The sequence below is a fragment of the Pleurodeles waltl genome, unplaced genomic scaffold, assembly GCF_031143425.1.
Source record: "Pleurodeles waltl isolate 20211129_DDA unplaced genomic scaffold, aPleWal1.hap1.20221129 scaffold_390, whole genome shotgun sequence".
Lineage (NCBI taxonomy): Eukaryota > Metazoa > Chordata > Amphibia > Caudata > Salamandridae > Pleurodeles > Pleurodeles waltl.
In genome coordinates this window covers 1-66212 of record NW_027150098.1, presented here as the reverse complement: position 1 = coordinate 66212, position 66212 = coordinate 1, and the positions used below count along the sequence as shown (strand labels likewise).

The 66212-nt window shown below is 48.6% G+C and overlaps 35 non-coding genes across 35 annotated transcripts; all 35 read left to right on the top strand.

Moving 5' to 3' along the window:
• The first annotated feature begins 11 nt into the window (after positions 1-11).
• On the top strand, positions 12-84 carry TRNAV-CAC (transfer RNA valine (anticodon CAC)). Its single transcript has one exon. It is a non-coding gene; the product is annotated as a tRNA-Val (tRNA).
• A 306-nt stretch (positions 85-390) lies between these two features.
• Positions 391-502, top strand: TRNAL-CAA (transfer RNA leucine (anticodon CAA)). Its single transcript has 2 exons — positions 391-428; positions 457-502. It is a non-coding gene; the product is annotated as a tRNA-Leu (tRNA).
• Positions 503-3583: 3081 nt separating this feature from the next.
• Positions 3584-3656, top strand: TRNAV-CAC (transfer RNA valine (anticodon CAC)). The gene has a single exon. It is a non-coding gene; the product is annotated as a tRNA-Val (tRNA).
• A 3889-nt stretch (positions 3657-7545) lies between these two features.
• TRNAL-CAA (transfer RNA leucine (anticodon CAA)) lies at positions 7546-7657 on the top strand. The gene is made up of 2 exons: positions 7546-7583; positions 7612-7657. It is a non-coding gene; the product is annotated as a tRNA-Leu (tRNA).
• Positions 7658-11124: 3467 nt separating this feature from the next.
• Positions 11125-11236, top strand: TRNAL-CAA (transfer RNA leucine (anticodon CAA)). Its single transcript has 2 exons — positions 11125-11162; positions 11191-11236. It is a non-coding gene; the product is annotated as a tRNA-Leu (tRNA).
• A 3091-nt stretch (positions 11237-14327) lies between these two features.
• Positions 14328-14400, top strand: TRNAV-CAC (transfer RNA valine (anticodon CAC)). The gene has a single exon. It is a non-coding gene; the product is annotated as a tRNA-Val (tRNA).
• Positions 14401-17900: 3500 nt separating this feature from the next.
• On the top strand, positions 17901-17973 carry TRNAV-CAC (transfer RNA valine (anticodon CAC)). The gene has a single exon. It is a non-coding gene; the product is annotated as a tRNA-Val (tRNA).
• A 313-nt stretch (positions 17974-18286) lies between these two features.
• On the top strand, positions 18287-18398 carry TRNAL-CAA (transfer RNA leucine (anticodon CAA)). The gene is made up of 2 exons: positions 18287-18324; positions 18353-18398. It is a non-coding gene; the product is annotated as a tRNA-Leu (tRNA).
• A 3081-nt stretch (positions 18399-21479) lies between these two features.
• TRNAV-CAC (transfer RNA valine (anticodon CAC)) lies at positions 21480-21552 on the top strand. The gene has a single exon. It is a non-coding gene; the product is annotated as a tRNA-Val (tRNA).
• Positions 21553-21858: 306 nt separating this feature from the next.
• TRNAL-CAA (transfer RNA leucine (anticodon CAA)) lies at positions 21859-21970 on the top strand. The gene is made up of 2 exons: positions 21859-21896; positions 21925-21970. It is a non-coding gene; the product is annotated as a tRNA-Leu (tRNA).
• Positions 21971-26994: 5024 nt separating this feature from the next.
• Positions 26995-27067, top strand: TRNAV-CAC (transfer RNA valine (anticodon CAC)). Its single transcript has one exon. It is a non-coding gene; the product is annotated as a tRNA-Val (tRNA).
• Positions 27068-30567: 3500 nt separating this feature from the next.
• Positions 30568-30640, top strand: TRNAV-CAC (transfer RNA valine (anticodon CAC)). The gene has a single exon. It is a non-coding gene; the product is annotated as a tRNA-Val (tRNA).
• A 3500-nt stretch (positions 30641-34140) lies between these two features.
• TRNAV-CAC (transfer RNA valine (anticodon CAC)) lies at positions 34141-34213 on the top strand. The gene has a single exon. It is a non-coding gene; the product is annotated as a tRNA-Val (tRNA).
• Positions 34214-34520: 307 nt separating this feature from the next.
• On the top strand, positions 34521-34632 carry TRNAL-CAA (transfer RNA leucine (anticodon CAA)). Its single transcript has 2 exons — positions 34521-34558; positions 34587-34632. It is a non-coding gene; the product is annotated as a tRNA-Leu (tRNA).
• A 2621-nt stretch (positions 34633-37253) lies between these two features.
• Positions 37254-37325, top strand: TRNAP-AGG (transfer RNA proline (anticodon AGG)). The gene has a single exon. It is a non-coding gene; the product is annotated as a tRNA-Pro (tRNA).
• A 388-nt stretch (positions 37326-37713) lies between these two features.
• On the top strand, positions 37714-37786 carry TRNAV-CAC (transfer RNA valine (anticodon CAC)). The gene has a single exon. It is a non-coding gene; the product is annotated as a tRNA-Val (tRNA).
• A 307-nt stretch (positions 37787-38093) lies between these two features.
• On the top strand, positions 38094-38205 carry TRNAL-CAA (transfer RNA leucine (anticodon CAA)). Its single transcript has 2 exons — positions 38094-38131; positions 38160-38205. It is a non-coding gene; the product is annotated as a tRNA-Leu (tRNA).
• Positions 38206-41296: 3091 nt separating this feature from the next.
• TRNAV-CAC (transfer RNA valine (anticodon CAC)) lies at positions 41297-41369 on the top strand. Its single transcript has one exon. It is a non-coding gene; the product is annotated as a tRNA-Val (tRNA).
• Positions 41370-41675: 306 nt separating this feature from the next.
• On the top strand, positions 41676-41787 carry TRNAL-CAA (transfer RNA leucine (anticodon CAA)). The gene is made up of 2 exons: positions 41676-41713; positions 41742-41787. It is a non-coding gene; the product is annotated as a tRNA-Leu (tRNA).
• Positions 41788-44867: 3080 nt separating this feature from the next.
• On the top strand, positions 44868-44940 carry TRNAV-CAC (transfer RNA valine (anticodon CAC)). Its single transcript has one exon. It is a non-coding gene; the product is annotated as a tRNA-Val (tRNA).
• A 307-nt stretch (positions 44941-45247) lies between these two features.
• On the top strand, positions 45248-45359 carry TRNAL-CAA (transfer RNA leucine (anticodon CAA)). The gene is made up of 2 exons: positions 45248-45285; positions 45314-45359. It is a non-coding gene; the product is annotated as a tRNA-Leu (tRNA).
• A 2621-nt stretch (positions 45360-47980) lies between these two features.
• Positions 47981-48052, top strand: TRNAP-AGG (transfer RNA proline (anticodon AGG)). Its single transcript has one exon. It is a non-coding gene; the product is annotated as a tRNA-Pro (tRNA).
• Positions 48053-48440: 388 nt separating this feature from the next.
• Positions 48441-48513, top strand: TRNAV-CAC (transfer RNA valine (anticodon CAC)). The gene has a single exon. It is a non-coding gene; the product is annotated as a tRNA-Val (tRNA).
• A 307-nt stretch (positions 48514-48820) lies between these two features.
• Positions 48821-48932, top strand: TRNAL-CAA (transfer RNA leucine (anticodon CAA)). The gene is made up of 2 exons: positions 48821-48858; positions 48887-48932. It is a non-coding gene; the product is annotated as a tRNA-Leu (tRNA).
• A 3091-nt stretch (positions 48933-52023) lies between these two features.
• On the top strand, positions 52024-52096 carry TRNAV-CAC (transfer RNA valine (anticodon CAC)). The gene has a single exon. It is a non-coding gene; the product is annotated as a tRNA-Val (tRNA).
• Positions 52097-52402: 306 nt separating this feature from the next.
• TRNAL-CAA (transfer RNA leucine (anticodon CAA)) lies at positions 52403-52514 on the top strand. The gene is made up of 2 exons: positions 52403-52440; positions 52469-52514. It is a non-coding gene; the product is annotated as a tRNA-Leu (tRNA).
• A 3080-nt stretch (positions 52515-55594) lies between these two features.
• TRNAV-CAC (transfer RNA valine (anticodon CAC)) lies at positions 55595-55667 on the top strand. The gene has a single exon. It is a non-coding gene; the product is annotated as a tRNA-Val (tRNA).
• Positions 55668-55974: 307 nt separating this feature from the next.
• TRNAL-CAA (transfer RNA leucine (anticodon CAA)) lies at positions 55975-56086 on the top strand. The gene is made up of 2 exons: positions 55975-56012; positions 56041-56086. It is a non-coding gene; the product is annotated as a tRNA-Leu (tRNA).
• Positions 56087-58707: 2621 nt separating this feature from the next.
• TRNAP-AGG (transfer RNA proline (anticodon AGG)) lies at positions 58708-58779 on the top strand. Its single transcript has one exon. It is a non-coding gene; the product is annotated as a tRNA-Pro (tRNA).
• Positions 58780-59167: 388 nt separating this feature from the next.
• TRNAV-CAC (transfer RNA valine (anticodon CAC)) lies at positions 59168-59240 on the top strand. Its single transcript has one exon. It is a non-coding gene; the product is annotated as a tRNA-Val (tRNA).
• Positions 59241-59547: 307 nt separating this feature from the next.
• On the top strand, positions 59548-59659 carry TRNAL-CAA (transfer RNA leucine (anticodon CAA)). The gene is made up of 2 exons: positions 59548-59585; positions 59614-59659. It is a non-coding gene; the product is annotated as a tRNA-Leu (tRNA).
• Positions 59660-62279: 2620 nt separating this feature from the next.
• Positions 62280-62351, top strand: TRNAP-AGG (transfer RNA proline (anticodon AGG)). Its single transcript has one exon. It is a non-coding gene; the product is annotated as a tRNA-Pro (tRNA).
• A 388-nt stretch (positions 62352-62739) lies between these two features.
• Positions 62740-62812, top strand: TRNAV-CAC (transfer RNA valine (anticodon CAC)). The gene has a single exon. It is a non-coding gene; the product is annotated as a tRNA-Val (tRNA).
• Positions 62813-63119: 307 nt separating this feature from the next.
• TRNAL-CAA (transfer RNA leucine (anticodon CAA)) lies at positions 63120-63231 on the top strand. The gene is made up of 2 exons: positions 63120-63157; positions 63186-63231. It is a non-coding gene; the product is annotated as a tRNA-Leu (tRNA).
• Positions 63232-65852: 2621 nt separating this feature from the next.
• Positions 65853-65924, top strand: TRNAP-AGG (transfer RNA proline (anticodon AGG)). The gene has a single exon. It is a non-coding gene; the product is annotated as a tRNA-Pro (tRNA).
• Positions 65925-66212: the final 288 nt, after the last annotated feature.

Here is a 66212-nt window from a genome sequence, read left to right as displayed (position 1 = left end):
CCAGCAAGCTTGTTTCTGTAGTGTAGTGGTTATCATGTTCGCCTCACACGCGAAAGGTCCCCGGTTCGAGACCGGGCAGAAACCCTTGGCAGCAGCAGCTTTTGTGTTTGCTCCCTAAAACCTCAGTCTCTCTCAATGCACACTTAGACAGAAATGACCTTTAAAAACTTGTGACCTGTGTAAAACGTGCTTTACTATTGCAGGACGCTAAAAAGTTATCTGCATCCCTCGGTGGTCGTGCATGTGCATTGTTTCTTGTTCTGTTTTTTTTTTTTTTTCTTGGCCATGTTATATTGTGGGGCCTTTAAAGCTGTGATTTGATAGGAACATTGCAAGCGGCAAAATCAACAAGTGCAGACTGAAGAGTCCGACCTGCACACTGTTTTGGCTGTCAGGATGGCCGAGTGGTCTAAGGCGCCAGACTCAAGAGAGCTTGATCTTCAGTGAAGCTGAACCTTCTGGTCTCTTCATGGAGGCGTGGGTTCAAATCCCACTTCTGACAGGTGTATTTTCTTCCCTTAAATCTTGCTCTGCTTGCAGAGCCAGCTCCTCACACCACTATCTTTGGAAGCTGCTGTGGCATGTGAGGAGAAATCCACCAACCCATCGGCTGGGCCCTCAATCAAAATTCTGTGTATTACTGGAAGGGGCGTCTCAGGCACACCTTCTGTTAGAGCTGCACTTTATGACAGTAACTACCATGCTGGTTTCTACTTAAGCAGTTGATTCTATTGTTTGAAGTGAGGCTCTCCTGCCACCTTTTGGGCAAAGAAGACACTGCCCCTGCAACAACACAGGCAGACAAGCTCAAACTAGGTTTCTTGGTTAGGTGGGCGGAGCATATTGGCAATGGTGCCTCCTCGTGACTTGCAATTTACATGAAGAAGACAGAGAGGCAGCTGGGAGTAGGCAGTACCCATGAACCCCTGAACACTGTCTTGCGACTAGCACACAATTCTGAAATGAGGCGGGGGAAAGGAGGTGATTTCCCCATCAAGGGCCATTCCGGGAAATCAGCCACCCTGCGTCTCCCAGGTGAGTGTTTCAGGCCTATGAGCCACTAATATAAATCTCGCCTGATCGAGCGATGATCGAGCAAGTGTGCTTGAATCCAAGAGGCATGCTCCTCTGGCTCAAGAGCTAGCAGGCCCTTCAGTGCTTCTGGTTGGGAAGTCTAAGGTGCAAGGGTCCATGACTTGCAGCGGGTTACAACTACCAGAAAGGGTCTGCTTTTCACATCAGTGCCCTAGTTCAGCTCACTGGCACAGGGCATTTTGACTACCTCTTGCCTTGCTAGAGACAAACAAAAAATCCTTGACAGAAAACATCAATTGCTATGGCACGCTTAGAGAGAGAGAGCCTCCAAATGGCCCTGCTTTTCGGAAAGACGCTTCAGAAGATGTTTCAAATGATTATGCAGCGGCAGTCTAGTTGGTATAGGGGTATGATTCTCGCTTCGGGTGTGAGAGGACCTCGGTTCAAATCCCAGACAAACCCCTACCTTTATAGGTTCAGTCTGTGTTTTAAACAGGAGTATTTCTGCTTTTCACTCTTGTAAGATGTCATGTTGCAATGCAATACATGCTTTATACTGGCGTCGAGACGGTTCAGCATCATGAAGGTATGCAAGATTTCTTTGCAACTGCTTTTCTGTGCTGGAGCAGCAGTGCTCGTAGGAACATTAAATGCACAGTGCTTCTCCATGGTAATTTCGGGTCCAGTTCTGAAATCACCTCTTGGAATGAAAGTGATCCCAGTTCCTTTCTTCCAAGGGAAGAGATCGTGTTCCGGAAGGCTCAGCTTTGAGCGTCATGAACATTGGCCCTCATCCTTGCATCCCAGTCCAATGCATAGCCACATAAAGCAAGCAGGTGTGTCTGTTTCCATAGTGTGGTGGTTCCAGTACAATGCATAGCCACATGAAGCAAGCCGGCAAGTGTGTCTGTTTGTCTAGTGTAGTGGTTATCATGCGCACCTCACATGCGAAAGGTCCCTGGTTCGAGACGCTGGGCTTTTTCACAGTATTTGCATTTCCTGCCTCACCTGACAGGCAAGCTGAGATAAAAGAGACTGTGTCTATCCCTCACCATCGTGAGGTACTACGCTCCTGGGGCATCTGTCACAGCTCACCAAGAGGAGTTGCGCCAGCTTACGGCAGTCAGTTGCTCACTGTTTGACCTTTGCAATGAAGCCTGAGCCTACAGCATTCAAGCCAGCCAAGGAAGGAAGGTACGAGAGCGAAAATAGCTTTCCTGCCCTCACCAAGAACACACACCTTGAGCAAATAAAGTGCCAGACTTACAAGGCCCTATCGCCACCGGAGCATCACTTTTAGTGACGCCCCGGTGGCACTATGCACTGCGCGGTATTTACAAGATGGCGTTCAGCCACTTTTTGTGGCTTAACACCACCTTGTAAATACGGCCCCTTAGCACGCAGCGCGTTCCCTGGAAGGGGCGTGCAATGGGTGTTGTTGGGAGAGTGCCACAGCAACACCATAGCATTTTGATACTGCTCCAGATTTAGGAGTTGGCGTAAATCTGCGTCAGCACCAAAATCCAACGCCATCCCAGGGGTGTCGTTAGAGTGGCGCACTGAGGAGAAATGTTTTCATTTCTCCTTGTTTTTGCTCTTTCTATGTGTGATGCATTCTGCAGCACACATAGAAGTAAGAGCAAATCACCATTGAAGATTTTTTTTTTGGGCAGGAAGGTGTCCCTTCCTGCACAAAAACAATTTCCCCCTCAACGCAGTCATCCTTGTACCATGGTGCAAGAACGGCTGCGTTGGCGCTCAGCAGCTAATTTAGAGCTGGCGCAGGGGGAAGCACAGGGGTGCGCTGTATTCTACTAAATACGGCGCTTCCCTGCATTTTGAAAATGACGGCGCGTGGGGCTTGCAAATTTGGCACAGCGTCGCGCTTAGTCATTTTCTTGTAAATCTGGGCCAAAATGTCTAAAGGATAGAGGCTTTTTATGTCATGTTCGATGAAGACCATGCAAATGACTCTAGTCGTACTGCAGAAGAGAGCACCATGTGCAGTTTCTTGCTTTGGGATGTAGTCTCCCACTCTCTGTCACCAACCCTCCGAGCAGGGTCGGAGCCGTTGCATTTCTGTGCCCAGGCTCGTTGGTCTAGGGGTATGATTCTCGCTTAGGGTGCGAGAGGTCCCAGGTTCAAATCCCGGACAAGCCCATTTTAGCGGAAAACAATCAAATCCTGCTCAAAATACACAACCCCTCAACATTTCTCATTCCACTCGAAGCATTGTTGCGCAAAACATATTTTTTGCCTCAGGCGAAAAATGGATTACAATGCCTTGGCTTCCTTCCTGCTTGCTCTCAGTGCGCCCTGTGTGATGATTTCACAGGCTCTCCTTCCTGGCATTTAGGCATCAGATATTTGTCTGTCTCTGCCCGCAGCTGTGGGATTTTTCAGGACGTCTGAGTGTATGCATGCTGGCTGACACCGCTGCAATTTTCACACTTACCCCTCGCATTCCAAGCAACTGCTGATAAAGTATAGAGGAAATCGTGCAAACATATGAGGGGAACTGTGCTCCTTCAGTCAAACCAGCAAGCTTGTTTCTGTAGTGTAGTGGTTATCACGTTCGCCTCACACGCGAAAGGTCCCCGGTTCGAGACCGGGCAGAAACACTTGGCAGCAGCAGCTTTTGTGTTTGCTCCCTAAAACCTCAGTCTCTCTCAATGCACACTTAGACAGAAATGCCCTTTAAAAACTTGTGACCTGTGTAAAACGTGCTTTACTATTGCAGGACGCTAAAAAGTTATCTGCATCCCTCGGTGGTCGTGCATGTGCATTGTTTCTTGTTCTGTTTTTTTTTTTTTTTCTTGGCCATGTTATATTGTGGGGCCTTTAAAGCTGTGACTTTGATAGGAACATTGCAAGCGGCAAAATCAACAAGTGCAGACTGAAGAGTCCGACCTGCACACTGTTTTGGCTGTCAGGATGGCCGAGTGGTCTAAGGCGCCAGACTCAAGAGAGCTTGATCTTCAGTGAAGCTGAGCCTTCTGGTCTCTTCATGGAGGCTGGGTTCAAATCCCACTTCTGACAGGTGTATTTTCTTCCCTTAAATCTTGCTCTGCTTGCAGAGCCAGCTCCTCACACCACTATCTTTGGAAGCTGCTGTGGCATGTGAGGAGAAATCCACCAACCCATCGGCTGGGCCCTCAATCAAAATTCTGTGTATTACTGGAAGGGGCGTCTCAGGCACACCTTCTGTTAGAGCTGCACTTTATGACAGTAACTACCATGCTGGTTTCTACTTAAGCAGTTGATTCTATCGTTTGAAGTGAGGCTCTCCTGCCACCTTTTGGGCAAAGAAGACACTGCCCCTGCAACAACACAGGCAGACAAGCTCAAACTAGGTTTCTTGGTTAGGTGGGCGGAGCATATTGGCAATGGTGCCTCCTCGTGACTTGCAATTTACATGAAGAAGACAGAGAGGCAGCTGGGAGTAGGCAGTACCCATGAACCCCTGAACACTGTCTTGCGACTAGCACACAATTCTGAAATGAGGCGGGGGAAAGGAGGTGATTTCCCCATCAAGGGCCATTCCGGGAAATCAGCCACCCTGCGTCTCCCAGGTGAGTGTTTCAGGCCTATGAGCCACTAATATAAATCTCGCCTGATCGAGCCTAATCGAGCGCTGATCGAGCAAGTGTGCTTGAATCCAAGAGGCATGCTCCTCTGGCTCAAGAGCTAGCAGGCCCTTCAGTGCTTCTGGTTGGGAAGTCTAAGGTGCAAGGGTCCATGACTTGCAGCGGGTTACAACTACCAGAAAGGGTCTGCTTTTCACATCAGTGCCCTAGTTCAGCTCACTGGCACAGGGCATTTTGACTACCTCTTGCCTTGCTAGAGACAAACAAAAAATCCTTGACAGAAAACATCAATTGCTATGGCACGCTTAGAGAGAGAGAGCCTCCAAATGGCCCTGCTTTTCGGAAAGACGCTTCAGAAGATGTTTCAAATGACTATGCAGCGGCAGTCTAGTTGGTATAGGGGTATGATTCTCGCTTCGGGTGTGAGAGGACCTCGGTTCAAATCCCAGACAAACCCCTACCTTTATAGGTTCAGTCTGTGTTTTAAACAGGAGTATTTATGCTTTTCACTCTTGTAAGATGTCATGTTGCAATGCAATACATGCTTTATACTGGCGTCGAGACGGTTCAGCATCATGAAGGTATGCGAGATTTCTTTGCAACTGCTTTTCTGTGCTGGAGCAGCAGTGCTCGTAGGAACATTAAATGCACAGTGCTTCTCCATGGTAATTTCGGGTCCAGTTCTGAAATCACCTCTTGGAATGAAAGTGATCCCAGTTCCTTTCTTCCAAGGGAAGAGATCGTGTTCCGGAAGGCTCAGCTTTGAGCGTCATGAACATTGGCCCTCATCCTTGCATCCCAGTCCAATGCATAGCCACATAAAGCAAGCAGGTGTGTCTGTTTCCATAGTGTGGTGGTTCCAGTACAATGCATAGCCACATGAAGCAAGCCGGCAAGTGTGTCTGTTTGTCTAGTGTAGTGGTTATCATGCGCACCTCACATGCGAAAGGTCCCTGGTTCGAGTCGCTGTGCTTTTTCACAGTATTTGCATTTCCTGCCTCACCTGACAGGCAAGCTGAGATAAAAGAGACTGTGTCTATCCCTCACCATCGTGAGGTACTACGCTCCTGGGGCATCTGTCACAGCTCACCAAGAGGAGTTGCGCCAGCTTACGGCAGTCAGTTGCTCACTGTTTGACCTTTGCAATGAAGCCTGAGCCTACAGCATTCAAGCCAGCCAAGGAAGGAAGGTACGAGAGCGAAAATAGCTTTCCTGCCCTCACCAAGAACACACACCTTGAGCAAATAAAGTGCCAGATTTACAAGGTCCTATCACCACTGGAGCATCACTTTTAGTGACGCCCCGGTGGCACTATGCACTGCGCGGTATTTACAAGATGGCGTTCAGCCACTTTTTGTGGCTTAACACCACCTTGTAAATACGGCCCCTTAGCACGCAGCGCGTTCCCTGGAAGGGGCGTGCAATGGGTGTTGTTGGGAGTGTGCTACAGCAACACCATAGCATTTTGATGCTGCTCCAGATTTAGGAGTTGGCGTAAATCTGCGTCAGCACCAAAATCCAACGCCATCCCAGGGGTGTCGTTAGAGTGGCGCACTGAGGAGAAATGTTTTAATTTCTCCTTGTTTTTGCTCTTTCTATGTGTGATGCATTCTGCAGCACACATAGAAGTAAGAGCAAATCACCATTGAAGATTTTTTTTTTGGGCAGGAAGGTGTCCCTTCCTGCACAAAAACAATTTCCCCCTCAACGCAGTCATCCTTGTACCATGGTGCAAGAACGGCTGCGTTGGCGCTCAGCAGCTAATATAGAGCTGGCGCAGGGGGAAGCACAGGGGTGCGCTGTATTCTACTAAATACGGCGCTTCCCTGCATTTTGAAAATGACGGCGCGTGGGGCTTGCAAATTTGGCACAGCGTCGCGCTTAGTCATTTTCTTGTAAATCTGGGCCAAAATGTCTAAAGGATAGAGGCTTTTTATGTCATGTTCGATGAAGACCATGCAAATGACTCTAGTCGTACTGCAGAAGAGAGCACCATGTGCAGTTTCTTGCTTTGGGATGTAGTCTCCCACTCTCTGTCACCAACCCTCCGAGCAGGGTCGGAGCCGTTGCATTTCTGTGCCCAGGCTCGTTGGTCTAGGGCTATGATTCTCGCTTAGGGTGCGAGAGGTCCCAGATTCAAATCCCGGACGAGCCCATTTTAGCGGAAAACAATCAAATCCTGCTCAAAATACACAACCCCTCAACATTTCTCATTCCACTCGAAGCATTGTTGCGCAAAACATATTTTTTGCCTCAGGCGAAAAATGGATTACAATGCCTTGGCTTCCTTCCTGCTTGCTCTCAGTGCGCCCTGTGTGATGATTTCACAGGCTCTCCTTCCTGGCATTTAGGCATCAGATATTTGTCTGTCTCTGCCCGCAACTGTGGGATTTTTCAGGACGTCTGAGTGTATGCATGCTGGCTGACACCGCTGCAATTTTCACACTTACCCCTCGCATTCCGAGCAACTGCTGATAAAGTATAGAGGAAATCGTGCAAACATATGAGGGGAACTGTGCTCCTTCAGTCAAACCAGCAAGCTTGTTTCTGTAGTGTAGTGGTTATCATGTTCGCCTCACACGCGCAAGGTCCCCGGTTCGAGACCGGGCAGAAACCCTTGGCAGCAGCAGCTTTTGTGTTTGCTCCCTAAAACCTCAGTCTCTCTCAATGCACACTTAGACAGAAATGACCTTTAAAAACTTGTGACCTGTGTAAAACGTGCTTTACTATTGCAGGACGCTAAAAAGTTATCAGCATCCCTCGGTGGTCGTGCATGTGCATTGTTTCTTGTTCTGTTTTTTTTTTTTTTTCTTGGCCATGTTATATTGTGGGGCCTTTAAAGCTGTGACTTTGATAGGAACATTGCAAGCGGCAAAATCAACAAGTGCAGACTGAAGAGTCCGACCTGCGCACTGTTTTGGCTGTCAGGATGGCCGAGTGGTCTAAGGCGCCAGACTCAAGAGAGCTTGATCTTCAGTGAAGCTGAACCTTCTGGTCTCTTCATGGAGGCGTGGGTTCAAATCCCACTTCTGACAGGTGTATTTTCTTCCCTTAAATCTTGCTCTGCTTGCAGAGCCAGCTCCTCACACCACTATCTTTGGAAGCTGCTGTGGCATGTGAGGAGAAATCCACCAACCCATCGGCTGGGCCCTCAATCAAAATTCTGTGTATTACTGGAAGGGGCGTCTCAGGCACACCTTCTGTTAGAGCTGCACTTTATGACAGTAACTACCATGCTGGTTTCTACTTAAGCAGTTGATTCTATTGTTTGAAGTGAGGCTCTCCTGCCACCTTTTGGGCAAAGAAGACACTGCCCCTGCAACAACACAGGCAGACAAGCTCAAACTAGGTTTCTTGGTTAGGTGGGCGGAGCATATTGGCAATGGTGCCTCCTCGTGACTTGCAATTTACATGAAGAAGACAGAGAGGCAGCTGGGAGTAGGCAGTACCCATGAACCCCTGAACACTGTCTTGCGACTAGCACACAATTCTGAAATGAGGCGGGGGAAAGGAGGTGATTTCCCCATCAAGGGCCATTCCGGGAAATCAGCCACCCTGCGTCTCCCAGGTGAGTGTTTCAGGCCTATGAGCCACTAATATAAATCTCGCCTGATCGAGCGATGATCGAGCAAGTGTGCTTGAATCCAAGAGGCATGCTCCTCTGGCTCAAGAGCTAGCAGGCCCTTCAGTGCTTCTGGTTGGGAAGTCTAAGGTGCAAGGGTCCATGACTTGCAGCGGGTTACAACTACCAGAAAGGGTCTGCTTTTCACATCAGTGCCCTAGTTCAGCTCACTGGCACAGGGCATTTTGACTACCTCTTGCCTTGCTAGAGACAAACAAAAAATCCTTGACAGAAAACATCAATTGCTATGGCACGCTTAGAGAGAGAGAGCCTCCAAATGGCCCTGCTTTTCGGAAAGACGCTTCAGAAGATGTTTCAAATGACTATGCAGCGGCAGTCTAGTTGGTATAGGGGTATGATTCTCGCTTCGGGTGTGAGAGGACCTCGGTTCAAATCCCAGACAAACCCCTACCTTTATAGGTTCAGTCTGTGTTTTAAACAGGAGTATTTATGCTTTTCACTCTTGTAAGATGTCATGTTGCAATGCAATACATGCTTTATACTGGCGTCGAGACGGTTCAGCATCATGAAGGTATGCGAGATTTCTTTGCAACTGCTTTTCTGTGCTGGAGCAGCAGTGCTCGTAGGAACATTAAATGCACAGTGCTTCTCCATGGTAATTTCGGGTCCAGTTCTGAAATCACCTCTTGGAATGAAAGTGATCCCAGTTCCTTTCTTCCAAGGGAAGAGATCGTGTTCCGGAAGGCTCAGCTTTGAGCGTCATGAACATTGGCCCTCATCCTTGCATCCCAGTCCAATGCATAGCCACATAAAGCAAGCAGGTGTGTCTGTTTCCATAGTGTGGTGGTTCCAGTACAATGCATAGCCACATGAAGCAAGCCGGCAAGTGTGTCTGTTTGTCTAGTGTAGTGGTTATCATGCGCACCTCACATGCGAAAGGTCCCTGGTTCGAGACGCTGGGCTTTTTCACAGTATTTGCATTTCCTGCCTCACCTGACAGGCAAGCTGAGATAAAAGAGACTGTGTCTATCCCTCACCATCGTGAGGTACTACGCTCCTGGGGCATCTGTCACAGCTCACCAAGAGGAGTTGCGCCAGCTTACGGCAGTCAGTTGCTCACTGTTTGACCTTTGCAATGAAGCCTGAGCCTACAGCATTCAAGCCAGCCAAGGAAGGAAGGTACGAGAGCGAAAATAGCTTTCCTGCCCTCACCAAGAACACACACCTTGAGCAAATAAAGTGCCAGACTTACAAGGCCCTATCGCCACCGGAGCATCACTTTTAGTGACGCCCCGGTGGCACTATGCACTGCGCGGTATTTACAAGATGGCGTTCAGCCACTTTTTGTGGCTTAACACCACCTTGTAAATACGGCCCCTTAGCACGCAGCGCGTTCCCTGGAAGGGGCGTGCAATGGGTGTTGTTGGGAGAGTGCCACAGCAACACCATAGCATTTTGATACTGCTCCAGATTTAGGAGTTGGCGTAAATCTGCGTCAGCACCAAAATCCAACGCCATCCCAGGGGTGTCGTTAGAGTGGCGCACTGAGGAGAAATGTTTTCATTTCTCCTTGTTTTTGCTCTTTCTATGTGTGATGCATTCTGCAGCACACATAGAAGTAAGAGCAAATCACCATTGAAGATTTTTTTTTTGGGCAGGAAGGTGTCCCTTCCTGCACAAAAACAATTTCCCCCTCAACGCAGTCATCCTTGTACCATGGTGCAAGAACGGCTGCGTTGGCGCTCAGCAGCTAATTTAGAGCTGGCGCAGGGGGAAGCACAGGGGTGCGCTGTATTCTACTAAATACGGCGCTTCCCTGCATTTTGAAAATGACGGCGCGTGGGGCTTGCAAATTTGGCACAGCGTCGCGCTTAGTCATTTTCTTGTAAATCTGGGCCAAAATGTCTAAAGGATAGAGGCTTTTTATGTCATGTTCGATGAAGACCATGCAAATGACTCTAGTCGTACTGCAGAAGAGAGCACCATGTGCAGTTTCTTGCTTTGGGATGTAGTCTCCCACTCTCTGTCACCAACCCTCCGAGCAGGGTCGGAGCCGTTGCATTTCTGTGCCCAGGCTCGTTGGTCTAGGGGTATGATTCTCGCTTAGGGTGCGAGAGGTCCCAGGTTCAAATCCCGGACAAGCCCATTTTAGCGGAAAACAATCAAATCCTGCTCAAAATACACAACCCCTCAATATTTCTCATTCCACTCGAAGCATTGTTGCGCAAAACATATTTTTTGCCTCAGGCGAAAAATGGATTACAATGCCTTGGCTTCCTTCCTGCTTGCTCTCAGTGCGCCCTGTGTGATGATTTCACAGGCTCTCCTTCCTGGCATTTAGGCATCAGATATTTGTCTGTCTCTGCCCGCAGCTGTGGGATTTTTCAGGACGTCTGAGTGTATGCATGCTGGCTGACACCGCTGCAATTTTCACACTTACCCCTCGCATTCCGAGCAACTGCTGATAAAGTATAGAGGAAATCGTGCGAACATATGAGGGGAACTGTGCTCCTTCAGTCAAACCAGCAAGCTTGTTTCTGTTGTGTAGTGGTTATCACGTTCGCCTCACACGCGAAAGGTCCCCGGTTCGAGACCGGACAGAAACACTTGGCAGCAGCAGCTTTTGTGTTTGCTCCCTAAAACCTCAGTCTCTCTCAATGCACACTTAGACAGAAATGACCTTTAAAAACTTGTGACCTGTGTAAAACGTGCTTTACTATTGCAGGACGCTAAAAAGTTATCTGCATCCCTCGGAGTCGTGCATGTGCATTGTTTCTTGTTTCTTGTTCTGTTTTTTTTTTTTTTTCTTGGCCATGTTATATTGTGGGGCCTTTAAAGCTGTGACTTTGATAGGAACATTGCAAGCGGCAAAATCAACAAGTGCAGACTGAAGAGTCCGACCTGCACACTGTTTTGGCTGTCAGGATGGCCGAGTGGTCTAAGGCGCCAGACTCAAGAGAGCTTGATCTTCAGTGAAGCTGAGCCTTCTGGTCTCTTCATGGAGGCGTGGGTTCAAATCCCACTTCTGACAGGTGTATTTTCTTCCCTTAAATCTTGCTCTGCTTGCAGAGCCAGCTCCTCACACCACTATCTTTGGAAGCTGCTGTGGCATGTGAGGAGAAATCCACCAACCCATCGGCTGGGCCCTCAATCAAAATTCGGTGTATTACTGGAAGGGACGTCTCAGGCACACCTTCTGTTAGAGCTGCACTTTATGACAGTAACTACCATGCTGGTTTCTACTTAAGCAGTTGATTCTATCGTTTGAAGTGAGGCTCTCCTGCCACCTTTTGGGCAAAGAAGACACTGCCCCTGCAACAACACAGGCAGACAAGCTCAAACTAGGTTTCTTGGTTAGGTGGGCGGAGCATATTGGCAATGGTGCCTCCTCGTGACTTGCAATTTACATGAAGAAGACAGAGAGGCAGCTGGGAGTAGGCAGTACCCATGAACCCCTGAACACTGTCTTGCGACTAGCACACAATTATGAAATGAGGCGGGGGAAAGGAGGTGATTTCCCCATCAAGGGCCATTCCGGGAAATCAGCCACCCTGCGTCTCCCAGGTGAGTGTTTCAGGCCTATGAGCCACTAATATAAATCTCGCCTGATCGAGCCTCATCGAGCGCTGATCGAGCAAGTGTGCTTGAATCCAAGAGGCATGCTCCTCTGGCTCAAGAGCTAGCAGGCCCTTCAGTGCTTCTGGTTGGGAAGTCTAAGGTGCAAGGGTCCATGACTTGCAGCGGGTTACAACTACCAGAAAGGGTCTGCTTTTCACATCAGTGCCCTAGTTCAGCTCACTGGCACAGGGCATTTTGACTACCTCTTGCCTTGCTAGAGACAAACAAAAAATCCTTGACAGAAAACATCAATTGCTATGGCACGCTTAGAGAGAGAGAGCCTCCAAATGGCCCTGCTTTTCGGAAAGACGCTTCAGAAGATGTTTCAAATGATTATGCAGCGGCAGTCTAGTTGGTATAGGGGTATGATTCTCGCTTCGGGTGTGAGAGGACCTCGGTTCAAATCCCAGACAAACCCCTACCTTTATAGGTTCAGTCTGTGTTTTAAACAGGAGTATTTCTGCTTTTCACTCTTGTAAGATGTCATGTTGCAATGCAATACATGCTTTATACTGGCGTCGAGACGGTTCAGCATCATGAAGGTATGCGAGATTTCTTTGCAACTGCTTTTCTGTGCTGGAGCAGCAGTGCTCGTAGGAACATTAAATGCACAGTGCTTCTCCATGGTAATTTCGGGTCCAGTTCTGAAATCACCTCTTGGAATGAAAGTGATCCCAGTTCCTTTCTTCCAAGGGAAGAGATCGTGTTCCGGAAGGCTCAGCTTTGAGCGTCATGAACATTGGCCCTCATCCTTGCATCCCAGTCCAATGCATAGCCACATAAAGCAAGCAGGTGTGTCTGTTTCCATAGTGTGGTGGTTCCAGTACAATGCATAGCCACATGAAGCAAGCCGGCAAGTGTGTCTGTTTGTCTAGTGTAGTGGTTATCATGCGCACCTCACATGCGAAAGGTCCCTGGTTCGAGACGCTGGGCTTTTTCACAGTATTTGCATTTCCTGCCTCACCTGACAGGCAAGCTGAGATAAAAGAGACTGTGTCTATCCCTCACCATCGTGAGGTACTACGCTCCTGGGGCATCTGTCACAGCTCACCAAGAGGAGTTGCGCCAGCTTACGGCAGTCAGTTGCTCACTGTTTGACCTTTGCAATGAAGCCTGAGCCTACAGCATTCAAGCCAGCCAAGGAAGGAAGGTACGAGAGCAAAAATAGCTTTCCTGCCCTCACCAAGAACACACACCTTGAGCAAATAAAGTGCCAGACTTACAAGGTCCTATCGCCACCGGAGCATCACTTTTAGTGACGCCCCCGTGGCACTATGCACTGCGCGGTATTTACAAGATGGCGTTCAGCCACTTTTTGTGGCTTAACACCACCTTGTAAATACGGCCCCTTAGCACGCAGCGCGTTCCCTGGAAGGGGTGTGCAATGGGTGTTGTTGGGAGTGTGCCACAGCAACACCATAGCATTTTGATGCTGCTCCAGATTTAGGAGTTGGCGTAAATCTGCGTCAGCACCAAAATCCAACGCCATCCCAGGGGTGTCGTTAGAGTGGCGCACTGAGGAGAAATGTTTTCATTTCTCCTTGGTTTTGCTCTTTCTATGTGTGATGCATTCTGCAGCACACATAGAAGTAAGAGCAAATCACCATTGAAGATTTTTTTTTTGGGCAGGAAGGTGTCCCTTCCTGCACAAAAACAATTTCCCCCTCAACGCAGTCATCCTTGTACCATGGTGCAAGAACGGCTGCGTTGGCGCTCAGCAGCTAATATAGAGCTGGCGCAGGGGGAAGCACAGGGGTGCGCTGTATTCTACTAAATACGGCGCTTCCCTGCATTTTGAAAATGACGGCGCGTGGGGCTTGCAAATTTGGCACAGCGTCGCGCTTAGTCATTTTCTTGTAAATCTGGGCCAAAATGTCTAAAGGATAGAGGCTTTTTATGTCATGTTCGATGAAGACCATGCAAATGACTCTAGTCGTACTGCAGAAGAGAGCACCATGTGCAGTTTCTTGCTTTGGGATGTAGTCTCCCACTCTCTGTCACCAACCCTCCGAGCAGGGTCGGAGCCGTTGCATTTCTGTGCCCAGGCTCGTTGGTCTAGGGCTATGATTCTCGCTTAGGGTGCGAGAGGTCCCAGATTCAAATCCCGGACGAGCCCATTTTAGCGGAAAACAATCAAATCCTGCTCAAAATACACAACCCCTCAACATTTCTCATTCCACTCGAAGCATTGTTGCGCAAAACATATTTTTTGCCTCAGGCGAAAAATGGATTACAATGCCTTGGCTTCCTTCCTGCTTGCTCTCAGTGCGCCCTGTGTGATGATTTCACAGGCTCTCCTTCCTGGCATTTAGGCATCAGATATTTGTCTGTCTCTGCCCGCAACTGTGGGATTTTTCAGGACGTCTGAGTGTATGCATGCTGGCTGACACCGCTGCAATTTTCACACTTACCCCTCGCATTCCGAGCAACTGCTGATAAAGTATAGAGGAAATCGTGCAAACATATGAGGGGAACTGTGCTCCTTCAGTCAAACCAGCAAGCTTGTTTCTGTAGTGTAGTGGTTATCATGTTCGCCTCACACGCGAAAGGTCCCCGGTTCGAGACCGGGCAGAAACCCTTGGCAGCAGCAGCTTTTGTGTTTGCTCCCTAAAACCTCAGTCTCTCTCAATGCACACTTAGACAGAAATGACCTTTAAAAACTTGTGACCTGTGTAAAACGTGCTTTACTATTGCAGGACGCTAAAAAGTTATCTGCATCCCTCGGTGGTCGTGCATGTGCATTGTTTCTTGTTCTGTTTTTTTTTTTTTTTCTTGGCCATGTTATATTGTGGGGCCTTTAAAGCTGTGACTTTGATAGGAACATTGCAAGCGGCAAAATCAACAAGTGCAGACTGAAGAGTCCGACCTGCACACTGTTTTGGCTGTCAGGATGGCCGAGTGGTCTAAGGCGCGAGACTCAAGAGAGCTTGATCTTCAGTGAAGCTGAACCTTCTGGTCTCTTCATGGAGGCGTGGGTTCAAATCCCACTTCTGACAGGTGTATTTTCTTCCCTTAAATCTTGCTCTGCTTGCAGAGCCAGCTCCTCACACCACTATCTTTGGAAGCTGCTGTGGCATGTGAGGAGAAATCCACCAACCCATCGGCTGGGCCCTCAATCAAAATTCTGTGTATTACTGGAAGGGGCGTCTCAGGCACACCTTCTGTTAGAGCTGCACTTTATGACAGTAACTACCATGCTGGTTTCTACTTAAGCAGTTGATTCTATTGTTTGAAGTGAGGCTCTCCTGCCACCTTTTGGGCAAAGAAGACACTGCCCCTGCAACAACACAGGCAGACAAGCTCAAACTAGGTTTCTTGGTTAGGTGGGCGGAGCATATTGGCAATGGTGCCTCCTCGTGACTTGCAATTTACATGAAGAAGACAGAGAGGCAGCTGGGAGTAGGCAGTACCCATGAACCCCTGAACACTGTCTTGCGACTAGCACACAATTCTGAAATGAGGCGGGGGAAAGGAGGTGATTTCCCCATCAAGGGCCATTCCGGGAAATCAGCCACCCTGCGTCTCCCAGGTGAGTGTTTCAGGCCTATGAGCCACTAATATAAATCTCGCCTGATCGAGCGATGATCGAGCAAGTGTGCTTGAATCCAAGAGGCATGCTCCTCTGGCTCAAGAGCTAGCTGGCCCTTCAGTGCTTCTGGTTGGGAAGTCTAAGGTGCAAGGGTCCATGACTTGCAGCGGGTTACAACTACCAGAAAGGGTCTGCTTTTCACATCAGTGCCCTAGTTCAGCTCACTGGCACAGGGCATTTTGACTACCTCTTGCCTTGCTAGAGACAAACAAAAAATCCTTGACAGAAAACATCAATTGCTATGGCACGCTTAGAGAGAGAGAGCCTCCAAATGGCCCTGCTTTTCGGAAAGACGCTTCAGAAGATGTTTCAAATGACTATGCAGCGGCAGTCTAGTTGGTATAGGGGTATGATTCTCGCTTCGGGTGTGAGAGGACCTCGGTTCAAATCCCAGACAAACCCCTACCTTTATAGGTTCAGTCTGTGTTTTAAACAGGAGTATTTATGCTTTTCACTCTTGTAAGATGTCATGTTGCAATGCAATACATGCTTTATACTGGCGTCGAGACGGTTCAGCATCATGAAGGTATGCGAGATTTCTTTGCAACTGCTTTTCTGTGCTGGAGCAGCAGTGCTCGTAGGAACATTAAATGCACAGTGCTTCTCCATGGTAATTTCGGGTCCAGTTCTGAAATCACCTCTTGGAATGAAAGTGATCCCAGTTCCTTTCTTCCAAGGGAAGAGATCGTGTTCCGGAAGGCTCAGCTTTGAGCGTCATGAACATTGGCCCTCATCCTTGCATCCCAGTCCAATGCATAGCCACATAAAGCAAGCAGGTGTGTCTGTTTCCATAGTGTGGTGGTTCCAGTACAATGCATAGCCACATGAAGCAAGCCGGCAAGTGTGTCTGTTTGTCTAGTGTAGTGGTTATCATGCGCACCTCACATGCGAAAGGTCCCTGGTTCGAGACGCTGGGCTTTTTCACAGTATTTGCATTTCCTGCCTCACCTGACAGGCAAGCTGAGATAAAAGAGACTGTGTCTATCCCTCACCATCGTGAGGTACTACGCTCCTGGGGCATCTGTCACAGCTCACCAAGAGGAGTTGCGCCAGCTTACGGCAGTCAGTTGCTCACTGTTTGACCTTTGCAATGAAGCCTGAGCCTACAGCACTCAAGCCAGCCAAGGAAGGAAGGTACGAGAGCGAAAATAGCTTTCCTGCCCTCACCAAGAACACACACCTTGAGCAAATAAAGTGCCAGACTTACAAGGCCCTATCGCCACCGGAGCATCACTTTTAGTGACGCCCCGGTGGCACTATGCACTGCGCGGTATTTACAAGATGGCGTTCAGCCACTTTTTGTGGCTTAACACCACCTTGTAAATACGGCCCCTTAGCACGCAGCGCGTTCCCTGGAAGGGGCGTGCAATGGGTGTTGTTGGGAGAGTGCCACAGCAACACCATAGCATTTTGATACTGCTCCAGATTTAGGAGTTGGCGTAAATCTGCGTCAGCACCAAAATCCAACGCCATCCCAGGGGTGTCGTTAGAGTGGCGCACTGAGGAGAAATGTTTTCATTTCTCCTTGTTTTTGCTCTTTCTATGTGTGATGCATTCTGCAGCACACATAGAAGTAAGAGCAAATCACCATTGAAGATTTTTTTTTTGGGCAGGAAGGTGTCCCTTCCTGCACAAAAACAATTTCCCCCTCAACGCAGTCATCCTTGTACCATGGTGCAAGAACGGCTGCGTTGGCGCTCAGCAGCTAATTTAGAGCTGGCGCAGGGGGAAGCACAGGGGTGCGCTGTATTCTACTAAATACGGCGCTTCCCTGCATTTTGAAAATGACGGCGCGTGGGGCTTGCAAATTTGGCACAGCGTCGCGCTTAGTCATTTTCTTGTAAATCTGGGCCAAAACGTCTAAAGGATAGAGGCTTTTTATGTCATGTTCGATGAAGACCATGCAAATGACTCTAGTCGTACTGCAGAAGAGAGCACCATGTGCAGTTTCTTGCTTTGGGATGTAGTCTCCCACTCTCTGTCACCAACCCTCCGAGCAGGGTCGGAGCCGTTGCATTTCTGTGCCCAGACTCGTTGGTCTAGGGGTATGATTCTCGCTTAGGGTGCGAGAGGTCCCAGGTTCAAATCCCGGACAAGCCCATTTTACCGGAAAACAATCAAATCCTGCTCAAAATACACAACCCCTCAATATTTCTCATTCCACTCGAAGCATTGTTGCGCAAAACATATTTTTTGCCTCAGGCGAAAAATGGATTACAATGCCTTGGCTTCCTTCCTGCTTGCTCTCAGTGCGCCCTGTGTGATGATTTCACAGGCTCTCCTTCCTGGCATTTAGGCATCAGATATTTGTCTGTCTCTGCCCGCAGCTGTGGGATTTTTCAGGACGTCTGAGTGTATGCATGCTGGCTGACACCGCTGCAATTTTCACACTTACCCCTCGCATTCCGAGCAACTGCTGATAAAGTATAGAGGAAATCGTGCGAACATATGAGGGGAACTGTGCTCCTTCAGTCAAACCAGCAAGCTTGTTTCTGTTGTGTAGTGGTTATCACGTTCGCCTCACACGCGAAAGGTCCCCGGTTCGAGACCGGGCAGAAACACTTGACAGCAGCAGCTTTTGTGTTTGCTCCCTAAAACCTCAGTCTCTCTCAATGCACACTTAGACAGAAATGACCTTTAAAAACTTGTGACCTGTGTAAAACGTGCTTTACTATTGCAGGACGCTAAAAAGTTATCTGCATCCCTCGGAGTCGTGCATGTGCATTGTTTCTTGTTTCTTGTTCTGTTTTTTTTTTTTTTTCTTGGCCATGTTATATTGTGGGGCCTTTAAAGCTGTGACTTTGATAGGAACATTGCAAGCGGGAAAATCAACAAGTGCAGACTGAAGAGTCCGACCTGCACACTGTTTTGGCTGTCAGGATGGCCGAGTGGTCTAAGGCGCCAGACTCAAGAGAGCTTGATCTTCAGTGAAGCTGAGCCTTCTGGTCTCTTCATGGAGGCGTGGGTTCAAATCCCACTTCTGACAGGTGTATTTTCTTCCCTTAAATCTTGCTCTGCTTGCAGAGCCAGCTCCTCACACCACTATCTTTGGAAGCTGCTGTGGCATGTGAGGAGAAATCCACCAACCCATCGGCTGGCCCCTCAATCAAAATTCTGTGTATTACTGGAAGGGACGTCTCAGGCACACCTTCTGTTTGAGCTGCACTTTATGACAGTAACTACCATGCTGGTTTCTACTTAAGCAGTTGATTCTATTGTTTGAAGTGAGGCTCTCCTGCCACCTTTTGGGCAAAGAAGACACTGCCCCTGCAACAACACAGGCAGACAAGCTCAAACTAGGTTTCTTGGTTAGGTGGGCGGAGCATATTGGCAATGGTGCCTCCTCGTGACTTGCAATTTACATGAAGAAGACAGAGAGGCAGCTGGGAGTAGGCAGTACCCATGAACCCCTGAACACTGTCTTGCGACTAGCACACAATTCTGAAATGAGGCGGGGGAAAGGAGGTGATTTCCCCATCAAGGGCCATTCCGGGAAATCAGCCACCCTGCGTCTCCCAGGTGAGTGTTTCAGGCCTATGAGCCACTAATATAAATCTCGCCTGATCGAGCGCTGATCGAGCAAGTGTGCTTGAATCCAAGAGGCATGCTCCTCTGGCTCAAGAGCTAGCAGGCCCTTCAGTGCTTCTGGTTGGGAAGTCTAAGGTGCAAGGGTCCATGACTTGCAGCGGGTTACAACTACCAGAAAGGGTCTGCTTTTCACATCAGTGCCCTAGTTCAGCTCACTGGCACAGGGCATTTTGACTACCTCTTGCCTTGCTAGAGACAAACAAAAAATCCTTGACAGAAAACATCAATTGCTATGGCATGCTTAGAGAGAGAGAGCCTCCAAATGGCCCTGCTTTTCGGAAAGACGCTTCAGAAGATGTTTCAAATGACTATGCAGCGGCAGTCTAGTTGGTATAGGGGTATGATTCTCGCTTCGGGTGTGAGAGGACCTCGGTTCAAATCCCAGACAAACCCCTACCTTTATAGGTTCAGTCTGTGTTTTAAACAGGAGTATTTATGCTTTTCACTCTTGTAAGATGTCATGTTGCAATGCAATACATGCTTTATACTGGCGTCGAGACGGTTCAGCATCATGAAGGTATGCGAGATTTCTTTGCAACTGCTTTTCTGTGCTGGAGCAGCAGTGCTCGTAGGAACATTAAATGCACAGTGCTTCTCCATGGTAATTTCGGGTCCAGTTCTGAAATCACCTCTTGGAATGAAAGTGATCCCAGTTCCTTTCTTCCAAGGGAAGAGATCGTGTTCCGGAAGGCTCAGCTTTGAGCGTCATGAACATTGGCCCTCATCCTTGCATCCCAGTCCAATGCATAGCCACATAAAGCAAGCAGGTGTGTCTGTTTCCATAGTGTGGTGGTTCCAGTACAATGCATAGCCACATGAAGCAAGCCAGCAAGTGTGTCTGTTTGTCTAGTGTAGTGGTTATCATGCGCACCTCACATGCGAAAGGTCCCTGGTTCGAGACGCTGGGCTTTTTCACAGTATTTGCATTTCCTGCCTCACCTGACAGGCAAGCTGAGATAAAAGAGACTGTGTCTATCCCTCACCATCGTGAGGTACTACGCTCCTGGGGCATCTGTCACAGCTCACCAAGAGGAGTTGCGCCAGCTTACGGCAGTCAGTTGCTCACTGTTTGACCTTTGCAATGAAGCCTGAGCCTACAGCATTCAAGCCAGCCAAGGAAGGAAGGTACGAGAGCGAAAATAGCTTTCCTGCCCTCACCAAGAACACACACCTTGAGCAAATAAAGTGCCAGACTTACAAGGCCCTATCGCCACCGGAGCATCACTTTTAGTGACGCCCCGGTGGCACTATGCACTGCGCGGTATTTACAAGATGGCGTTCAGCCACTTTTTGTGGCTTAACACCACCTTGTAAATACGGCCCCTTAGCACGCAGCGCGTTCCCTGGAAGGGGCGTGCAATGGGTGTTGTTGGGAGTGTGCCACAGCAACACCATAGCATTTTGATACTGCTCCAGATTTAGGAGTTGGCGTAAATCTGCGTCAGCACCAAAATCCAACGCCATCCCAGGGGTGTCGTTAGAGTGGCGCACTGAGGAGAAATGTTTTAATTTCTCCTTGTTTTTGCTCTTTCTATGTGTGATGCATTCTGCAGCACACATAGAAGTAAGAGCAAATCACCATTGAAGATTTTTTTTTTGGGCAGGAAGGTGTCCCTTCCTGCACAAAAACAATTTCCCCCTCAACGCAGTCATCCTTGTACCATGGTGCAAGAACGGCTGCGTTGGCGCTCAGCAGCTAATTTAGAGCTGGCGCAGGGGGAAGCACAGGGGTGCGCTGTATTCTACTAAATACGGCGCTTCCCTGCATTTTGAAAATGACGGCGCGTGGGGCTTGCAAATTTGGCACAGCGTCGCGCTTAGTCATTTTCTTGTAAATCTGGGCCAAAATGTCTAAAGGATAGAGGCTTTTTATGTCATGTTCGATGAAGACCATGCAAATGACTCTAGTCGTACTGCAGAAGAGAGCACCATGTGCAGTTTCTTGCTTTGGGATGTAGTCTCCCACTCTCTGTCACCAACCCTCCGAGCAGGGTCGGAGCCGTTGCATTTCTGTGCCCAGGCTCGTTTGTCTAGGGGTATGATTCTCGCTTAGGGTGCGAGAGGTCCCAGGTTCAAATCCCGGACAAGCCCATTTTAGCGGAAAACAATCAAATCCTGCTCAAAATACACAACCCCTCAACATTTCTCATTCCACTCGAAGCATTGTTGCGCAAAACATATTTTTTGCCTCAGGCGAAAAATGGATTACAATGCCTTGGCTTCCTTCCTGCTTGCTCTCAGTGCGCCCTGTGTGATGATTTCACAGGCTCTCCTTCCTGGCATTTAGGCATCAGATATTTGTCTGTCTCTGCCCGCAGCTGTGGGATTTTTCAGGACGTCTGAGTGTATGCATGCTGGCTGACACCGCTGCAATTTTCACACTTACCCCTCGCATTCCAAGCAACTGCTGATAAAGTATAGAGGAAATCGTGCAAACATATGAGGGGAACTGTGCTCCTTCAGTCAAACCAGCAAGCTTGTTTCTGTAGTGTAGTGGTTATCACGTTCGCCTCACACGCGAAAGGTCCCCGGTTCGAGACCGGGCAGAAACACTTGTCAGCAGCAGCTTTTGTGTTTGCTCCCTAAAACCTCAGTCTCTCTCAATGCACACTTAGACAGAAATGACCTTTAAAAACTTGTGACCTGTGTAAAACGTGCTTTACTATTGCAGGACGCTAAAAAGTTATCTGCATCCCTCGGTGGTCGTGCATGTGCATTGTTTCTTGTTCTGTTTTTTTTTTTTTTCTTGGCCATGTTATATTGTGGGGCCTTTAAAGCTGTGACTTTGATAGGAACATTGCAAGCGGCAAAATCAACAAGTGCAGACTGAAGAGTCCGACCTGCACACTGTTTTGGCTGTCAGGATGGCCGAGTGGTCTAAGGCGCCAGACTCAAGAGAGCTTGATCGTCAGTGAAGCTGAGCCTTCTGGTCTCTTCATGGAGGCGTGGGTTCAAATCCCACTTCTGACAGGTGTATTTTCTTCCCTTAAATCTTGCTCTGCTTGCAGAGCCAGCTCCTCACACCACTATCTTTGGAAGCTGCTGTGGCATGTGAGGAGAAATCCACCAACCCATCGGCTGGGCCCTCAATCAAAATTCTGTGTATTACTGGAAGGGGCGTCTCAGGCACACCTTCTGTTAGAGCTGCACTTTATGACAGTAACTACCATGCTGGTTTCTACTTAAGCAGTTGATTCTATCGTTTGAAGTGAGGCTCTCCTGCCACCTTTTGGGCAAAGAAGACACTGCCCCTGCAACAACACAGGCAGACAAGCTCAAACTAGGTTTCTTGGTTAGGTGGGCGGAGCATATTGGCAATGGTGCCTCCTCGTGACTTGCAATTTACATGAAGAAGACAGAGAGGTAGCTGGGAGTAGGCAGTACCCATGAACCCCTGAACACTGTCTTGCGACTAGCACACAATTCTGAAATGAGGCGGGGGAAAGGAGGTGATTTCCCCATCAAGGGCCATTCCGGGAAATCAGCCACCCTGCGTCTCCCAGGTGAGTGTTTCAGGCCTATGAGCCACTAATATAAATCTCCCTGATCGAGCCTGATCAAGCGCTGATCGAGCAAGTGTGCTTAAATCCAAGAGGCATGCTCCTCTGGCTCAAGAGCTAGCAGGCCCTTCAGTGCTTCTGGTTGGGAAGTCTAAGGTGCAAGGGTCCATGACTTGCAGCGGGTTACAACTACCAGAAAGGGTCTGCTTTTCACATCAGTGCCCTAGTTCAGCTCACTGGCACAGGGCATTTTGACTACCTCTTGCCTTGCTAGAGACAAACAAAAAATCCTTGACAGAAAACATCAATTGCTATGGCACGCTTAGAGAGAGAGAGCCTCCAAATGGCCCTGCTTTTCGGAAAGACGCTTCAGAAGATGTTTCAAATGACTATGCAGCGGCAGTCTAGTTGGTATAGGGGTATGATTCTCGCTTCGGGTGTGAGAGGACCTCGGTTCAAATCCCAGACAAACCCCTACCTTTATAGGTTCAGTCTGTGTTTTAAACAGGAGTATTTATGCTTTTCACTCTTGTAAGATGTCATGTTGCAATGCAATACATGCTTTATACTGGCGTCGAGACGGTTCAGCATCATGAAGGTATGCGAGATTTCTTTGCAACTGCTTTTCTGTGCTGGAGCAGCAGTGCTCGTAGGAACATTAAATGCACAGTGCTTCTCCATGGTAATTTCGGGTCCAGTTCTGAAATCACCTCTTGGAATGAAAGTGATCCCAGTTCCTTTCTTCCAAGGGAAGAGATCGTGTTCCGGAAGGCTCAGCTTTGAGCGTCATGAACATTGGCCCTCATCCTTGCATCCCAGTCCAATGCATAGCCACATAAAGCAAGCAGGTGTGTCTGTTTCCATAGTGTGGTGGTTCCAGTACAATGCATAGCCACATGAAGCAAGCCGGCAAGTGTGTCTGTTTGTGTAGTGTAGTGGTTATCATGCGCACCTCACATGCGAAAGGTCCCCGGTTCGAGACCGGGCAGAAACACTTGGCAGCAGCAGCTTTTGTGTTTGCTCCCTAAAACCTCAGTCTCTCTCAATGCACACTTAGACAGAAATGACCTTTAAAAACTTGTGACCTGTGTAAAACGTGCTTTACTATTGCAGGACGCTAAAAAGTTATCTGCATCCCTCGGTGGTCGTGCATGTGCATTGTTTCTTGTTCTGTTTTTTTTTTCTTTTCTTGGCCATGTTATATTGTGGGGCCTTTAAAGCTGTGACTTTGATAGGAACATTGCAAGCGGCAAAATCAACAAGTGCAGACTGAAGAGTCCGACCTGCACACTGTTTTGGCTGTCAGGATGGCCGAGTGGTCTAAGGCGCCAGACTCAAGAGAGCTTGATCTTCAGTGAAGCTGAGCCTTCTGGTCTCTTCATGGAGGTGTGGGTTCAAATCCCACTTCTGACAGGTGTATTTTCTTCCCTTAAATCTTGCTCTGCTTGCAGAGCCAGCTCCTCACACCACTATCTTTGGAAGCTGCTGTGGCATGTGAGGAGAAATCCACCAACCCATCGGCTGGGCCCTCAATCAAAATTCTGTGTATTACTGGAAGGGGCGTCTCAGGCACACCTTCTGTTAGAGCTGCACTTTATGACAGTAACTACCATGCTGGTTTCTACTTAAGCAGTTGATTCTATCGTTTGAAGTGAGGCTCTCCTGCCACCTTTTGGGCAAAGAAGACACTGCCCCTGCAACAACACAGGCAGACAAGCTCAAACTAGGTTTCTTGGTTAGGTGGGCGGAGCATATTGGCAATGGTGCCTCCTCGTGACTTGCAATTTACATGAAGAAGACAGAGAGGCAGCTGGGAGTAGGCAGTACCCATGAACCCCTGAACACTGTCTTGCGACTAGCACACAATTCTGAAATGAGGCGGGGGAAAGGAGGTGATTTCACCATCAAGGGCCATTCCGGGAAATCAGCCACCCTGCGTCTCCCAGGTGAGTGTTTCAGGCCTATGAGCCACTAATATAAATCTTGCCTGATCGAGCGCTGATCGAGCAAGTGTGCTTGAATCCAAGAGGCATGCTCCTCTGGCTCAAGAGCTAGCAGGCCCTTCAGTGCTTCTGGTTGGGAAGTCTAAGGTGCAAGGGTCCATGACTTGCAGCGGGTTACAACTACCAGAAAGGGTCTGCTTTTCACATCAGTGCCCTACTTCAGCTCACTGGCACAGGGCATTTTGACTACCTCTTGCCTTGCTAGAGACAAACAAAAAATCCTTGACAGAAAACATCAATTGCTATGGCACGCTTAGAGAGAGAGAGACTCCAAATGGCCCTGCTTTTCGGAAAGACGCTTCAGAAGATGTTTCAAATGACTATGCAGCGGCAGTCTAGTTGATATAGGGGTATGATTCTCGCTTCGGGTGTGAGAGGACCTCGGTTCAAATCCCAGACAAACCCCTACCTTTATAGGTTCAGTCTGTGTTTTAAACAGGAGTATTTATGCTTTTCACTCTTGTAAGATGTCATGTTGCAATGCAATACATGCTTTATACTGGCGTCGAGACGGTTCAGCATCATGAAGGTATGCGAGATTTCTTTGCAACTGCTTTTCTGTGCTGGAGCAGCAGTGCTCGTAGGAACATTAAATGCACAGTGCTTCTCCATGGTAATTTCGGGTCCAGTTCTGAAATCACCTCTTGGAATGAAAGTGATCCCAGTTCCTTTCTTCCAAGGGAAGAGATCGTGTTCCGGAAGGCTCAGCTTTGAGCGTCATGAACATTGGCCCTCATACTTGCATCCCAGTCCAATGCATAGCCACATAAAGCAAGCAGGTGTGTCTGTTTCCATAGTGTGGTGGTTCCAGTACAATGCATAGCCACATGAAGCAAGCCGGCAAGTGTGTCTGTTTGTCTAGTGTAGTGGTTATCATGCGCACCTCACATGCGAAAGGTCCCTGGTTCGAGTCGCTGGGCTTTTTCACAGTATTTGCATTTCCTGCCTCACCTGACAGGCAAGCTGAGATAAAAGAGACTGTGTCTATCCCTCACCATCGTGAGCTACTACGCTCCTGGGGCATCTGTCACAGCTCACCAAGAGGAGTTGCGCCAGCTTACGGCAGTCAGTTGCTCACTGTTTGACCTTTGCAATGAAGCCTGAGCCTACAGCATTCAAGCCAGCCAAGGAAGGAAGGTACGAGAGCGAAAATAGCTTTCCTGCCCTCACCAAGAACACACACCTTGAGCAAATAAAGTGCCAGACTTACAAGGTCCTATCGCCACTGGAGCATCACTTTTAGTGACGCCCCCGTGGCACTATGCACTGTGCGGTATTTACAAGATGGCGTTCAGCCACTTTTTGTGGCTTAACACCACCTTGTAAATACGGCCCCTTAGCACGCAGCGCGTTCCCTGGAAGGGGCGTGCAATGGGTGTTGTTGGGAGTGTGCCACAGCAACACCATAGCATTTTGATGCTGCTCCAGATTTAGGAGTTGGCGTAAATCTGCGTCAGCACCAAAATCCAACGCCATCCCAGGGGTGTCGTTAGAGTGGCGCACTGAGGAGAAATGTTTTCATTTCTCCTTGTTTTTGCTCTTTCTATGTGTGATGCATTCTGCAGCACACATAGAAGTAAGAGCAAATCACCATTGAAGATTTTTTTTTTGGGCAGGAAGGTGTCCCTTCCTGCACAAAAACAATTTCCCCCTCAACGCAGTCATCCTTGTACCATGGTGCAAGAACGGCCGCGCTGGCGCTCAGCAGCTAATTTAGAGCTGGCGCAGGGGGAAGCACAGGGGTGCGCTGTATTCTACTAAATACGGCGCTTCCCTGCATTTTGAAAATGACGGCGCGTGGGGCTTGCAAATTTGGCACAGCGTCGCGCTTAGTCATTTTCTTGTAAATCTGGGCCAAAATGTCTAAAGGATAGAGGCTTTTTATGTCATGTTCGATGAAGACCATGCAAATGACTCTAGTCGTACTGCAGAAGAGAGCACCATGTGCAGTTTCTTGCTTTGGGATGTAGTCTCCCACTCTCTGTCACCAACCCTCCGAGCAGGGTCGGAGCCGTTGCATTTCTGTGCCCAGGCTCGTTGGTCTAGGGGTATGATTCTCGCTTAGGGTGCGAGAGGTCCCAGATTCAAATCCCGGACGAGCCCATTTTAGCGGAAAACAATCAAATCCTGCTCAAAATACACAACCCCTCAACATTTCTCATTCCACTCGAAGCATTGTTGCGCAAAACATATTTTTTGCCTCAGGCGAAAAATGGATTACAATGCCTTGGCTTCCTTCCTGCTTGCTCTCAGTGCGCCCTGTGTGATGATTTCACAGGCTCTCCTTCCTGGCATTTAGGCATCAGATATTTGTCTGTCTCTGCCCGCAACTGTGGGATTTTTCAGGACGTCTGAGTGTATGCATGCTGGCTGACACCGCTGCAATTTTCACACTTACCCCTCGCATTCCGAGCAACTGCTGATAAAGTATAGAGGAAATCGTGCAAACATATGAGGGGAACTGTGCTCCTTCAGTCAAAAAAGCAAGCTTGTTTCTGTAGTGTAGTGGTTATCACGTTCGCCTCACACGCGAAAGGTCCCCGGTTCGAGACCGGGCAGAAACACTTGGCAGCAGCAGCTTTTGTGTTTGCTCCCTAAAACCTCAGTCTCTCTCAATGCACACTTAGACAGAAATGACCTTTAAAAACTTGTGACCTGTGTAAAACGTGCTTTACTATTGCAGGACGCTAAAAAGTTATCTGCATCCCTCGGTGGTCGTGCATGTGCATTGTTTCTTGTTCTGTTTTTTTTTTTTTTTCTTGGCCATGTTATATTGTGGGGCCTTTAAAGCTGTGACTTTGATAGGAACATTGCAAGCGGCAAAATCAACAAGTGCAGACTGAAGAGTCCGACCTGCACACTGTTTTGGCTGTCAGGATGGCCGAGTGGTCTAAGGCGCCAGACTCAAGAGAGCTTGATCTTCAGTGAAGCTGAACCTTCTGGTCTCTTCATGGAGGCGTGTGTTCAAATCCCACTTCTGACAGGTGTATTTTCTTCCCTTAAATCTTGCTCTGCTTGCAGAGCCAGCTCCTCACACCACTATCTTTGGAAGCTGCTGTGGCATGTGAGGAGAAATCCACCAACCCATCGGCTGGGCCCTCAATCAAAATTCTGTGTATTACTGGAAGGGGCGTCTCAGGCACACCTTCTGTTAGAGCTGCACTTTATGACAGTAACTACCATGCTGGTTTCTACTTAAGCAGTTGATTCTATCGTTTGAAGTGAGGCTCTCCTGCCACCTTTTGGGCAAAGAAGACACTGCCCCTGCAACAACACAGGCAGACAAGCTCAAACTAGGTTTCTTGGTTAGGTGGGCGGAGCATATTGGCAATGGTGCCTCCTCGTGACTTGCAATTTACATGAAGAAGACAGAGAGGCAGCTGGGAGTAGGCAGTACCCATGAACCCCTGAACACTGTCTTGCGACTAGCACACAATTCTGAAATGAGGCGGGGGAAAGGAGGTGATTTCCCCATCAAGGGCCATTCCGGGAAATCAGCCACCCTGCGTCTCCCAGGTGAGTGTTTCAGGCCTATGAGCCACTAATATAAATCTCGCCTGATCGAGCGCTGATCAAGCAAGTGTGCTTGAATCCAAGAGGCATGCTCCTCTGGCTCAAGAGCTAGCAGGCCCTTCAGTGCTTCTGGTTGGGAAGTCTAAGGTGCAAGGGTCCATGACTTGCAGCGGGTTACAACTACCAGAAAGGGTCTGCTTTTCACATCAGTGCCCTAGTTCAGCTCACTGGCACAGGGCATTTTGACTACCTCTTGCCTTGCTAGAGACAAACAAAAAATCCTTGACAGAAAACATCAATTGCTATGGCACGCTTAGAGAGAGAGAGCCTCCAAATGGCCCTGCTTTTCGGAAAGACGCTTCAGAAGATGTTTCAAATGACTATGCAGCGGCAGTCTAGTTGGTATAGGGGTATGATTCTCTCTTCGGGTGTGAGAGGACCTCGGTTCAAATCCCAGACAAACCCCTCCCTTTATAGGTTCAGTCTGTGTTTAAAACAGGAGTATTTCTGCTTTTCACTCTTGTAAGATGTCATGTTGCAATGCAATACATGCTTTATACTGGCGTCGAGACGGTTCAGCATCATGAAGGTATGCGAGATTTCTTTGCAACTGCTTTTCTGTGCTGGAGCAGCAGTGCTCGTAGGAACATTAAATGCACAGTGCTTCTCCATGGTAATTTCGGGTCCAGTTCTGAAATCACCTCTTGGAATGAAAGTGATCCCAGTTCCTTTCTTCCAAGGGAAGAGATCGTGTTCCGGAAGGCTCAGCTTTGAGCGTCATGAACATTGGCCCTCATCCTTGCATCCCAGTCCAATGCATAGCCACATAAAGCAAGCAGGTGTGTCTGTTTCCATAGTGTGGTGGTTCCAGTACAATGCATAGCCACATGAAGCAAGCCGGCAAGTGTGTCTGTTTGTCTAGTGTAGTGGTTATCATGCGCACCTCACATGCGAAAGGTCCCTGGTTCGAGTCGCTGGGCTTTTTCACAGTATTTGCATTTCCTGCCTCACCTGACAGGCAAGCTGAGATAAAAGAGACTGTGTCTATCCCTCACCATCGTGAGGTACTACGCTCCTGGGGCATCTGTCACAGCTCACCAAGAGGAGTTGCGCCAGCTTACGGCAGTCAGTTGCTCACTGTTTGACCTTTGCAATGAAGCCTGAGCCTACAGCATTCAAGCCAGCCAAGGAAGGAAGGTACGAGAGCGAAAATAGCTTTCCTGCCCTCACCAAGAACACACACCTTGAGCAAATAAAGTGCCAGACTTACAAGGCCCTATCGCCACCGGAGCATCACTTTTAGTGACGCCCCGGTGGCACTATGCACTGCGCGGTATTTACAAGATGGCGTTCAGCCACTTTTTGTGGCTTAACACCACCTTGTAAATACGGCCCCTTAGCACGCAGCGCGTTCCCTGGAAGGGGCGTGCAATGGGTGTTGTTGGGAGTGTGCCACAGCAACACCATAGCATTTTGATGCTGCTCCAGATTTAGGAGTTGGCGTAAATCTGCGTCAGCACCAAAATCCAACGCCATCCCAGGGGTGTCGTTAGAGTGGCGCACTGAGGAGAAATGTTTTCATTTCTCCTTGTTTTTGCTCTTTCTATGTGTGATGCATTCTGCAGCACACATAGAAGTAAGAGCAAATCACCATTGAAGATTTTTTTTTTGGGCAGGAAGGTGTCCCTTCCTGCACAAAAACAATTTCCCCCTCAACGCAGTCATCCTTGTACCATGGTGCAAGAACGGCTGCGTTGGCGCTCAGCAGCTAATTTAGAGCTGGCGCAGGGGGAAGCACAGGGGTGCGCTGTATTCTACTAAATACGGCGCTTCCCTGCATTTTGAAAATGACTGCGCGTGGGGCTTGCAAATTTGGCACAGCGTCGCGCTTAGTCATTTTCTTGTAAATCTGGGCCAAAATGTCTAAAGGATAGAGGCTTTTTATGTCATGTTCGATGAAGACCATGCAAATGACTCTAGTCGTACTGCAGAAGAGAGCACCATGTGCAGTTTCTTGCTTTGGGATGTAGTCTCCCACTCTCTGTCACCAACCCTCCGAGCAGGGTCGGAGCCGTTGCATTTGTGTGCCCAGGCTCATTGGTCTAGGGGTATGATTCTCGCTTAGGGTGTGAGAGGTCCCAGGTTCAAATCCCGGACGAGCCCATTTTAGCGGAAAACAATCAAATCCTGCTCAAAATACACAACCCCTCAACATTTCTCATTCCACTCGAAGCATTGTTGCGCAAAACATATTTTTTGCCTCAGGCGAAAAATGGATTACAATGCCTTGGCTTCCTTCCTGCTTGCTCTCAGTGCGCCCTGTGTGATGATTTCACAGGCTCTCCTTCCTGGCATTTAGGCATCAGATATTTGTCTGTCTCTGCCCGCAGCTGTGGGATTTTTCAGGACGTCTGAGTGTATGCATGCTGGCTGACACCGCTGCAATTTTCACACTTACCCCTCGCATTCCAAGCAACTGCTGATAAAGTATAGAGGAAATCGTGCAAACATATGAGGGGAACTGTGCTCCTTCAGTCAAACCAGCAAGCTTGTTTCTGTAGTGTAGTGGTTATCACGTTCGCCTCACACGCGAAAGGTCCCCGGTTCGAGACCGGGCAGAAACACTTGGCAGCAGCAGCTTTTGTGTTTGCTCCCTAAAACCTCAGTCTCTCTCAATGCACACTTAGACAGAAATGACCTTTAAAAACTTGTGACCTGTGTAAAACGTGCTTTACTATTGCAGGACGCTAAAAAGTTATCTGCATCCCTCGTTGGTCGTGCATGTGCATTGTTTCTTGTTCTGTTTTTTTTTTCTTTTCTTGGCCATGTTATATTGTGGGGCCTTTAAAGCTGTGACTTTGATAGGAACATTGCAAGCGGCAAAATCAACAAGTGCAGACTGAAGAGTCCGACCTGCACACTGTTTTGGCTGTCAGGATGGCCGAGTGGTCTAAGGCGCCAGACTCAAGAGAGCTTGATCTTCAGTAAAGCTGAGCCTTCTGGTCTCTTCATGGAGGAGTGGGTTCAAATCCCACTTCTGACAGGTGTATTTTCTTCCCTTAAATCTTGCTCTGCTTGCAGAGCCAGCTCCTCACACCACTATCTTTGGAAGCTGCTGTGGCATGTGAGGAGAAATCCACCAACCCATCGGCTGGGCCCTCAATCAAAATTCTGTGTATTACTGGAAGGGGCGTCTCAGGCACACCTTCTGTTAGAGCTGCACTTTATGACAGTAACTACCATGCTGGTTTCTACTTAAGCAGTTGATTCTATCGTTTGAAGTGAGGCTCTCCTGCCACCTTTTGGGCAAAGAAGACACTGCCCCTGCAACAACACAGGCAGACAAGCTCAAACTAGGTTTCTTGGTTAGGTGGGCGGAGCATATTGGCAATGGTGCCTCCTCGTGACTTGCAATTTACATGAAGAAGACAGAGAGGCAGCTGGGAGTAGGCAGAACCCATGAACCCCTGAACACTGTCTTGCGACTAGCACACAATTCTGAAATGAGGCGGGGGAAAGGAGGTGATTTCACCATCAAGGGCCATTCCGGGAAATCAGCCACCCTGCGTCTCCCAGGTGAGTGTTTCAGGCCTATGAGCCACTAATATAAATCTTGCCTGATCGAGCGCTGATCGAGCAAGTGTGCTTGAATCCAAGAGGCATGCTCCTCTGGCTCAAGAGCTAGCAGGCCCTTCAGTGCTTCTGGTTGGGAAGTCTAAGGTGCAAGGGTCCATGACTTGCAGCGGGTTACAACTACCAGAAAGGGTCTGCTTTTCACATCAGTGCCCTAGTTCAGCTCACTGGCACAGGGCATTTTGACTACCTCTTGCCTTGCTAGAGACAAACAAAAAATCCTTGACAGAAAACATCAATTGCTATGGCACGCTTAGAGAGAGAGAGACTCCAAATGGCCCTGCTTTTCGGAAAGACGCTTCAGAAGATGTTTCAAATGACTATGCAGCGGCAGTCTAGTTGATATAGGGGTATGATTCTCGCTTCGGGTGTGAGAGGACCTCGGTTCAAATCCCAGACAAACCCCTACCTTTATAGGTTCAGTCTGTGTTTTAAACAGGAGTATTTATGCTTTTCACTCTTGTAAGATGTCATGTTGCAATGCAATACATGCTTTATACTGGCGTCGAGACGGTTCAGCATCATGAAGGTATGCGAGATTTCTTTGCAACTGCTTTTCTGTGCTGGAGCAGCAGTGCTCGTAGGAACATTAAATGCACAGTGCTTCTCCATGGTAATTTCGGGTCCAGTTCTGAAATCACCTCTTGGAATGAAAGTGATCCCAGTTCCTTTCTTCCAAGGGAAGAGATCGTGTTCCGGAAGGCTCAGCTTTGAGCGTCATGAACATTGGCCCTCATCCTTGCATCCCAGTCCAATGCATAGCCACATAAAGCAAGCAGGTGTGTCTGTTTCCATAGTGTGGTGGTTCCAGTACAATGCATAGCCACATGAAGCAAGCCGGCAAGTGTGTCTGTTTGTCTAGTGTAGTGGTTATCATGCGCACCTCACATGCGAAAGGTCCCTGGTTCGAGTCGCTGGGCTTTTTCACAGTATTTGCATTTCCTGCCTCACCTGACAGGCAAGCTGAGATAAAAGAGACTGTGTCTATCCCTCACCATCGTGAGCTACTACGCTCCTGGGGCATCTGTCACAGCTCACCAAGAGGAGTTGCGCCAGCTTACGGCAGTCAGTTGCTCACTGTTTGACCTTTGCAATGAAGCCTGAGCCTACAGCATTCAAGCCAGCCAAGGAAGGAAGGTACGAGAGCGAAAATAGCTTTCCTGCCCTCACCAAGAACACACACCTTGAGCAAATAAAGTGCCAGACTTACAAGGTCCTATCGCCACCGGAGCATCACTTTTAGTGACGCCCCCGTGGCACTATGCACTGTGCGGTATTTACAAGATGGCGTTCAGCCACTTTTTGTGGCTTAACACCACCTTGTAAATACGGCCCCTTAGCACGCAGCGCGTTCCCTGGAAGGGGCGTGCAATGGGTGTTGTTGGGAGTGTGCCACAGCAACACCATAGCATTTTGATGCTGCTCCAGATTTAGGAGTTGGCGTAAATCTGCGTCAGCACCAAAATCCAACGCCATCCCAGGGGTGTCGTTAGAGTGGCGCACTGAGGAGAAATGTTTTCATTTCTCCTTGTTTTTGCTCTTTCTATGTGTGATGCATTCTGCAGCACACATAGAAGTAAGAGCAAATCACCATTGAAGATTTTTTTTTTGGGCAGGAAGGTGTCCCTTCCTGCACAAAAACAATTTCCCCCTCAACGCAGTCATCCTTGTACCATGGTGCAAGAACGGCTGCGTTGGCGCTCAGCAGCTAATTTAGAGCTGGCGCAGGGGGAAGCACAGGGGTGCGCTGTATTCTACTAAATACGGCGCTTCCCTGCATTTTGAAAATGACGGCGCGTGGGGCTTGCAAATTTGGCACAGCGTCGCGCTTAGTCATTTTCTTGTAAATCTGGGCCAAAATGTCTAAAGGATAGAGGCTTTTTATGTCATGTTCGATGAAGACCATGCAAATGACTCTAGTCGTACTGCAGAAGAGAGCACCATGTGCAGTTTCTTGCTTTGGGATGTAGTCTCCCACTCTCTGTCACCAACCCTCCGAGCAGGGTCGGAGCCGTTGCATTTCTGTGCCCAGGCTCGTTGGTCTAGGGGTATGATTCTCGCTTAGGGTGCGAGAGGTCCCAGATTCAAATCCCGGACGAGCCCATTTTTGCGGAAAACAATCAAATCCTGCTCAAAATACACAACCCCTCAACATTTCTCATTCCACTCGAAGCATTGTTGCGCAAAACATATTTTTTGCCTCAGGCGAAAAATGGATTACAATGCCTTGGCTTCCTTCCTGCTTGCTCTCAGTGCGCCCTGTGTGATGATTTCACAGGCTCTCCTTCCTGGCATTTAGGCATCAGATATTTGTCTGTCTCTGCCCGCAACTGTGGGATTTTTCAGGACGTCTGAGTGTATGCATGCTGGCTGACACCGCTGCAATTTTCACACTTACCCCTCGCATTCCGAGCAACTGCTGATAAAGTATAGAGGAAATCGTGCAAACATATGAGGGGAACTGTGCTCCTTCAGTCAAACCAGCAAGCTTGTTTCTGTAGTGTAGTGGTTATCTCGTTCGCCTCACACGCGAAAGGTCCCCGGTTCGAGACCGGGCAGAAACACTTGGCAGCAGCAGCTTTTGTGTTTGCTCCCTAAAACCTCAGTCTCTCTCAATGCACACTTAGACAGAAATGACCTTTAAAAACTTGTGACCTGTGTAAAACGTGCTTTACTATTGCAGGACGCTAAAAAGTTGTCTGCATCCCTCGGTGGTCGTGCATGTGCATTGTTTCTTGTTCTGTTTTTTTTTTTTTTTCTTGGCCATGTTATATTGTGGGGCCTTTAAAGCTGTGACTTTGATAGGAACATTGCAAGCGGCAAAATCAACAAGTGCAGACTGAAGAGTCCGACCTGCACACTGTTTTGGCCGTCAGGATGGCCGAGTGGTCTAAGGCGCCAGACTCAAGAGAGCTTGATCTTCAGTGAAGCTGAACCTTCTGGTCTCTTCATGGAGGCGTGGGTTCAAATCCCACTTCTGACAGGTGTATTTTCTTCCCTTAAATCTTGCTCTGCTTGCAGAGCCAGCTCCTCACACCACTATCTTTGGAAGCTGCTGTGGCATGTGAGGAGAAATCCACCAACCCATCGGCTGGGCCCTCAATCAAAATTCTGTGTATTACTGGAAGGGGCGTCTCAGGCACACCTTCTGTTAGAGCTGCACTTTATGACAGTAACTACCATGCTGGTTTCTACTTAAGCAGTTGATTCTATCGTTTGAAGTGAGGCTCTCCTGCCACCTTTTGGGCAAAGAAGACACTGCCCCTGCAACAACACAGGCAGACAAGCTCAAACTAGGTTTCTTGGTTAGGTGGGCGGAGCATATTGGCAATGGTGCCTCCTCGTGACTTGCAATTTACATGAAGAAGACAGAGAGGCAGCTGGGAGTAGGCAGTACCCATGAACCCCTGAACACTGTCTTGCGACTAGCACACAATTCTGAAATGAGGCGGGGGAAAGGAGGTGATTTCCCCATCAAGGGCCATTCCGGGAAATCAGCCACCCTGCGTCTCCCAGGTGAGTGTTTCAGGCCTATGAGCCACTAATATAAATCTCGCCTGATCGAGCGCTGATCAAGCAAGTGTGCTTGAATCCAAGAGGTATGCTCCTCTGGCTCAAGAGCTAGCAGGCCCTTCAGTGCTTCTGGTTGGGAAGTCTAAGGTGCAAGGGTCCATGACTTGCAGCGGGTTACAACTACCAGAAAGGGTCTGCTTTTCACATCAGTGCCCTAGTTCAGCTCACTGGCACAGGGCATTTTGACTACCTCTTGCCTTGCTAGAGACAAACAAAAAATCCTTGACAGAAAACATCAATTGCTATGGCACGCTTAGAGAGAGAGAGCCTCCAAATGGCCCTGCTTTTCGGAAAGACGCTTCAGAAGATGTTTCAAATGACTATGCAGCGGCAGTCTAGTTGGTATAGGGGTATGATTCTCGCTTCGGGTGTGAGAGGACCTCGGTTCAAATCCCAGACAAACCCCTACCTTTATAGGTTCAGTCTGTGTTTTAAACAGGAGTATTTCTGCTTTTCACTCTTGTAAGATGTCATGTTGCAATGCAATACATGCTTTATACTGGCGTCGAGACGGTTCAGCATCATGAAGGTATGCGAGATTTCTTTGCAACTGCTTTTCTGTGCTGGAGCAGCAGTGCTCGTAGGAACATTAAATGCACAGTGCTTCTCCATGGTAATTTCGGGTCCAGTTCTGAAATCACCTCTTGGAATGAAAGTGATCCCAGTTCCTTTCTTCCAAGGGAAGAGATCGTGTTCCGGAAGGCTCAGCTTTGAGCGTCATGAACATTGGCCCTCATCCTTGCATCCCAGTCCAATGCATAGCCACATAAAGCAAGCAGGTGTGTCTGTTTCCATAGTGTGGTGGTTCCAGTACAATGCATAGCCACATGAAGCAAGCCGGCAAGTGTGTCTGTTTGTCTAGTGTAGTGGTTATCATGCGCACCTCACATGCGAAAGGTCCCTGGTTCGAGTCGCTGGGCTTTTTCACAGTATTTGCATTTCCTGCCTCACCTGACAGGCAAGCTGAGATAAAAGAGACTGTGTCTATCCCTCACCATCGTGAGGTACTACGCTCCTGGGGCATCTGTCACAGCTCACCAAGAGGAGTTGCGCCAGCTTACGGCAGTCAGTTGCTCACTGTTTGACCTTTGCAATGAAGCCTGAGCCTACAGCATTCAAGCCAGCCAAGGAAGGAAGGTACGAGAGCGAAAATAGCTTTCCTGCCCTCACCAAGAACACACACCTTGAGCAAATAAAGTGCCAGACTTACAAGGTCCTATTGCCACCGGAGCATCACTTTTAGTGACGCCCCCGTGGCACTATGCACTGCGCGGTATTTACAAGATGGCGTTCAGCCACTTTTTGTGGCTTAACACCACCTTGTAAATACGGCCCCTTAGCACGCAGCGCGTTCCCTGGAAGGGGCGTGCAATGGGTGTTGTTGGGAGTGTGCCACAGCAACACCATAGCATTTTGATGCTGCTCCAGATTTAGGAGTTGGCGTAAATCTGCGTCAGCACCAAAATCCAACGCCATCCCAGGGGTGTCGTTAGAGTGGCGCACTGAGGAGAAATGTTTTCATTTCTCCTTGTTTTTGCTCTTTCTATGTGTGATGCATTCTGCAGCACACATAGAAGTAAGAGCAAATCACCATTGAAGATTTTTTTTTTGGGCAGGAAGGTGTCCCTTCCTGCACAAAAACTATTTCCCCCTCAACGCAGTCATCCTTGTACCATGGTGCAAGAACGGCTGCGTTGGCGCTCAGCAGCTAATTTAGAGCTGGCGCAGGGGGAAGCACAGGGGTGCGCTGTATTCTACTAAATACGGCGCTTCCCTGCATTTTGAAAATGACTGCACGTGGGGCTTGCAAATTTGGCACAGCGTCGCGCTTAGTCATTTTCTTGTAAATCTGGGCCAAAATGTCTAAAGGATAGAGGCTTTTTATGTCATGTTCGATGAAGACCATGCAAATGACTCTAGTCGTACTGCAGAAGAGAGCACCATGTGCAGTTTCTTGCTTTGGGATGTAGTCTCCCACTCTCTGTCACCAACCCTCCGAGCAGGGTCGGAGCCGTTGCATTTCTGTGCCCAGGCTCGTTGGTCTAGGGGTATGATTCTCGCTTAGGGTGCGAGAGGTCCCAGGTTCAAATCCCGGACGAGCCCATTTTAGCGGAAAACAATCAAATCCTGCTCAAAATACACAACCCCTCAACATTTCTCATTCCACTCGAAGCATTGTTGCGCAAAACATATTTTTTGCCTCAGGCGAAAAATGGATTACAATGCCTTGGCTTCCTTCCTGCTTGCTCTCAGTGCGCCCTGTGTGATGATTTCACAGGCTCTCCTTCCTGGCATTTAGGCATCAGATATTTGTCTGTCTCTGCCCGCAGCTGTGGGATTTTTCAGGACGTCTGAGTGTATGCATGCTGGCTGACACCGCTGCAATTTTCACACTTACCCCTCGCATTCCGAGCAACTGCTGATAAAGTATAGAGGAAATCGTGCAAACATATGAGGGGAACTGTGCTCCTTCAGTCAAACCAGCAAGCTTGTTTCTGTAGTGTAGTGGTTATCACGTTCGCCTCACACGCGAAAGGTCCCTGGTTCGAGACCGGGCAGAAACACTTGGCAGCAGCAGCTTTTGTGTTTGCTCCCTAAAACCTCAGTCTCTCTCAATGCACACTTAGACAGAAATGACCTTTAAAAACTTGTGACCTGTGTAAAACGTGCTTTACTATTGCAGGACGCTAAAAAGTTATCTGCATCCCTCGGTGGTCGTGCATGTGCATTGTTTCTTGTTCTGTTTTTTTTTTTTTTTCTTGGCCATGTTATATTGTGGGGCCTTTAAAGCTGTGACTTTGATAGGAACATTGCAAGCGGCAAAATCAACAAGTGCAGACTGAAGAGTCCGACCTGCACACTGTTTTGGCTGTCAGGATGGCCGAGTGGTCTAAGGCGCCAGACTCAAGAGAGCTTGATCTTCAGTGAAGCTGAGCCTTCTGGTCTCTTCATGGAGGCGTGGGTTCAAATCCCACTTCTGACAGGTGTATTTTCTTCCCTTAAATCTTGCTCTGCTTGCAGAGCCAGCTCCTCACACCACTATCTTTGGAAGCTGCTGTGGCATGTGAGGAGAAATCCACCAACCCATCGGCTGGGCCCTCAATCAAAATTCTGTGTATTACTGGAAGGGGCGTCTCAGGCACACCTTCTGTTAGAGCTGCACTTTATGACAGTAACTACCATGCTGGTTTCTACTTAATCAGTTGATTCTATCGTTTGAAGTGAGGCTCTCCTGCCACCTTTTGGGCAAAGAAGACACTGCCCCTGCAACAACACAGGCAGACAAGCTCAAACTAGGTTTCTTGGTTAGGTGGGCGGAGCATATTGGCAATGGTGCCTCCTCGTGACTTGCAATTTACATGAAGAAGACAGAGAGGCAGCTGGGAGTAGGCAGTACCCATGAACCCCTGAACACTGTCTTGCGACTAGCACACAATTCTGAAATGAGGCGGGGGAAAGGAGGTGATTTCCCCATCAAGGGCCATTCCGGGAAATCAGCCACCCTGCGTCTCCCAGGTGAGTGTTTCAGGCCTATGAGCCACTAATATAAATCTCACCTGATCAAGCCTGATCGAGCGCTGATCGAGCAAGTGTGCTTGAATCCAAGAGGCATGCTCCTCTGGCTCAAGAGCTAGCAGGCCCTTCAGTGCTTCTGGTTGGGAAGTCTAAGGTGCAAGGGTCCATGACTTGCAGCGGGTTACAACTACCAGAAAGGGTCTGCTTTTCACATCAGTGCCTTAGTTCAGCTCACTGGCACAGGGCATTTTGACTACCTCTTGCCTTGCTAGAGACAAACAAAAAATCCTTGACAGAAAACATCAATTGCTATGGCACGCTTAGAGAGAGAGAGCCTCCAAATGGCCCTGCTTTTCGGAAAGACGCTTCAGAAGATGTTTCAAATGACTATGCAGCGGCAGTCTAGTTGGTATAGGGGTATGATTCTCGCTTCGGGTGTGAGAGGACCTCGGTTCAAATCCCAGACAAACCCCTACCTTTATAGGTTCAGTCTGTGTTTTAAACAGGAGTATTTATGCTTTTCACTCTTGTAAGATGTCATGTTGCAATGCAATACATGCTTTATACTGGCGTCGAGACGGTTCAGCATCATGAAGGTATGCGAGATTTCTTTGCAACTGCTTTTCTGTGCTGGAGCAGCAGTGCTCGTAGGAACATTAAATGCACAGTGCTTCTCCATGGTAATTTCGGGTCCAGTTCTGAAATCACCTCTTGGAATGAAAGTGATCCCAGTTCCTTTCTTCCAAGGGAAGAGATCGTGTTCCGGAAGGCTCAGCTTTGAGCGTCATGAACATTGGCCCTCATCCTTGCATCCCAGTCCAATGCATAGCCACATAAAGCAAGCAGGTGTGTCTGTTTCCATAGTGTGGTGGTTCCAGTACAATGCATAGCCACATGAAGCAAGCCGGCAAGTGTGTCTGTTTGTCTAGTGTAGTGGTTATCATGCGCACCTCACATGCGAAAGGTCCCTGGTTCGAGACGCTGGGCTTTTTCACAGTATTTGCATTTCCTGCCTCACCTGACAGGCAAGCTGAGATAAAAGAGACTGTGTCTATCCCTCACCATCGTGAGGTACTACGTTCCTGGGGCATCTGTCACAGCTCACCAAGAGGAGTTGCGCCAGCTTACGGCAGTCAGTTGCTCACTGTTTGACCTTTGCAATGAAGCCTGAGCCTACAGCATTCAAGCCAGCCAAGGAAGGAAGGTACGAGAGCGAAAATAGCTTTCCTGCCCTCACCAAGAACACACACCTTGAGCAAATAAAGTGCCAGACTTACAAGGCCCTATCGCCACCGGAGCATCACTTTTAGTGACGCCCCGGTGGCACTATGCACTGCGCGGTATTTACAAGATGGCGTTCAGCCACTTTTTGTGGCTTAACACCACCTTGTAAATACGGCCCCTTAGCACGCAGCGCGTTCCCTGGAAGGGGCGTGCAATGGGTGTTGTTGGGAGTGTGCCACAGCAACACCATAGCATTTTGATACTGCTCCAGATTTAGGAGTTGGGGTAAATCTGCGTCAGCACCAAAATCCAACGCCATCCCAGGGGTGTCGTTAGAGTGGCGCACTGAGGAGAAATGTTTTCATTTCTCCTTGTTTTTGCTCTTTCTATGTGTGATGCATTCTGCAGCACACATAGAAGTAAGAGCAAATCACCATTGAAGATTTTTTTTTTGGGCAGGAAGGTGTCCCTTCCTGCACAAAAACAATTTCCCCCTCAACGCAGTCATCCTTGTACCATGGTGCAAGAACGGCTGCGTTGGCGCTCAGCAGCTAATTTAGAGCTGGCGCAGGGGGAAGCACAGGGGTGCGCTGTATTCTACTAAATACGGCGCTTCCCTGCATTTTGAAAATGACGGCGCGTGGGGCTTGCAAATTTGGCACAGCGTCGCGCTTAGTCATTTTCTTGTAAATCTGGGCCAAAATGTCTAAAGGATAGAGGCTTTTTATGTCATGTTCGATGAAGACCATGCAAATGACTCTAGTCGTACTGCAGAAGAGAGCACCATGTGCAGTTTCTTGCTTTGGGATGTAGTCTCCCACTCTCTGTCACCAACCCTCCGAGCAGGGTCGGAGCCGTTGCATTTCTGTGCCCAGGCTCGTTGGTCTAGGGGTATGATTCTCGCTTAGGGTGCGAGAGGTCCCAGGTTCAAATCCCGGACAAGCCCATTTTAGCGGAAAACAATCAAATCCTGCTCAAAATACACAACCCCTCAACATTTCTCATTCCACTCGAAGCATTGTTGCGCAAAACATATTTTTTGCCTCAGGCGAAAAATGGATTACAATGCCTTGGCTTCCTTCCTGCTTGCTCTCAGTGCGCCCTGTGTGATGATTTCACAGGCTCTCCTTCCTGGCATTTAGGCATCAGATATTTGTCTGTCTCTGCCCGCAGCTGTGGGATTTTTCAGGACGTCTGAGTGTATGCATGCTGGCTGACACCGCTGCAATTTTCACACTTACCCCTCGCATTCCAAGCAACTGCTGATAAAGTATAGAGGAAATCGTGCAAACATATGAGGGGAACTGTGCTCCTTCAGTCAAACCAGCAAGCTTGTTTCTGTAGTGTAGTGGTTATCACGTTTGCCTCACACGCGAAAGGTCCCCGGTTCGAGACCGGGCAGAAACACTTGGCAGCAGCAGCTTTTGTGTTTGCTCCCTAAAACCTCAGTCTCTCTCAATGCACACTTAGACAGAAATGACCTTTAAAAACTTGTGACCTGTGTAAAACGTGCTTTACTATTGCAGGACGCTACAAAGTTATCTGCATCCCTCGGTGGTCGTGCATGTGCATTGTTTCTTGTTCTGTTTTTTTTTTTTTTCTTGGCCATGTTATATTGTGGGGCCTTTAAAGCTGTGACTTTGATAGGAACATTGCAAGCGGCAAAATCAACAAGTGCAGACTGAAGAGTCCGACCTGCACACTGTTTTGGCTGTCAGGATGGCCGAGTGGTCTAAGGCGCCAGACTCAAGAGAGCTTGATCTTCAGTGAAGCTGAGCCTTCTGGTCTCTTCATGGAGGCGTGGGTTCAAATCCCACTTCTGACAGGTGTATTTTCTTCCCTTAAATCTTGCTCTGCTTGCAGAGCCAGCTCCTCACACCACTATCTTTGGAAGCTGCTGTGGCATGTGAGGAGAAATCCACCAACCCATCGGCTGGGCCCTCAATCAAAATTCTGTGTATTACTGGAAGGGGCGTCTCAGGCACACCTTCTGTTAGAGCTGCACTTTATGACAGTAACTACCATGCTGGTTTCTACTTAAGCAGTTGATTCTATCGTTTGAAGTGAGGCTCTCCTGCCACCTTTTGGGCAAAGAAGACACTGCCCCTGCAACAACACAGGCAGACAAGCTCAAACTAGGTTTCTTGGTTAGGTGGGCGGAGCATATTGGCAATGGTGCCTCCTCGTGACTTGCAATTTACATGAAGAAGACAGAGAGGCAGCTGGGAGTAGGCAGTACCCATGAACCCCTGAACACTGTCTTGCGACTAGCACACAATTCTGAAATGAGGCGGGGGAAAGGAGGTGATTTCCCCATCAAGGGCCATTCCGGGAAATCAGCCACCCTGCGTCTCCCAGGTGAGTGTTTCAGGCCTATGAGCCACTAATATAAATCTCGCCTGATCGAGCCTGATCGAGCAAGTGTGCTTGAATCCAAGAGGCATGCTCCTCTGGCTCAAGAGCTAGCAGGCCCTTCAGTGCTTCTGGTTGGGAAGTCTAAGGTGCAAGGGTCCATGACTTGCAGCGGGTTACAACTACCAGAAAGGGTCTGCTTTTCACATCAGTGCCCTAGTTCAGCTCACTGGCACAGGGCATTTTGACTACCTCTTGCCTTGCTAGAGACAAACAAAAAATCCTTGACAGAAAACATCAATTGCTATGGCACGCTTAGAGAGAGAGAGCCTCCAAATGGCCCTGCTTTTCGGAAAGACGCTTCAGAAGATGTTTCAAATGACTATGCAGCGGCAGTCTAGTTGGTATAGGGGTATGATTCTCGCTTCGGGTGTGAGAGGACCTCGGTTCAAATCCCAGACAAACCCCTACCTTTATAGGTTCAGTCTGTGTTTTAAACAGGAGTATTTATGCTTTTCACTCTTGTAAGATGTCATGTTGCAATGCAATACATGCTTTATACTGGCGTCGAGACGGTTCAGCATCATGAAGGTATGCGAGATTTCTTTGCAACTGCTTTTCTGTGCTGGAGCAGCAGTGCTCGTAGGAACATTAAATGCACAGTGCTTCTCCATGGTAATTTCGGGTCCAGTTCTGAAATCACCTCTTGGAATGAAAGTGATCCCAGTTCCTTTCTTCCAAGGGAAGAGATCGTGTTCCGGAAGGCTCAGCTTTGAGCGTCATGAACATTGGCCCTCATCCTTGCATCCCAGTCCAATGCATAGCCACATAAAGCAAGCAGGTGTGTCTGTTTCCATAGTGTGGTGGTTCCAGTACAATGCATAGCCACATGAAGCAAGCCGGCAAGTGTGTCTGTTTGTCTAGTGTAGTGGTTATCATGCGCACCTCACATGCGAAAGGTCCCTGGTTCGAGTCGCTGGGCTTTTTCACAGTATTTGCATTTCCTGCCTCACCTGACAGGCAAGCTGAGATAAAAGAGACTGTGTCTATCCCTCACCATCGTGAGGTACTACGCTCCTGGGGCATCTGTCACAGCTCACCAAGAGGAGTTGCGCCAGCTTACGGCAGTCAGTTGCTCACTGTTTGACCTTTGCAATGAAGCCTGAGCCTACAGCATTCAAGCCAGCCAAGGAAGGAAGGTACGAGAGCGAAAATAGCTTTCCTGCCCTCACCAAGAACACACACCTTGAGCAAATAAAGTGCCAGACTTACAAGGCCCTATCGCCACCGGAGCATCACTTTTAGTGACGCCCCGGTGGCACTATGCACTGCGCGGTATTTACAAGATGGCGTTCAGCCACTTTTTGTGGCTTAACACCACCTTGTAAATACGGCCCCTTAGCACGCAGCGCGTTCCCTGGAAGGGGCGTGCAATGGGTGTTGTTGGGAGTGTGCCACAGCAACACCATAGCATTTTGATGCTGCTCCAGATTTAGGAGTTGGCGTAAATCTGCGTCAGCACCAAAATCCAACGCCATCCCAGGGGTGTCGTTAGAGTGGCGCACTGAGGAGAAATGTTTTCATTTCTCCTTGTTTTTGCTCTTTCTATGTGTGATGCATTCTGCAGCACACATAGAAGTAAGAGCAAATCACCATTGAAGATTTTTTTTTTGGGCAGGAAGGTGTCCCTTCCTGCACAAAAACAATTTCCCCCTCAACGCAGTCATCCTTGTACCATGGTGCAAGAACGGCTGCGTTGGCGCTCAGCAGCTAATTTAGAGCTGGCGCAGGGGGAAGCACAGGGGTGCGCTGTATTCTACTAAATACGGCGCTTCCCTGCATTTTGAAAATGATGGCGCGTGGGGCTTGCAAATTTGGCACAGCGTCGCGCTTAGTCATTTTCTTGTAAATCTGGGCCAAAATGTCTAAAGGATAGAGGCTTTTTATGTCATGTTCGATGAAGACCATGCAAATGACTCTAGTCGTACTGCAGAAGAGAGCACCATGTGCAGTTTCTTGCTTTGGGATGTAGTCTCCCACTCTCTGTCACCAACCCTCCGAGCAGGGTCGGAGCCGTTGCATTTCTGTGCCCAGGCTCGTTGGTCTAGGGGTATGATTCTCGCTTAGGGTGCGAGAGGTCCCAGATTCAAATCCCGGACGAGCCCATTTTAGCGGAAAACAATCAAATCCTGCTCAAAATACACAACCCCTCAACATTTCTCATTCCACTCGAAGCATTGTTGCGCAAAACATATTTTTTGCCTCAGGCGAAAAATGGATTACAATGCCTTGGCTTCCTTCCTGCTTGCTCTCAGTGCGCCCTGTGTGATGATTTCACAGGCTCTCCTTCCTGGCATTTAGGCATCAGATATTTGTCTGTCTCTGCCCGCAACTGTGGGATTTTTCAGGACGTCTGAGTGTATGCATGCTGGCTGACACCGCTGCAATTTTCACACTTACCCCTCGCATTCCGAGCAACTGCTGATAAAGTATAGAGGAAATCGTGCAAACATATGAGGGGAACTGTGCTCCTTCAGTCAAACCAGCAAGCTTGTTTCTGTAGTGTAGTGGTTATCACGTTCGCCTCACACGCGAAAGGTCCCCGGTTCGAGACTGGGCAGAAACACTTGGCAGCAGCAGCTTTTGTGTTTGCTCCCTAAAACCTCAGTCTCTCTCAATGCACACTTAGACAGAAATGACCTTTAAAAACTTGTGACCTGTGTAAAACGTGCTTTACTATTGCAGGACGCTAAAAAGTTATCTGCATCCCTCGGTGGTCGTGCATGTGCATTGTTTCTTGTTCTGTTTTTTTTTTTTTTTCTTGGCCATGTTATATTGTGGGGCCTTTAAAGCTGTGACTTTGATAGGAACATTGCAAGCGGCAAAATCAACAAGTGCAGACTGAAGAGTCCGACCTGCACACTGTTTTGGCTGTCAGGATGGCCGAGTGGTCTAAGGCGCCAGACTCAAGAGAGCTTGATCTTCAGTGAAGCTGAACCTTCTGGTCTCTTCATGGAGGCGTGGGTTCAAATCCCACTTCTGACAGGTGTATTTTCTTCCCTTAAATCTTGCTCTGCTTGCAGAGCCAGCTCCTCACACCACTATCTTTGGAAGCTGCTGTGGCATGTGAGGAGAAATCCACCAACCCATCGGCTGGGCCCTCAATCAAAATTTTGTGTATTACTGGAAGGGGCGTCTCAGGCACACCTTCTGTTAGAGCTGCACTTTATGACAGTAACTACCATGCTGGTTTCTACTTAAGCAGTTGATTCTATCGTTTGAAGTGAGGCTCTCCTGCCACCTTTTGGGCAAAGAAGACACTGCCCCTGCAACAACACAGGCAGACAAGCTCAAACTAGGTTTCTTGGTTAGGTGGGCGGAGCATATTGGCAATGGTGCCTCCTCGTGACTTGCAATTTACATGAAGAAGACAGAGAGGCAGCTGGGAGTAGGCAGTACCCATGAACCCCTGAACACTGTCTTGCGACTAGCACACAATTCTGAAATGAGGCGGGGGAAAGGAGGTGATTTCCCCATCAAGGGCCATTCCGGGAAATCAGCCACCCTGCGTCTCCCAGGTGAGTGTTTCAGGCCTATGAGCCACTAATATAAATCTCGCCTGATCGAGCGCTGATCAAGCAAGTGTGCTTGAATCCAAGAGGCATGCTCCTCTGGCTCAAGAGCTAGCAGGCCCTTCAGTGCTTCTGGTTGGGAAGTCTAAGGTGCAAGGGTCCATGACTTGCAGCGGGTTACAACTACCAGAAAGGGTCTGCTTTTCACATCAGTGCCCTAGTTCAGCTCACTGGCACAGGGCATTTTGACTACCTCTTGCCTTGCTAGAGACAAACAAAAAATCCTTGACAGAAAACATCAATTGCTATGGCACGCTTAGAGAGTGAGAGCCTCCAAATGGCCCTGCTTTTCGGAAAGACGCTTCAGAAGATGTTTCAAATGACTATGCAGCGGCAGTCTAGTTGGTATAGGGGTATGATTCTCGCTTCGGGTGTGAGAGGACCTCGGTTCAAATCCCAGACAAACCCCTACCTTTATAGGTTCAGTCTGTGTTTTAAACAGGAGTATTTATGCTTTTCACTCTTGTAAGATGTCATGTTGCAATGCAATACATGCTTTATACTGGCGTCGAGACGGTTCAGCATCATGAAGGTATGCGAGATTTCTTTGCAACTGCTTTTCTGTGCTGGAGCAGCAGTGCTCGTAGGAACATTAAATGCACAGTGCTTCTCCATGGTAATTTCGGGTTCAGTTCTGAAATCACCTCTTGGAATGAAAGTGATCCCAGTTCCTTTCTTCCAAGGGAAGAGATCGTGTTCCGGAAGGCTCAGCTTTGAGCGTCATGAACATTGGCCCTCATCCTTGCATCCCAGTCCAATGCATAGCCACATAAAGCAAGCAGGTGTGTCTGTTTCCATAGTGTGGTGGTTCCAGTACAATGCATAGCCACATGAAGCAAGCCGGCAAGTGTGTCTGTTTGTCTAGTGTAGTGGTTATCATGCGCACCTCACATGCGAAAGGTCCCTGGTTCGAGTCGCTGGGCTTTTTCACAGTATTTGCATTTCCTGCCTCACCTGACAGGCAAGCTGAGATAAAAGAGACTGTGTCTATCCCTCACCATCGTGAGGTACTACGCTCCTGGGGCATCTGTCACAGCTCACCAAGAGGAGTTGCGCCAGCTTACGGCAGTCAGTTGCTCACTGTTTGACCTTTGCAATGAAGCCTGAGCCTACAGCATTCAAGCCAGCCAAGGAAGGAAGGTACGAGAGCGAAAATAGCTTTCCTGCCCTCACCAAGAACACACACCTTGAGCAAATAAAGTGCCAGACTTACAAGGCCCTATCGCCACCGGAGCATCACTTTTAGTGACGCCCCGGTGGCACTATGCACTGCGCGGTATTTACAAGATGGCGTTCAGCCACTTTTTGTGGCTTAACACCACCTTGTAAATACGGCCCCTTAGCACGCAGCGCGTTCCCTGGAAGGGGCGTGCAATGGGTGTTGTTGGGAGTGTGCCACAGCAACACCATAGCATTTTGATGCTGCTCCAGATTTAGGAGTTGGCGTAAATCTGCGTCAGCACCAAAATCCAACGCCATCCCAGGGGTGTCGTTAGAGTGGCGCACTGAGGAGAAATGTTTTCATTTCTCCTTGTTTTTGCTCTTTCTATGTGTGATGCATTCTGCAGCACACATAGAAGTAAGAGCAAATCACCATTGAAGATTTTTTTTTTGGGCAGGAAGGTGTCCCTTCCTGCACAAAAACAATTTCCCCCTCAACGCAGTCATCCTTGTACCATGGTGCAAGAACGGCTGCGTTGGCGCTCAGCAGCTAATTTAGAGCTGGCGCAGGGGGAAGCACAGGGGTGCGCTGTATTCTACTAAATACGGCGCTTCCCTGCATTTTGAAAATGACTGCGCGTGGGGCTTGCAAATTTGGCACAGCGTCGCGCTTAGTCATTTTCTTGTAAATCTGGGCCAAAATGTCTAAAGGATAGAGGCTTTTTATGTCATGTTCGATGAAGACCATGCAAATGACTCTAGTCGTACTGCAGAAGAGAGCACCATGTGCAGTTTCTTGCTTTGGGATGTAGTCTCCCACTCTCTGTCACCAACCCTCCGAGCAGGGTCGGAGCCGTTGCATTTCTGTGCCCAGGCTCGTTGGTCTAGGGGTATGATTCTCGCTTAGGGTGCGAGAGGTCCCAGGTTCAAATCCCGGACGAGCCCATTTTAGCGGAAAACAATCAAATCCTGCTCAAAATACACAACCCCTCAACATTTCTCATTCCACTCGAAGCATTGTTGCGCAAAACATATTTTTTGCCTCAGGCGAAAAATGGATTACAATGCCTTGGCTTCCTTCCTGCTTGCTCTCAGTGCGCCCTGTGTGATGATTTCACAGGCTCTCCTTCCTGGCATTTAGGCATCAGATATTTGTCTGTCTCTGCCCGCAGCTGTGGGATTTTTCAGGACGTCTGAGTGTATGCATGCTGGCTGACACCGCTGCAATTTTCACACTTACCCCTCGCATTCCGAGCAACTGCTGATAAAGTATAGAGGAAATCGTGCAAACATATGAGGGGAACTGTGCTCCTTCAGTCAAACCAGCAAGCTTGTTTCTGTAGTGTAGTGGTTATCACGTTCGCCTCACACGCGAAAGGTCCCCGGTTCGAGACCGGGCAGAAACACTTGGCAGCAGCAGCTTTTGTGTTTGCTCCCTAAAACCTCAGTCTCTCTCAATGCACACTTAGACAGAAATGACCTTTAAAAACTTGTGACCTGTGTAAAACGTGCTTTACTATTGCAGGACGCTAAAAAGTTATCTGCATCCCTCGGTGGTCGTGCATGTGCATTGTTTCTTGTTCTGTTTTTTTTTTTTTTTCTTGGCCATGTTATATTGTGGGGCCTTTAAAGCTGTGACTTTGATAGGAACATTGCAAGCGGCAAAATCAACAAGTGCAGACTGAAGAGTCCGACCTGCACACTGTTTTGGCTGTCAGGATGGCCGAGTGGTCTAAGGCGCCAGACTCAAGAGAGCTTGATCTTCAGTGAAGCTGAGCCTTCTGGTCTCTTCATGGAGGCGTGGGTTCAAATCCCACTTCTGACAGGTGTATTTTCTTCCCTTAAATCTTGCTCTGCTTGCAGAGCCAGCTCCTCACACCACTATCTTTGGAAGCTGCTGTGGCATGTGAGGAGAAATCCACCAACCCATCGGCTGGGCCCTCAATCAAAATTCTGTGTATTACTGGAAGGGGCGTCTCAGGCACACCTTCTGTTAGAGCTGCACTTTATGACAGTAACTACCATGCTGGTTTCTACTTAATCAGTTGATTCTATCGTTTGAAGTGAGGCTCTCCTGCCACCTTTTGGGCAAAGAAGACACTGCCCCTGCAACAACACAGGCAGACAAGCTCAAACTAGGTTTCTTGGTTAGGTGGGCGGAGCATATTGGCAATGGTGCCTCCTCGTGACTTGCAATTTACATGAAGAAGACAGAGAGGCAGCTGGGAGTAGGCAGTACCCATGAACCCCTGAACACTGTCTTGCGACTAGCACACAATTCTGAAATGAGGCGGGGGAAAGGAGGTGATTTCCCCATCAAGGGCCATTCCGGGAAATCAGCCACCCTGCGTCTCCCAGGTGAGTGTTTCAGGCCTATGAGCCACTAATATAAATCTCGCCTGATCAAGCCTGATCGAGCGCTGATCGAGCAAGTGTGCTTGAATCCAAGAGGCATGCTCCTCTGGCTCAAGAGCTAGCAGGCCCTTCAGTGCTTCTGGTTGGGAAGTCTAAGGTGCAAGGGTCCATGACTTGCAGCGGGTTACAACTACCAGAAAGGGTCTGCTTTTCACATCAGTGCCTTAGTTCAGCTCACTGGCACAGGGCATTTTGACTACCTCTTGCCTTGCTAGAGACAAACAAAAAATCCTTGACAGAAAACATCAATTGCTATGGCACGCTTAGAGAGAGAGAGCCTCCAAATGGCCCTGCTTTTCGGAAAGACGCTTCAGAAGATGTTTCAAATGACTATGCAGCGGCAGTCTAGTTGGTATAGGGGTATGATTCTCGCTTCGGGTGTGAGAGGACCTCGGTTCAAATCCCAGACAAACCCCTACCTTTATAGGTTCAGTCTGTGTTTTAAACAGGAGTATTTATGCTTTTCACTCTTGTAAGATGTCATGTTGCAATGCAATACATGCTTTATACTGGCGTCGAGACGGTTCAGCATCATGAAGGTATGCGAGATTTCTTTGCAACTGCTTTTCTGTGCTGGAGCAGCAGTGCTCGTAGGAACATTAAATGCACAGTGCTTCTCCATGGTAATTTCGGGTCCAGTTCTGAAATCACCTCTTGGAATGAAAGTGATCCCAGTTCCTTTCTTCCAAGGGAAGAGATCGTGTTCCGGAAGGCTCAGCTTTGAGCGTCATGAACATTGGCCCTCATCCTTGCATCCCAGTCCAATGCATAGCCACATAAAGCAAGCAGGTGTGTCTGTTTCCATAGTGTGGTGGTTCCAGTACAATGCATAGCCACATGAAGCAAGCCGGCAAGTGTGTCTGTTTGTCTAGTGTAGTGGTTATCATGCGCACCTCACATGCGAAAGGTCCCTGGTTCGAGACGCTGGGCTTTTTCACAGTATTTGCATTTCCTGCCTCACCTGACAGGCAAGCTGAGATAAAAGAGACTGTGTCTATCCCTCACCATCGTGAGGTACTACGTTCCTGGGGCATCTGTCACAGCTCACCAAGAGGAGTTGCGCCAGCTTACGGCAGTCAGTTGCTCACTGTTTGACCTTTGCAATGAAGCCTGAGCCTACAGCATTCAAGCCAGCCAAGGAAGGAAGGTACGAGAGCGAAAATAGCTTTCCTGCCCTCACCAAGAACACACACCTTGAGCAAATAAAGTGCCAGACTTACAAGGCCCTATCGCCACCGGAGCATCACTTTTAGTGACGCCCCGGTGGCACTATGCACTGCGCGGTATTTACAAGATGGCGTTCAGCCACTTTTTGTGGCTTAACACCACCTTGTAAATACGGCCCCTTAGCACGCAGCGCGTTCCCTGGAAGGGGCGTGCAATGGGTGTTGTTGGGAGTGTGCCACAGCAACACCATAGCATTTTGATACTGCTCCAGATTTAGGAGTTGGGGTAAATCTGCGTCAGCACCAAAATCCAACGCCATCCCAGGGGTGTCGTTAGAGTGGCGCACTGAGGAGAAATGTTTTCATTTCTCCTTGTTTTTGCTCTTTCTATGTGTGATGCATTCTGCAGCACACATAGAAGTAAGAGCAAATCACCATTGAAGATTTTTTTTTTGGGCAGGAAGGTGTCCCTTCCTGCTCAAAAACAATTTCCCCCTCAACGCAGTCATCCTTGTACCATGGTGCAAGAACGGCTGCGTTGGCGCTCAGCAGCTAATTTAGAGCTGGCGCAGGGGGAAGCACAGGGGTGCGCTGTATTCTACTAAATACGGCGCTTCCCTGCATTTTGAAAATGACGGCGCGTGGGGCTTGCAAATTTGGCACAGCGTCGCGCTTAGTCATTTTCTTGTAAATCTGGGCCAAAATGTCTAAAGGATAGAGGCTTTTTATGTCATGTTCGATGAAGACCATGCAAATGACTCTAGTCGTACTGCAGAAGAGAGCACCATGTGCAGTTTCTTGCTTTGGGATGTAGTCTCCCACTCTCTGTCACCAACCCTCCGAGCAGGGTCGGAGCCGTTGCATTTCTGTGCCCAGGCTCGTTGGTCTAGGGGTATGATTCTCGCTTAGGGTGCGAGAGGTCCCAGGTTCAAATCCCGGACAAGCCCATTTTAGCGGAAAACAATCAAATCCTGCTCAAAATACACAACCCCTCAACATTTCTCATTCCACTCGAAGCATTGTTGCGCAAAACATATTTTTTGCCTCAGGCGAAAAATGGATTACAATGCCTTGGCTTCCTTCCTGCTTGCTCTCAGTGCGCCCTGTGTGATGATTTCACAGGCTCTCCTTCCTGGCATTTAGGCATCAGATATTTGTCTGTCTCTGCCCGCAGCTGTGGGATTTTTCAGGACGTCTGAGTGTATGCATGCTGGCTGACACCGCTGCAATTTTCACACTTACCCCTCGCATTCCAAGCAACTGCTGATAAAGTATAGAGGAAATCGTGCAAACATATGAGGGGAACTGTGCTCCTTCAGTCAAACCAGCAAGCTTGTTTCTGTAGTGTAGTGGTTATCACGTTCGCCTCACACGCGAAAGGTCCCCGGTTCGAGACCGGGCAGAAACACTTGGCAGCAGCAGCTTTTGTGTTTGCTCCCTAAAACCTCAGTCTCTCTCAATGCACACTTAGACAGAAATGACCTTTAAAAACTTGTGACCTGTGTAAAACGTGCTTTACTATTGCAGGACGCTACAAAGTTATCTGCATCCCTCGGTGGTCGTGCATGTGCATTGTTTCTTGTTCTGTTTTTTTTTTTTTTCTTGGCCATGTTATATTGTGGGGCCTTTAAAGCTGTGACTTTGATAGGAACATTGCAAGCGGCAAAATCAACAAGTGCAGACTGAAGAGTCCGACCTGCACACTGTTTTGGCTGTCAGGATGGCCGAGTGGTCTAAGGCGCCAGACTCAAGAGAGCTTGATCTTCAGTGAAGCTGAGCCTTCTGGTCTCTTCATGGAGGCGTGGGTTCAAATCCCACTTCTGACAGGTGTATTTTCTTCCCTTAAATCTTGCTCTGCTTGCAGAGCCAGCTCCTCACACCACTATCTTTGGAAGCTGCTGTGGCATGTGAGGAGAAATCCACCAACCCATCGGCTGGGCCCTCAATCAAAATTCTGTGTATTACTGGAAGGGGCGTCTCAGGCACACCTTCTGTTAGAGCTGCACTTTATGACAGTAACTACCATGCTGGTTTCTACTTAAGCAGTTGATTCTATCGTTTGAAGTGAGGCTCTCCTGCCACCTTTTGGGCAAAGAAGACACTGCCCCTGCAACAACACAGGCAGACAAGCTCAAACTAGGTTTCTTGGTTAGGTGGGCGGAGCATATTGGCAATGGTGCCTCCTCGTGACTTGCAATTTACATGAAGAAGACAGAGAGGCAGCTGGGAGTAGGCAGTACCCATGAACCCCTGAACACTGTCTTGCGACTAGCACACAATTCTGAAATGAGGCGGGGGAAAGGAGGTGATTTCCCCATCAAGGGCCATTCCGGGAAATCAGCCACCCTGCGTCTCCCAGGTGAGTGTTTCAGGCCTATGAGCCACTAATATAAATCTCGCCTGATCGAGCCTGATCGAGCAAGTGTGCTTGAATCCAAGAGGCATGCTCCTCTGGCTCAAGAGCTAGCAGGCCCTTCAGTGCTTCTGGTTGGGAAGTCTAAGGTGCAAGGGTCCATGACTTGCAGCGGGTTACAACTACCAGAAAGGGTCTGCTTTTCACATCAGTGCCCTAGTTCAGCTCACTGGCACAGGGCATTTTGACTACCTCTTGCCTTGCTAGAGACAAACAAAAAATCCTTGACAGAAAACATCAATTGCTATGGCACGCTTAGAGAGAGAGAGCCTCCAAATGGCCCTGCTTTTCGGAAAGACGCTTCAGAAGATGTTTCAAATGACTATGCAGCGGCAGTCTAGTTGGTATAGGGGTATGATTCTCGCTTCGGGTGTGAGAGGACCTCGGTTCAAATCCCAGACAAACCCCTACCTTTATAGGTTCAGTCTGTGTTTTAAACAGGAGTATTTATGCTTTTCACTCTTGTAAGATGTCATGTTGCAATGCAATACATGCTTTATACTGGCGTCGAGACGGTTCAGCATCATGAAGGTATGCGAGATTTCTTTGCAACTGCTTTTCTGTGCTGGAGCAGCAGTGCTCGTAGGAACATTAAATGCACAGTGCTTCTCCATGGTAATTTCGGGTCCAGTTCTGAAATCACCTCTTGGAATGAAAGTGATCCCAGTTCCTTTCTTCCAAGGGAAGAGATCGTGTTCCGGAAGGCTCAGCTTTGAGCGTCATGAACATTGGCCCTCATCCTTGCATCCCAGTCCAATGCATAGCCACATAAAGCAAGCAGGTGTGTCTGTTTCCATAGTGTGGTGGTTCCAGTACAATGCATAGCCACATGAAGCAAGCCGGCAAGTGTGTCTGTTTGTCTAGTGTAGTGGTTATCATGCGCACCTCACATGCGAAAGGTCCCTGGTTCGAGTCGCTGGGCTTTTTCACAGTATTTGCATTTCCTGCCTCACCTGACAGGCAAGCTGAGATAAAAGAGACTGTGTCTATCCCTCACCATCGTGAGGTACTACGCTCCTGGGGCATCTGTCACAGCTCACCAAGAGGAGTTGCGCCAGCTTACGGCAGTCAGTTGCTCACTGTTTGACCTTTGCAATGAAGCCTGAGCCTACAGCATTCAAGCCAGCCAAGGAAGGAAGGTACGAGAGCGAAAATAGCTTTCCTGCCCTCACCAAGAACACACACCTTGAGCAAATAAAGTGCCAGACTTACAAGGCCCTATCGCCACCGGAGCATCACTTTTAGTGACGCCCCGGTGGCACTATGCACTGCGCGGTATTTACAAGATGGCGTTCAGCCACTTTTTGTGGCTTAACACCACCTTGTAAATACGGCCCCTTAGCACGCAGCGCGTTCCCTGGAAGGGGCGTGCAATGCGTGTTGTTGGGAGTGTGCCACAGCAACACCATAGCATTTTGATGCTGCTCCAGATTTAGGAGTTGGCGTAAATCTGCGTCAGCACCAAAATCCAACGCCATCCCAGGGGTGTCGTTAGAGTGGCGCACTGAGGAGAAATGTTTTCATTTCTCCTTGTTTTTGCTCTTTCTATGTGTGATGCATTCTGCAGCACACATAGAAGTAAGAGCAAATCACCATTGAAGATTTTTTTTTTGGGCAGGAAGGTGTCCCTTCCTGCACAAAAACAATTTCCCCCTCAACGCAGTCATCCTTGTACCATGGTGCAAGAACGGCTGCGTTGGCGCTCAGCAGCTAATTTAGAGCTGGCGCAGGGGGAAGCACAGGGGTGCGCTGTATTCTACTAAATACGGCGCTTCCCTGCATTTTGAAAATGATGGCGCGTGGGGCTTGCAAATTTGGCACAGCGTCGCGCTTAGTCATTTTCTTGTAAATCTGGGCCAAAATGTCTAAAGGATAGAGGCTTTTTATGTCATGTTCGATGAAGACCATGCAAATGACTCTAGTCGTACTGCAGAAGAGAGCACCATGTGCAGTTTCTTGCTTTGGGATGTAGTCTCCCACTCTCTGTCACCAACCCTCCGAGCAGGGTCGGAGCCGTTGCATTTCTGTGCCCAGGCTCGTTGGTCTAGGGGTATGATTCTCGCTTAGGGTGCGAGAGGTCCCAGATTCAAATCCCGGACGAGCCCATTTTAGCGGAAAACAATCAAATCCTGCTCAAAATACACAACCCCTCAACATTTCTCATTCCACTCGAAGCATTGTTGCGCAAAACATATTTTTTGCCTCAGGCGAAAAATGGATTACAATGCCTTGGCTTCCTTCCTGCTTGCTCTCAGTGCGCCCTGTGTGATGATTTCACAGGCTCTCCTTCCTGGCATTTAGGCATCAGATATTTGTCTGTCTCTGCCCGCAACTGTGGGATTTTTCAGGACGTCTGAGTGTATGCATGCTGGCTGACACCGCTGCAATTTTCACACTTACCCCTCGCATTCCGAGCAACTGCTGATAAAGTATAGAGGAAATCGTGCAAACATATGAGGGGAACTGTGCTCCTTCAGTCAAACCAGCAAGCTTGTTTCTGTAGTGTAGTGGTTATCACGTTCGCCTCACACGCGAAAGGTCCCCGGTTCGAGACTGGGCAGAAACACTTGGCAGCAGCAGCTTTTGTGTTTGCTCCCTAAAACCTCAGTCTCTCTCAATGCACACTTAGACAGAAATGACCTTTAAAAACTTGTGACCTGTGTAAAACGTGCTTTACTATTGCAGGACGCTAAAAAGTTATCTGCATCCCTCGGTGGTCGTGCATGTGCATTGTTTCTTGTTCTGTTTTTTTTTTTTTTTCTTGGCCATGTTATATTGTGGGGCCTTTAAAGCTGTGACTTTGATAGGAACATTGCAAGCGGCAAAATCAACAAGTGCAGACTGAAGAGTCCGACCTGCACACTGTTTTGGCTGTCAGGATGGCCGAGTGGTCTAAGGCGCCAGACTCAAGAGAGCTTGATCTTCAGTGAAGCTGAACCTTCTGGTCTCTTCATGGAGGCGTGGGTTCAAATCCCACTTCTGACAGGTGTATTTTCTTCCCTTAAATCTTGCTCTGCTTGCAGAGCCAGCTCCTCACACCACTATCTTTGGAAGCTGCTGTGGCATGTGAGGAGAAATCCACCAACCCATCGGCTGGGCCCTCAATCAAAATTTTGTGTATTACTGGAAGGGGCGTCTCAGGCACACCTTCTGTTAGAGCTGCACTTTATGACAGTAACTACCATGCTGGTTTCTACTTAAGCAGTTGATTCTATCGTTTGAAGTGAGGCTCTCCTGCCACCTTTTGGGCAAAGAAGACACTGCCCCTGCAACAACACAGGCAGACAAGCTCAAACTAGGTTTCTTGGTTAGGTGGGCGGAGCATATTGGCAATGGTGCCTCCTCGTGACTTGCAATTTACATGAAGAAGACAGAGAGGCAGCTGGGAGTAGGCAGTACCCATGAACCCCTGAACACTGTCTTGCGACTAGCACACAATTCTGAAATGAGGCGGGGGAAAGGAGGTGATTTCCCCATCAAGGGCCATTCCGGGAAATCAGCCACCCTGCGTCTCCCAGGTGAGTGTTTCAGGCCTATGAGCCACTAATATAAATCTCGCCTGATCGAGCGCTGATCAAGCAAGTGTGCTTGAATCCAAGAGGCATGCTCCTCTGGCTCAAGAGCTAGCAGGCCCTTCAGTGCTTCTGGTTGGGAAGTCTAAGGTGCAAGGGTCCATGACTTGCAGCGGGTTACAACTACCAGAAAGGGTCTGCTTTTCACATCAGTGCCCTAGTTCAGCTCACTGGCACAGGGCATTTTGACTACCTCTTGCCTTGCTAGAGACAAACAAAAAATCCTTGACAGAAAACATCAATTGCTATGGCACGCTTAGAGAGTGAGAGCCTCCAAATGGCCCTGCTTTTCGGAAAGACGCTTCAGAAGATGTTTCAAATGACTATGCAGCGGCAGTCTAGTTGGTATAGGGGTATGATTCTCGCTTCGGGTGTGAGAGGACCTCGGTTCAAATCCCAGACAAACCCCTACCTTTATAGGTTCAGTCTGTGTTTTAAACAGGAGTATTTATGCTTTTCACTCTTGTAAGATGTCATGTTGCAATGCAATACATGCTTTATACTGGCGTCGAGACGGTTCAGCATCATGAAGGTATGCGAGATTTCTTTGCAACTGCTTTTCTGTGCTGGAGCAGCAGTGCTCGTAGGAACATTAAATGCACAGTGCTTCTCCATGGTAATTTCGGGTTCAGTTCTGAAATCACCTCTTGGAATGAAAGTGATCCCAGTTCCTTTCTTCCAAGGGAAGAGATCGTGTTCCGGAAGGCTCAGCTTTGAGCGTCATGAACATTGGCCCTCATCCTTGCATCCCAGTCCAATGCATAGCCACATAAAGCAAGCAGGTGTGTCTGTTTCCATAGTGTGGTGGTTCCAGTACAATGCATAGCCACATGAAGCAAGCCGGCAAGTGTGTCTGTTTGTCTAGTGTAGTGGTTATCATGCGCACCTCACATGCGAAAGGTCCCTGGTTCGAGTCGCTGGGCTTTTTCACAGTATTTGCATTTCCTGCCTCACCTGACAGGCAAGCTGAGATAAAAGAGACTGTGTCTATCCCTCACCATCGTGAGGTACTACGCTCCTGGGGCATCTGTCACAGCTCACCAAGAGGAGTTGCGCCAGCTTACGGCAGTCAGTTGCTCACTGTTTGACCTTTGCAATGAAGCCTGAGCCTACAGCATTCAAGCCAGCCAAGGAAGGAAGGTACGAGAGCGAAAATAGCTTTCCTGCCCTCACCAAGAACACACACCTTGAGCAAATAAAGTGCCAGACTTACAAGGCCCTATCGCCACCGGAGCATCACTTTTAGTGACGCCCCGGTGGCACTATGCACTGCGCGGTATTTACAAGATGGCGTTCAGCCACTTTTTGTGGCTTAACACCACCTTGTAAATACGGCCCCTTAGCACGCAGCGCGTTCCCTGGAAGGGGCGTGCAATGGGTGTTGTTGGGAGTGTGCCACAGCAACACCATAGCATTTTGATGCTGCTCCAGATTTAGGAGTTGGCGTAAATCTGCGTCAGCACCAAAATCCAACGCCATCCCAGGGGTGTCGTTAGAGTGGCGCACTGAGGAGAAATGTTTTCATTTCTCCTTGTTTTTGCTCTTTCTATGTGTGATGCATTCTGCAGCACACATAGAAGTAAGAGCAAATCACCATTGAAGATTTTTTTTTTGGGCAGGAAGGTGTCCCTTCCTGCACAAAAACAATTTCCCCCTCAACGCAGTCATCCTTGTACCATGGTGCAAGAACGGCTGCGTTGGCGCTCAGCAGCTAATTTAGAGCTGGCGCAGGGGGAAGCACAGGGGTGCGCTGTATTCTACTAAATACGGCGCTTCCCTGCATTTTGAAAATGACTGCGCGTGGGGCTTGCAAATTTGGCACAGCGTCGCGCTTAGTCATTTTCTTGTAAATCTGGGCCAAAATGTCTAAAGGATAGAGGCTTTTTATGTCATGTTCGATGAAGACCATGCAAATGACTCTAGTCGTACTGCAGAAGAGAGCACCATGTGCAGTTTCTTGCTTTGGGATGTAGTCTCCCACTCTCTGTCACCAACCCTCCGAGCAGGGTCGGAGCCGTTGCATTTCTGTGCCCAGGCTCGTTGGTCTAGGGGTATGATTCTCGCTTAGGGTGCGAGAGGTCCCAGGTTCAAATCCCGGACGAGCCCATTTTAGCGGAAAACAATCAAATCCTGCTCAAAATACACAACCCCTCAACATTTCTCATTCCACTCGAAGCATTGTTGCGCAAAACATATTTTTTGCCTCAGGCGAAAAATGGATTACAATGCCTTGGCTTCCTTCCTGCTTGCTCTCAGTGCGCCCTGTGTGATGATTTCACAGGCTCTCCTTCCTGGCATTTAGGCATCAGATATTTGTCTGTCTCTGCCCGCAGCTGTGGGATTTTTCAGGACGTCTGAGTGTATGCATGCTGGCTGACACCGCTGCAATTTTCACACTTACCCCTCGCATTCCGAGCAACTGCTGATAAAGTATAGAGGAAATTGTGCAAACATATGAGGGGAACTGTGCTCCTTCAGTCAAACCAGCAAGCTTGTTTCTGTAGTGTAGTGGTTATCACGTTCGCCTCACACGCGAAAGGTCCCCGGTTCGAGACCGGGCAGAAACACTTGGCAGCAGCAGCTTTTGTGTTTGCTCCCTAAAACCTCAGTCTCTCTCAATGCACACTTAGACAGAAATGACCTTTAAAAACTTGTGACCTGTGTAAAACGTGCTTTACTATTGCAGGACGCTAAAAAGTTATCTGCATCCCTCGGTGGTCGTGCATGTGCATTGTTTCTTGTTCTGTTTTTTTTTTTTTTTCTTGGCCATGTTATATTGTGGGGCCTTTAAAGCTGTGACTTTGATAGGAACATTGCAAGCGGCAAAATCAACAAGTGCAGACTGAAGAGTCCGACCTGCACACTGTTTTGGCTGTCAGGATGGCCGAGTGGTCTAAGGCGCCAGACTCAAGAGAGCTTGATCTTCAGTGAAGCTGAACCTTCTGGTCTCTTCATGGAGGCGTGGGTTCAAATCCCACTTCTGACAGGTGTATTTTCTTCCCTTAAATCTTGCTCTGCTTGCAGAGCCAGCTCCTCACACCACTATCTTTGGAAGCTGCTGTGGCATGTGAGGAGAAATCCACCAACCCATCGGCTGGGCCCTCAATCAAAATTCTGTGTATTACTGGAAGGGGCGTCTCAGGCACACCTTCTGTTAGAGCTGCACTTTATGACAGTAACTACCATGCTGGTTTCTACTTAAGCAGTTGATTCTATCGTTTGAAGTGAGGCTCTCCTGCCACCTTTTGGGCAAAGAAGACACTGCCCCTGCAACAACACAGGCAGACAAGCTCAAACTAGGTTTCTTGGTTAGGTGGGCGGAGCATATTGGCAATGGTGCCTCCTCGTGACTTGCAATTTACATGAAGAAGACAGAGAGGCAGCTGGGAGTAGGCAGTACCCATGAACCCCTGAACACTGTCTTGCGACTAGCACACAATTCTGAAATGAGGCGGGGGAAAGAAGGTGATTTCCCCATCAAGGGCCATTCCGGGAAATCAGCCACCCTGCGTCTCCCAGGTGAGTGTTTCAGGCCTATGAGCCACTAATATAAATCTCGCCTGATCGAGCGCTGATCAAGCAAGTGTGCTTGAATCCAAGAGGCATGCTTCTCTGGCTCAAGAGCTAGCAGGCCCTTCAGTGCTTCTGGTTGGGAAGTCTAAGGTGCAAGGGTCCATGACTTGCAGCGGGTTACAACTACCAGAAAGGGTCTGCTTTTCACATCAGTGCCCTAGTTCAGCTCACTGGCACAGGGCATTTTGACTACCTCTTGCCTTGCTAGAGACAAACAAAAAATCCTTGACAGAAAACATCAATTGCTATGGCACGCTTAGAGAGAGAGAGCCTCCAAATGGCCCTGCTTTTCGGAAAGACGCTTCAGAAGATGTTTCAAATGACTATGCAGCAGCAGTCTAGTTGGTATAGGGGTATGATTCTCTCTTCGGGTGTGAGAGGACCTCGGTTCAAATCCCAGACAAACCCCTACCTTTATAGGTTCAGTCTGTGTTTTAAACAGGAGTATTTCTGCTTTTCACTCTTGTAAGATGTCATGTTGCAATGCAATACATGCTTTATACTGGCGTCGAGACGGTTCAGCATCATGAAGGTATGCGAGATTTCTTTGCAACTGCTTTTCTGTGCTGGAGCAGCAGTGCTCGTAGGAACATTAAATGCACAGTGCTTCTCCATGGTAATTTTGGGTCCAGTTCTGAAATCACCTCTTGGAATGAAAGTGATCCCAGTTCCTTTCTTCCAAGGGAAGAGATCGTGTTCCGGAAGGCTCAGCTTTGAGCGTCATGAACATTGGCCCTCATCCTTGCATTCCAGTCCAATGCATAGCCACATAAAGCAAGCAGGTGTGTCTGTTTCCATAGTGTGGTGGTTCCAGTACAATGCATAGCCACATGAAGCAAGCCGGCAAGTGTGTCTGTTTGTCTAGTGTAGTGGTTATCATGCGCACCTCACATGCGAAAGGTCCCTGGTTCGAGTCGCTGGGCTTTTTCACAGTATTTGCATTTCCTGCCTCACCTGACAGGCAAGCTGAGATAAAAGAGACTGTGTCTATCCCTCACCATCGTGAGGTACTACGCTCCTGGGGCATCTGTCACAGCTCACCAAGAGGAGTTGCGCCAGCTTACGGCAGTCAGTTGCTCACTGTTTGACCTTTGCAATGAAGCCTGAGCCTACAGCATTCAAGCCAGCCAAGGAAGGAAGGTACGAGAGCGAAAATAGCTTTCCTGCCCTCACCAAGAACACACACCTTGAGCAAATAAAGTGCCAGACTTACAAGGCCCTATCGCCACCGGAGCATCACTTTTAGTGACGCCCCGGTGGCACTATGCACTGCGCGGTATTTACAAGATGGCGTTCAGCCACTTTTTGTGGCTTAACACCACCTTGTAAATACGGCCCCTTAGCACGCAGCGCGTTCCCTGGAAGGGGCGTGCAATGGGTGTTGTTGGGAGTGTGCCACAGCAACACCATAGCATTTTGATGCTGCTCCAGATTTAGGAGTTGGCGTAAATCTGCGTCAGCACCAAAATCCAACGCCATCCCAGGGGTGTCGTTAGAGTGGCGCACTGAGGAGAAATGTTTTCATTTCTCCTTGTTTTTGCTATTTCTATGTGTGATGCATTCTGCAGCACACATAGAAGTAAGAGCAAATCACCATTGAAGATTTTTTTTTTGGGCAGGAAGGTGTCCCTTCCTGCACAAAAACAATTTCCCCCTCAACGCAGTCATCCTTGTACCATGGTGCAAGAACGGCTGCGTTGGCGCTCAGCAGCTAATTTAGAGCTGGCGCAGGGGGAAGCACAGGGGTGCGCTGTATTCTACTAAATACGGCTCTTCCCTGCATTTTGAAAATGACTGCGCGTGGGGCTTGCAAATTTGGCACAGCGTCGCGCTTAGTCATTTTCTTGTAAATCTGGGCCAAAATGTCTAAAGGATAGAGGCTTTTTATGTCATGTTCGATGAAGACCATGCAAATGACTCTAGTCGTACTGCAGAAGAGAGCACCATGTGCAGTTTCTTGCTTTGGGATGTAGTCTCCCACTCTCTGTCACCAACCCTCCGAGCAGGGTCGGAGCCTTGCATTTCTGTGCCCAGGCTCGTTGGTCTAGGGGTATGATTCTCGCTTAGGGTGCGAGAGGTCCCAGGTTCAAATCCCGGACGAGCCCATTTTAGCGGAAAACAATCAAATCCTGCTCAAAATACACAACCCCTCAACATTTCTCATTCCACTCGAAGCATTGTTGCGCAAAACATATTTTTTGCCTCAGGCGAAAAATGGATTACAATGCCTTGGCTTCCTTCCTGCTTGCTCTCAGTGCGCCCTGTGTGATGATTTCACAGGCTCTCCTTCCTGGCATTTAGGCATCAGATATTTGTCTGTCTCTGCCCGCAGCTGTGGGATTTTTCAGGACGTCTGAGTGTATGCATGCTGGCTGACACCGCTGCAATTTTCACACTTACCCCTCGCATTCCAAGCAACTGCTGATAAAGTATAGAGGAAATCGTGCAAACATATGAGGGGAACTGTGCTCCTTCAGTCAAACCAGCAAGCTTGTTTCTGTAGTGTAGTGGTTATCACGTTCGCCTCACACGCGAAAGGTCCCCGGTTCGAGACCGGGCAGAAACACTTGGCAGCAGCAGCTTTTGTGTTTGCTCCCTAAAACCTCAGTCTCTCTCAATGCACACTTAGACAGAAATGACCTTTAAAAACTTGTGACCTGTGTAAAACGTGCTTTACTATTGCAGGACGCTAAAAAGTTATCTGCATCCCTCGGTGGTCGTGCATGTGCATTGTTTCTTGTTCTGTTTTTTTTTTTTTTTCTTGGCCATGTTATATTGTGGGGCCTTTAAAGCTGTGACTTTGATAGGAACATTGCAAGCGGCAAAATCAACAAGTGCAGACTGAAGAGTCCGACCTGCACACTGTTTTGGCTGTCAGGATGGCCGAGTGGTCTAAGGCGCCAGACTCAAGAGAGCTTGATCTTCAGTGAAGCTGAGCCTTCTGGTCTCTTCATGGAGGCGTGGGTTCAAATCCCACTTCTGACAGGTGTATTTTCTTCCCTTAAATCTTGCTCTGCTTGCAGAGCCAGCTCCTCACACCACTATCTTTGGAAGCTGCTGTGGCATGTGAGGAGAAATCCACCATCCCATCGGCTGGGCCCTCAATCAAAATTCTGTGTATTACTGGAAGGGGCGTCTCAGGCACACCTTCTGTTAGAGCTGCACTTTATGACAGTAACTACCATGCTGGTTTCTACTTAAGCAGTTGATTCTGTCGTTTGAAGTGAGGCTCTCCTGCCACCTTTTGGGCAAAGAAGACACTGCCCCTGCAACAACACAGGCAGACAAGCTCAAACTAGGTTTCTTGGTTAGGTGGGCGGAGCATATTGGCAATGGTGCCTCCTCGTGACTTGCAATTTACATGAAGAAGACAGAGAGGCAGCTGGGAGTAGGCAGTACCCATGAACCCCTGAACACTGTCTTGCGACTAGCACACAATTCTGAAATGAGGCGGGGGAAAGGAGGTGATTTCCCCATCAAGGGCCATTCCGGGAAATCAGCCACCCTGCGTCTCCCAGGTGAGTGTTTCAGGCCTATGAGCCACTAATATAAATCTCGCCTGATCGAGCGCTGATCGAGCAAGTGTGCTTGAATCCAAGAGGCATGCTCCTCTGGCTCAAGAGCTAGCAGGCCCTTCAGTGCTTCTGGTTGGGAAGTCTAAGGTGCAAGGGTCCATGACTTGCAGCGGGTTACAACTACCAGAAAGGGTCTGCTTTTCACATCAGTGCCCTAGTTCAGCTCACTGGCACAGGGCATTTTGACTACCTCTTGCCTTGCTAGAGACAAACAAAAAATCCTTGACAGAAAACATCAATTGCTATGGCACGCTTAGAGAGAGAGAGCCTCCAAATGGCCCTGCTTTTCGGAAAGACGCTTCAGAAGATGTTTCAAATGACTATGCAGCGGCAGTCTAGTTGGTATAGGGGTATGATTCTCGCTTCGGGTGTGAGAGGACCTCGGTTCAAATCCCAGACAAACCCCTACCTTTATAGGTTCAGTCTGTGTTTTAAACAGGAGTATTTCTGCTTTTCACTCTTGTAAGATGTCATGTTGCAATGCAATACATGCTTTATACTGGCGTCGAGACGGTTCAGCATCATGAAGGTATGCGAGATTTCTTTGCAACTGCTTTTCTGTGCTGGAGCAGCAGTGCTCGTAGGAACATTAAATGCACAGTGCTTCTCCATGGTAATTTCGGGTCCAGTTCTAAAATCACCTCTTGGAATGAAAGTGATCCCAGTTCCTTTCTTCCAAGGGAAGAGATCGTGTTCCGGAAGGCTCAGCTTTGAGCGTCATGAACATTGGCCCTCATCCTTGCATCCCAGTCCAATGCATAGCCACATAAAGCAAGCAGGTGTGTCTGTTTCCATAGTGTGGTGGTTCCAGTACAATGCATAGCCACATGAAGCAAGCCGGCAAGTGTGTCTGTTTGTCTAGTGTAGTGGTTATCATGCGCACCTCACATGCGAAAGGTCCCTGGTTCGAGTCGCTGGGCTTTTTCACAGTATTTGCATTTCCTGCCTCACCTGACAGGCAAGCTGAGATAAAAGAGACTGTGTCTATCCCTCACCATCGTGAGGTACTACGCTCCTGGGGCATCTGTCACAGCTCACCAAGAGGAGTTGCGCCAGCTTACGGCAGTCAGTTGCTCACTGTTTGACCTTTGCAATGAAGCCTGAGCCTACAGCATTCAAGCCAGCCAAGGAAGGAAGGTACGAGAGCGAAAATAGCTTTCCTGCCCTCACCAAGAACACACACCTTGAGCAAATAAAGTGCCAGACTTACAAGGCCCTATCGCCACCGGAGCATCACTTTTAGTGACGCCCCGGTGGCACTATGCACTGCGCGGTATTTACAAGATGGCGTTCAGCCACTTTTTGTGGCTTAACACCACCTTGTAAATACGGCCCCTTAGCACGCAGCGCGTTCCCTGGAAGGGGCGTGCAATGGGTGTTGTTGGGAGTGTGCCACAGCAACACCATAGCATTTTGATGCTGCTCCAGATTTAGGAGTTGGCGTAAATCTGCGTCAGCACCAAAATCCAACGCCATCCCAGGGGTGTCGTTAGAGTGGCGCACTGAGGAGAAATGTTTTCATTTCTCCTTGTTTTTGCTCTTTCTATGTGTGATGCATTCTGCAGCACACATAGAAGTAAGAGCAAATCACCATTGAAGATTTTTTTTTTGGGCAGGAAGGTGTCCCTTCCTGCACAAAAACAATTTCCCCCTCAACGCAGTCATCCTTGTACCATGGTGCAAGAACGGCTGCGTTGGCGCTCAGCAGCTAATTTAGAGCTGGCGCAGGGGGAAGCACAGGGGTGCGCTGTATTCTACTAAATACGGCGCTTCCCTGCATTTTGAAAATGACGGCGCGTGGGGCTTGCAAATTTGGCACAGCGTCGCGCTTAGTCATTTTCTTGTAAATCTGGGCCAAAATGTCTAAAGGATAGAGGCTTTTTATGTCATGTTCGATGAAGACCATGCAAATGACTCTAGTCGTACTGCAGAAGAGAGCACCATGTGCAGTTTCTTGCTTTGGGATGTAGTCTCCCACTCTCTGTCACCAACCCTCCGAGCAGGGTCGGAGCCGTTGCATTTCTGTGCCCAGGCTCGTTGGTCTAGGGGTATGATTCTCGCTTAGGGTGCGAGAGGTCCCAGGTTCAAATCCCGGACGAGCCCATTTTAGCGGAAAACAATCAAATCCTGCTCAAAATACACAACCCCTCAACATTTCTCATTCCACTCGAAGCATTGTTGCGCAAAACATATTTTTTGCCTCAGGCGAAAAATGGATTACAATGCCTTGGCTTCCTTCCTGCTTGCTCTCAGTGCGCACTGTGTGATGATTTCACAGGCTCTCCTTCCTGGCATTTAGGCATCAGATATTTGTCTGTCTCTGCCCGCAGCTGTGGGATTTTTCAGGACGTCTGAGTGTATGCATGCTGGCTGACACCGCTGCAATTTTCC